The sequence below is a fragment of the Rhinopithecus roxellana genome, chromosome 13, assembly GCF_007565055.1.
Source record: "Rhinopithecus roxellana isolate Shanxi Qingling chromosome 13, ASM756505v1, whole genome shotgun sequence".
Lineage (NCBI taxonomy): Eukaryota > Metazoa > Chordata > Mammalia > Primates > Cercopithecidae > Rhinopithecus > Rhinopithecus roxellana.
Window position 1 is genome coordinate 1,786,900 of NC_044561.1, and position 63,796 is coordinate 1,850,695.

Below are 63,796 nucleotides of genomic sequence, written 5' to 3' on the forward strand. Positions count from 1 at the left end.
AAGAGTATTGACCGGGCATGGTGGTTAACGCCTGTATTTCACTCAGTGGTTTTAGCATCTCTCGGTAATCCTCGACTGACTCAATTGGAGATTACAAAGGGATGAGTTTCTGCTTTTCCTCTGTGTTTATCAGGAGGGCAGTCATTGGGTGTCTTGTTTTTAATAACAATCTTATTCCATGTGGGTTGCTATAACAAAATACTATAGACTGGGTGGGTTCTAAGCAACAAAAATGTGTTTCTTACAGGTCTGGAGGCTGGGAAGTCAAAGATCAAGTGCCAGCAGACTCAGCATCTAGTAAGGCCCATTTCCTAATTCCCACCTGGTGCCTTCCCACTGTATCCTCACATGGTAGAAGGGAGCAAGGCAGCTCTCTCTGGGGCACTAATTACATACACAAGGGCCTCCCAAAGGCTCCACCTTCCAAAGACAATACTGTCAGAGGGGTGCCAACCAGAGCAACTGCATCTTGAGTGGGGGCTGGGTAAAATGAGGCTGGGACCTACTGGGCTGCATTCCCAGATGATTAAGGCATTCTAAGTCATAGGATGAGATAGGAGGACAGCACAAGATACAGGTCATAAAGAACTTGCTGATAAAACAGGTTGCAGTAAAGAAGCTGGCTAAATCCCACCAAAACCAAGATGGCAAGTAACCTCTGGTGGTCCTCACTGCTATACTCCCACCAACGCCATGAAAGTTTACAAATGCCATGGCAACGACAGGAAGTTACCCTATATGGTATGTAAAAAGGGGAGGCATGGCCAGGCATGGTGATTCACGCCTGTAATTCCAGCACTTTGGGAGGCCGAGGCGGGCAGATTACCTGAGGTCAGGAGTTCGAGGCCAGCCTGGCCAAAATGGTGAAACTCTGTCTCTAGTAAGAATACAAAATTAGACTGGTGTGGTGGCATACGCCTGTAATCTCAGCTAGTTGGGAGGCTGAGACAGAAGAATTGCTTAAACCAGGGAGGCGGATGTTGCAGTGAGCCAAGATCGCACCATTGTACTCCAGCCTGGGTGACAACAGTGAAACTCCATCTCAAAAAAAAAAAATAGGCTGGGCACAGTGCCTCACGCCTGTAATCTTAGCACTTTGGGAGGTGGGTGGATCACCTGAGGTCAGGGGTTCAAGATCAGCTTGGCCAGCATGGCAAAAACCCGTCTCTACTAAAAATACAAAAATTGGCCAGGCTTGGTGGCTCATGCCTGTATTCCCAGCACTTTGGGAGGCTGAGGCAGGCAGATCACTTGAGGTCAGGAGTTCGAGTCCAGCCTGGCCAACATGGAGAAAACCTATCTGTACTAAAAATACAAAAATTAGCCAGGCGTGGTGGTGCATGCTTGTAATCCCAGCTACTCAGGAGGCTGAGGCAGGAGAATAGCTTGAACCCAGGAGGTAGAGGTTGCGGTGAGCTGAGATCGCACCACTGCACTCCAGCCTGGGGAAAAAGAGTGAAATTCTGTCTCGAAAAGAACAAATAAATAAAAATACAAAAATTAGCCGGGCATGGCGACAGGTGCCTATAATCCCAGTTACTCGGGAGGCTGAGGCAGGAGAATCGCTTGAACCCAGAGGGTGGAGGTCACAGTGAGCCGAGATCGCGCCATTTCACTCCAGCCTGGGTGACAGAGCAAAACTCCATCTTCAATAAATAAATAAATAAAAGGTAAAAAATAAAAAAAAATTTAAAAGGGAGGTATGAATAATCTACCCCTTGTTTAACATATAATCAAGAAATCACCATAAAAATGGGCAATTAGCAGCCCTTGGGGCTGCTCTGTCTATGGTGTAGCTATTCTTTTATTCCCCTATTTTCTTTTCTTTTTTTTTTTTTTTTTTTGAGACAGAGTCTCGCTCTGTCGCCCAGGCTGGAGTGCAGTGACGCGATCTCAGCTCACTGCAAGCTCCGCCTCCCGGGTTCACACCATTCTCCTGCATCAGCCTCCGGAGCAGCTGGGACTACAAGCACCCGCCACCTCACCCGGCTAGTTTTTTGTATTTTTTAGGAGAGACGGGGTTTCACCATGTTAGCCAGGATGGTCTCAATCTCCTGACCTTGTGATCCGCCCGTCTCAGCCTCCCAAAGTGCTGGGATTACAGGCTTGAGCCACCGCGCCTGGCCTATTCCTCTATTTTCTTAATAAACTTGCTTTCACCTTACTCTGTGGACTCACCCTGGATTCTTCCTTGCGCAAGATCCAAGAACCCTCTCTTGGGGCCTGGATCTGGACTGGACCCCTTTCCCGTAACAATACCATTGAGGCAGAAATTTAAAAACAAATATGCATTCATTCACTCTAAGAAAAGTAACAGACAAGGCAAGGGTTAAAAGAAAAATAACAAGTTTTCCTCTGCCTAGGAAAGGAAAGAACAGCAAGCTCACTTCAAGGACAGTTATATGATAACACTGTTTGAGAAGCCAAGGCCAGAGGAGTGTGCTCCAGACACCTCCCCTCCAGAGTAAGGTTGAAGGAAAAAAAAGAGAGAAAGACAATTTTTTTTTTACTGTTACTCCTTTCCCTGTTTTCTTAAGCATGATTATGTTTTACAAATGTCTGTATTTAGCCAGTTCATGTTTTTCTTTCAATGCAGCTACAAGGCCACCGGCTATGCAAGGCCACAAGTTATGCTATGCTATAGATTATGTGACCTATCGTATGATTGGCTGCTTTTGTTTTACTTTTGTAAGCTAGCTTGTAAAAACCCCGCTGTGTCTTTGATCTAGGCTCTGCTCTTTGGATGTGAGCCCACTGAGCTGGTGTGTACCTAAAATAAACAATCCTCCTGTACTCTTATATCGGTCTGGGCAGATCCCCTGAGGTCAGGAGTTCAAGACCAGCCTGGCCAACATGGTGAAACCCTGTCTCTACTAAAAAATTACAAAAATCAGCTGGGCGTGGTGGCGTGTGCCTGTAATCTCAGCTACTCAGGAGGCTGAGGCTGGAGAATCTCTTGAACCTGGGTGGCAGAGGTTTCAGTGAGCTGAGATCGCGCCACTGCACTCCATCCTGGGCGACGGAGCAAGACTCGGTCTCAAAAATAGAAAAAGGAAAGAAAGGAAAAGAAACACGGCTCGTCAGAATTCTCAAAGGTAAGTACGTGGAAGGAGTCTCAGGCCATCCATTAAAGAGATTCTTATCCAGCCCCTTCACTTTCCAGAAGGACTCAGGCCCAGAGATGGGAAAGGACTCACTCAAAGTCTCCCAATGTGAGTTGTTAATGTCCCAGAAGAGCTATTTCGTTCGCAATTACTGGGATATTAAGTTTAAATGATTTGCCCAAACTCTCCCTAGCTGCGTGGAGCTTAACCAGGCGTGCCCATCTGAGTTACCTGGGAATCTTTTATAGAACGCCTGTGCTTCCTCTTCCCCCAGCTTCTGACTCAGCAGGCTCTGGGGTGGTATCTATATTTTGAAAAAGCCCAGATGATTTCTTTGTTTTGGATTTTTTTTTTTTTTTTTGAAGTTCACTTTTATTTTTATTTTTAAATATTTCGCTAGTAATTAACAATGCTGGCTAGGCACATTGACTCGCACCCGTAATGTCAGCACTATGGGTGGCTGAGGTGGGAGGATTGCTTGAACCCAGGAGTTTGAGACCAACCTGGACAACATAGGGGGACCCCATCTCTACAAAAAATGAAGAAATGCCCGGGTGCAGTGGCTCACACTTGTAATCCCAACACTTTGGAAGGCTGAGGCGGGCGAATCACAAGGTTAGGAGTTCAAGACCAGCCTGGCCAACACGGTGAAACCCCGTCTCTACTAAAAATACAAAAAATTAGCTGGGCGTAGTGGCAGGCGCCTGTAACCTCAGCTACTTGGGAGGCTGAGGCAGGAGAATCGCTTGAACCCAGGAGGCAGAGATTGCAGTGAGCTGAGATCGTGCCACTGTACTCTAGCCTGGGTGACAGAGTGAGATTCTGTCTCAAAAAAAAAAAAAAAAAAAAAAAAAAATTAGCCAGGCACGATGGTCTGTGCCTATAGTCTCAGCGGCTCGAGAAGCTGTGGTGGGAGGATCACCTCAGCCTGGGAAGTAGAGGCTGCAGTGAGCCGTGATTGCACTGTCCTCAGAAACAGGCTGGGTCTGGCTGCGTTTTCGTTTTCTCGTGGCCCAGTAACAGGAAGGGAATTTCTTGCTGTAACTGGATACAGGGAGAAGGTGGGAGATAATTCCACCAGAACAACTCAAAGTGTTACAATTTTCTTAGTGTTGATGTAGGTTGGGGATAAGTGCCTACCTGCAGTATAGCATTCGCGGAAGTCTATAGGTAACTAATTTTGTTTCAACTAGGTCAGAGACAGAGAAACCTTTTTTAAGTCCAATTAAGCTGTGAGGGCCCAAGTATCTTCAAGGCCTATCTACCGTGGTACCAGAGTGATTCCTTCTTTATTATCTGTTTTACGGCTTGGTCTGGAGAGCTGCCTTAGGCTCTCCGGTGAATCTATTCAAACAGCTGCCTCTGTTACCCTGACTCATCTCAGATTTAGTTGACCCAAGTCAGGTCCTGGCACTAGGGATGTAAGGCTGTCTACTATTTTGATGTGCTCCAGGTTAGGGAGAAGCCCCTACAAGACTCCTACTGATCACATGTTTCATTTCTAGCTTTGATATTTGGGCACCGATTTCCCTAGGTTTAACTATTTGCTCAGTGTTACAGCAGCACTGTGGAAAGTTGTCTGGGTACCTGGAGTGCTATGCAGGCTTGTCTGTGTGAGTAGCAGGGAGGTTTGGCCTGTCACAGTGTCACTGCACTTCAGCCTGGGCAATAGAGTGAGATCCATCTCAACCCTTTTAGGGTTGGGACAGACTACAAGAACAAAACGCAGTTTAATACAAGACAAGCAGGTTTATGGTAGGGCGCGATGGCTCACACCTGTAATCCCAGCACCTGGGGAGGCCCAGGTGGGCAGATCACCTGAGGTCAGGAGTCGAGACCAGCCTGGCCAACATGGTGAAACCCGTCTCTACTAAAAATACAAAAATTAGTCGGGTGTGGTAGTGTGTGCCTGTAGTCCCACCTACTAGGGAGGTCGAGGCAGGAGAATCACTTGAACCCGGGAGACGGAGGTCACAGTGAGTCGAGATTGTGCCATTGCACTTCAGCTTGGGTGACAAAAGCAAAACTCCATCTCAAAAAATAAATAAATTAAAATAAAATAAAATAAAATAAAATAAAATAATTGGTTTAGTATTTAAGTATGGGATAACAAAAATTAAAAACAAAAAACAAAAAACTTGGTTGCAGTGGCACCAAGAAAAGGCAGTTTTCCAATAGACAGAAAATACCTGAAGCTGGTAACTAGCAGCTTCCCGATAAGATCTCAGGAGTTGGGGCTGGGCATGGTGGCTCACGTTTGTAATCCCAGCAATTTGGGAGGCCAAGGCCGGAGGATCAGGAGGTCAGGAGTTCAAGACCAGCCCGGTCAACCTGGTGAAACCCCGTCTCTACTGAAAATACAGAAATTAGCTGGGTGTGGTGGCGGGCTCCTGTAATCCCAGCTACTAGGGAGGCTGAGAATCGCTTGAACCCAGGAGGCAGAGGTTGCAATGAGCTGAGATCATGCCACTGCACTCCAGCCGGGGTGACAGAGCAAGACTCCATTTCACACACACACAAAAAAAACCACACACACACAATAACAACAACAACAACAACAAAATAACGGAGTTGGGTAGTTGGGTGAGTGGGCTCAGGCATACACACTAAAAGGCAAAATGGCCTTTTTTTTTTGAGACAGAGTTTCGCTCTTGTTGCCCAGGCTGGAGTGCAGTGGCGCGATCTCGGCTCACTGCAAACTCCGCCTCCCGGGTTCAAGCGATTCTCCTGCCTCAGCCTCCCGAGTAGCTGGGATTACAGGCATGTGCCACCACCCCGGCTAATTTTGTATTTTTAGTAGAGATGGGGTTTCTCCATGTTGGTCAGGCTGCTCTTGAACTCCCGACCTCAGGTGATCCACCTGCCTCGGCCTCCCAAAGTGCTGGAATTACAGGTGTGAGCTACGGCGCCCGGCAAAATGGCTTTTTATAACATCTCTCCGGGAACACTTGATTGGTAAGGGAGAAACACTGAAGGGAGTAAAGACACTGTGCATGCAGCCCCTCCCAAGTGCTGGCAGCCGCTTCACATGCAGACAGCCCACCATAAAGGAAGAATCCAGGGAGAAGGGATGCACCCCCTCAGAAGGATGCCAACATGTAAAACCCCAAGTCAAAGGTCAAACCACGCACTTGAATCTCTCAAGCCACACGCTTGGCCCTCTTCCAAGTGTACCACCACACTCAGCTAATTTTTTTAAAGTTGTTTTTAGAGGCAGGTTTTTTGGTTTGTTTGTTGTTTTTTTTGAGACGGAGTTTTGCTCTTGTTGCCCAGGCTGGAGTGCAGTGGCGCGATCTCGGCTCATTGCAACCTCCGCCTCCCGTGTTCAAGTGATTCTCCCGCTTCAGCCTCCCGAGTAGCTGGGATTACAGACACCCGCCATCACGCCTGGCTAACATATATATATATATATATATATATATATATATATGGTAGTTTTAGTAGAGACAGGCTTCCTCCATGTTGGCCAGGCTGGTCTCGAACTCCTAACCTCGTGATCCACCCACCTCGGCCCCCAAAAGTGTTGGGATTACAGGCGTGAGTCCCTGCGCCTGGCCCATAATTTTTTTTTTTTTTTTTTTTTTTTTTTTAGAGACAGGGTTTTTATAAAGTTTTTTTTTAGAGGAAGGTCTCGAGCTCCTAGCCTCAAGCAATCCTCCTGCCTCCACCTCCCAAAGCACTGGGATTACTCCACCGCGCCCAGCGCCAGCTAATAGAACGGAATTGAATTGTAGTGTACACCCAGCTGGTGTCTGCAGAGGACCGGAGAATTGCTTGATGTAGGAAGAATGCCCCCACTAGCTCCCCCATCTGGTGTAAGAAGTGAAGTGGCCAGAGGTATTTGTGCAGCACAGCGGGGTGGGGCGGGGGGAACGCCAGTATTTTCCCTTAGCTAATGTAGGGAAAGAAACACCTTTTTTTCCTAAACAGCTATGTCTCTAATTTTTAAATAAATGGGATCGTAGCATTTGTATTGTTCCCTAACCTGCTTTTTTAAGTTAATGATATGTCTTGAATATCTTTTCAAAGGCGGGCACCATGGCTCAAGCCTGTAATCCCAGCACTTTGGGAAGCCGAGGCTCTGTCTCAAAAAAAAGAAAAACCTTTAGGCTGTACTTAAGATACATAAGGAGGACTGTGCACACACCCTGTGGATTAAGTGTGTATTGCAGGGGACAAGGGAAAGCTCTCCCTTCCCCATATGAAGTTTCCCTGAAGAATTAACTCATAGAAAGTAGATCATGCTGGGTACGGTGGCTCACACTTGTAATCCCAGCACTTTGGGATTAAAAAAATTTAATTAGCTGGGCATGGTGGTGGGCACCGTGGTCTCAGCTACTCAGAAGGCTGAGGTAGGAGGATTGCTTAAGCCCAGGAGTTCATGGTTACAATGAACCATGATAGCACCACTGCACTCCAGCCCGAGTGACAGAGCAACATGCTGTCTCAAAGAAACCAAAAAAGGCAGATTAATTGAATAAAAGGCATACACATGTTCTTGATGTGTACATGGGAGAACCATGGAGTGATTTCCACCTTGCCCAACAGGGTTCAGAAGCTTGTTACCATCCTGGCAAAACAGGTTATGGAAGTGGGGAGAAGGGAAATTCTACTGAGCCTCTCAATAAAGGATTACCAGGGAGAATGAATGGATTGGTGAACAGAAATTAACTTTCGTCCCCTGTGCGACTGGGTGGGGCTGGTGTCTCGGGTGGTAAAATAATTTATCAAGATAGACATAGGTAAAGAAAGGCAGGGATGGGCCAGGCACGGTGGCTCACGCCTGTAATCCATGCACTTTGGGAGGCTGAGGCGGGCGTATCACTTGAGATCAGGAGTTGAGACCAGCCCGGCCAACATGGTGAAACCTGGTCTCTACTAAAATACAAAAAAAATTTACCTGGGCGTGGTGATGGGTGCCTGTAGTCCCAGCTACTTGGAAGGCTGAGGCAGGAGAATCGCTTGAACCCGGGAGGCAGAGGTTGCAGTGAGCGGAGATTGCACCACTGCAGCCTGGGCGACAGAGTGAGACTCTGCCTCAAAATAAAATAAAAATTAAAAGTTTGAGAAGCACTGTTTTAGGGGATTTTGAAGATTGACTAAGATAGTGAATATTATAACTATATAGTGAATATATTCATTATGTAATTATACAATGAATATAACAGAATCTGGCCTGTAATGGGACCTCTTTCTATATTTGTTGAATGAATGCATGAGTAACCCCTTGATTTAAATGTGTTTGTTTACACTTTACACCAGAGGAAAGAAAGTCTCAGATGGGCCAGGCACGGGGGCTCACGCCTGTGATCCCACCACTTTGGGAGGCTGAGGAGGGTGGATTACTTGAGGTCAGAAGTTCGAGACCAGCCTGGCCAATATGGTGAAACTCCATCTCTACTAAAAATACAAAAAAATTAACCAGCAATGTTGGCGGGTGGGCGCCTATAGTCCCGGCTACTCGGGAAGCTGAGGCAGAATAGCTTGAACCCAGGAGGCAAAGGTTGCAGTGCACCGAGATCGCACCACTGCACTCCAGCTTGGGCGACAGAGCAAGACTTCATCTTAAAAAAAAAAAAAAGGCCGGGCGCAGTGGCTCACACCTGTAATCCCAGCACTTTGGGAGGCCGAGGCAGGCGGATCATGAGGTCAGGAGATTGAGAGGATCCTGGCTAACATAGTGAAACCCCATTTCTACTAAAAATGCAAATAAAAAATAGCTGGGCGTGGTGGCGGGTGCCTGTAGTCCCAGCTACTCGGGAGGCTGAGGCAGGAGAATGGCGTGAACCTGGGAGGCAGAGCTTGCAGTGAGTCAAGATCACTCCACTGCACTCCAACCTAGGAGACAGAGCCAGACTCCATCTCAAAAAAAAAAAAAAAAAAAGAAGAAGAAGAAGAAGAAGAAAGAAAGACTCAGATGGATATTAGGTGCACTGGTCAAACGAGTAAAATGCTGGGGGCATAGGGCATGGTGTTTGGGGAGAGTAAAAAAAGGAGGTTCCTTCCCAGAGACTTTAAGGCCAGGACAAAAAACTGTACCATTAAATATTCTGGCAGAAAAGGCTGTGCCCCATCTAAATAGAGATGCAATTTAGAGAGACCAAGGGGGTGCCAAGCCTGGGGTCTCACAGACAATATTTATGCATCCAAAAGACCAACATAGCCTGGTGTGGTGGCTCACGCCTGTAATCCCAGCACTTTGGGAGGCTGAGGCAGGTGGATCATCTGAGGTGAGGAGTTCAAGACCAGCCTGGCCAACATGGTGAAATCCTGTCTCTACTAAAAATACAAAAAGTAGCTGGGCGTGGTGTCACATGCCTGTAATCCCAACTACTCAGGAGGCTGAGGCAGGAGAGTCGCTTGAACAGAGATCCCGCCACTGCACTCCAGCCTGGGCAACAGAGTGAGACTCTATCTAAAACACAAACAAACAAACAAAGATCAACGTAATCACCCTTGCATTCATCCACGAAGACTTATGCAGCCCTGCTATGTGCTTGGTGCTGGGCGAAAGAAAAAGAGAGGTGACCCTATCTCTAGAGAAGCTGACAATGACAATTTAAAATCTACAGTGGGAGGGCCTGGCACAGTGGCTCACACCTGTAATCCCAGCACTTTGGGAGGCCAAGGTGGACAGATCATTTGAAGTCAGGAGTTTGAGACCAGCCTGGCCAATGTGGTGAAACCCTGTCTGCACAAAAAATACAAAAATTAGCCAAGCGTGGTGGTGGACACCTGTAATCCTAGCTACTCGGGAGGTTGAGGCAGGAGAATTGCTTGAACCCTGGAGGCAGAGGTTGCAGTGAACTGAGATCATACCACTGAACTACAGCCTGGATGACAGAGCGAGACTTCGTCTCAAAAAAAAAAAAAAAAAAAAAAAAAAAAAAAAAAAAAAAAAAAAACAAAGAAAAAGAAAAAATAAAAAAATAAAATTTACAGCGGGAGAGAAGTGCTCTGAGAACAAACTGAAATAGCTAAGGATTGATGAGGGGAGGGATAAAGGTTTAGGAGATCAAGTGCCTGGGAAAGCCTCCTGAAGAATCACATAGAAGATGAAATCTGAAGAGCACAATTTGGGGAAAATTGGAAGACTTGAAATAGGCGAAAGAGATTACTGGCTAGCCTTTCAATGACATGCTGGAGCCCTCAGGGATTATGTAGTTCTGGGTTGCTTAAAGGCTCTTCTTGACTGGGTATAGTGGCTCATGCCTGTAATCCCAGCACTTTGAGAGGCTGAGGCAGAAGGATCACTTGAGACCAGGGGTTTAAGACCAGCCTGGGCAAGACAGCGAGATCCTGTCTCTTGGACATTGCAGACAAAGGACAGCCTTGCAAAGAAACCATATTTCTGCATCTCTGCCCATGCAAATACATTCTGTCCAGTTGGAAGATATCATCCTGGCTGTGGAAAAGTCAATTGTACAGCCATGTGTAAATTAATTGCAGTATTTGTTCTTCTTCTTCCTCCTCCTCCTCTTCTTCTCCTTCTCCTTCTCCTTCTTTTTGAGACAGAGTTCTGCTCTTGTTGCCCAGGCTGGAGTGCAATGGTGCGACCTCGGCTCACTGCAACCTCTGCCTCAACAATTGTCCTGCCTCAGCCTCCTGAGTAGCTGGGATTACAGGCATGTGCCACCACGCCCAGGTAATTTTGTGTTTTTAGTAGAGACGGGGTTTCTCCATATTGGTCAGGCTGGTCTCAAACTCCCGACCTCAGGTGATCTGCCCGCCTCAGCCTCCCAAAGTGCTGGGATTACAGGTGTGAGCCACCGCTCCCAGCCTTAATTGCAGCATTCCTTTACTCCATTCAGGCACACTTCGTTTGATTACATTTTGCTTTATTGCATTTTGCAGATACTGCGTTTTTTACAAACTGAAGGTTCGTGGCAACCCTATACCCAGCAACTCAATTGGCGCCATTTTTCCCCCAACAGTCTGTGTTCACTTCATGTCTCTGTGTCACACTTTGGTAATTCTTGCAATAGTTCAATCTTTTTCATCATTATTATATTTGCTATGGTGATCTATAATCAGTGATCCTTGACGTCACTATTGTAATTGTTTTGTGTGTTTGTTTGTTTGTTTGTTTTTGGAGACACAGTCTCGCTCTGTCGTCCAGGCTGGAGTGCAGAGGCACAATCTCTGCTCACTGCAAGCTCCGCCTCCCGGGTTCACGCCATTCTCCTGCCTCAGCCTCCTGAGTAGCTGGGACTACAGGCACCCGCCAAGCCTGGCTGATTTTTTGTATTTTTAGTAGAGACGGGATTTCACCGTGTTAGCCAGGATGGTCTCAATCTCCTGACCTCGTGATCCATCCACCTCAGCCTCCCAAAGTGCTGGGATTACAGGCATCAGACACTGCACCCAGCCACTATTGTAATTGTTTTGGGACACTGTGAACTGTGTCCGTATAACATGGTGAAATTTTTTTTTTTTTTTTTTTTAGATGGAGTCTCACTCTGTTGCCCAGGCTGGAATGTGGTGGCACGATCTAGGCTCAATGCAACTCTGCCTACCAGGTTCAAGTGATTCTCGTGCCTCAGCCTCCTGAGTAGCTGGGACTACAGGTGCGTGCCTGCCCCTATGCCCGGCTAATTTTTGTATTTCTTTTTCTTTTTTTTTTTTTAGTAGAGACAGAGTTTTACCAAGTTGTCCAGGCTGGTCTCAAACTCCTGGCCTCAAGGGATCTGTCCAGCCTCCCAAAGTGCTGGGATGACAGGCGTGAGCCACTGCGCCTGCCCCGAGATGGTGAATTTAATTGATAAATGTGTGTGTTCTGACTCTTCCATTGACTCACCATTTCTCTGTCTCTTTCCCTCTTAAGGGCAGCCCTATTCTCTGAGACACAACAGTACTGAAATTAGGCCAGCTGATAACTGCTCAATGGCCTCTAAGTGTTCAAATGAAAGGAAGAGTCCTGTCTCTCAGTTTTAATCAAAAGCTAACAATGATTAAGCATAGTGAGGAAGGCATTCCAACAGCCGAGACAGGCTGGATTTAGGCCAGTTAGTAACCCTACAATGGCCTCTCAGTGTTCAAGTGAAAGAAGTGTCACATGTCTCTTGCTTTAAATCAAAAGCTGGAAATGATTAGGCTTAACGAGGAAGGCATGTCAAAAACTGAGATAGGCCGAAAGCTAGGCCTCTTGCACTAAGCAGTTAGTCAAGTTGTTAATGCAAAGGAAAAACTTTTGAAGGAAATTAAAAGTGCCACTCCAATGAGTACATGAGTGATAAGAAAGTGAAACAGGCTTATTGCTGATATGGAGAAAGTTTGAATGGTCTGGATAGAAGATCAAACCAGCCACAACATTCCCTTAAACCAAAGACTAGGCCGTGCACGGTGGCTCACACCTCTAATCCCAGCACTTTGGGAGGCTAAGGCGGGAGGATCACCTGAGGTCAGGAGTTCAAGACCAGCCTGGCCAACAGGCTGGAGTACAGCCATGAGATCTCAGCTCACTGCAACCTCCACCTCCTGGGTTCAAGCAATTCTCTGCCTCAGCCTCCAGAGTAGCTGGGATTACAGGTACACAGCCACCACACCCAGCTAATTTTTGTATTTTTAGTAGAGACCGGGTTTCACCATGTTGGTCAGGCTGGTCTCGAACTCCTGACCTCATGATCCACACGCCTTGGCCTCCCAAAGTGTTGGGATTACAGGCGTGAGCCACCGTGCCTGGCCATGTCCTTACTTTTACCTTGGTGAATTGCATATGTTTTGATATGTAGCCTTACATCTGTACTTGGAAGGAGAAAGGATATAGTTAACCCCGTAAATGAATCCATCCCTACACATAGAAATCAAACTCTTCCTTCTAAAATAACACCACATGCCCAATATCCCAAATGGACATCCTGACTCCCATACTCGCTGCTTCCTGTCCCACCCAACCTGACTCATAAAAATAGTCTCCAGAGTCTGTCCAGTCTCAACATCTGATTCATTCCCTTTTCTTTCTCTCCCTCCCCTCCCCTCCTCTCCCCTTCCCTTCCTTCTTTGTTTTTTTTGAGACAGAGTTTTGCTCTTGTTGCCCAGGCTGGAGTGCAATGCTGCGATCTTGGCTCACTGCAACCTCTGCCTCCCAGGTTCAAGCGATTCTCCTGCCTTACCCTCCCTAGTAACTGGGATTACAGGCATGCGCCACCATTCCTGGCTAATTTTGTATTTTTAGTAGAGATGGGTTTCACCATGTTGGTCAGGCTGGTCTCAAACTCCCGTCCTCAGGTGATCTGCCTGCCTCGGCCTCCCAAAGTCCTGGGATTACAGGCGTGAGCCACCGCGCCCGGTCTTTCTCTGTCTCTTTTTTTCTCTCTTTCTGTCCTTCCCTCCCTCCCTCCCTCCCTCCCTCCCTCCCTCCTCCCTCCCTCCCTTCCTTCCTTCCTTCCTTCCTTCCTTCCTTCCTTCCTTCCTTCCTTTTCCTTCCTTCCTCCCTTCCTCCCTCCCTCCCCTCCCTTCTCTCTCTCTCTCTGTCTTCCTCTTCTTCCTTCTTCTTTTTCTACTTTCCTCTTCTTCCCTCCCCCCCTTTTTTTTTTTGAGACAGTCTTGCTCTGTTGCCCAGGCTGGAGTGCAGCGGTGTGATCTCGGGGCACTGCAACCTCCATCTCCTAGGTTCAAGTGATTCTTGAGCCTCGGCCTCCCAAATAGCTGTGATTATGTGCCTGCACCACCATGCCTGGCTAATTTTTGTATTTTTAGTAGAGACAGGGTTTTGCCATGTTGGCCAGGTTGGTCTGGAACTCCTGGGCTCTGTGATCCGCCCACCTCAGCCTCCCAAAGTGCTGGGATTACAGGCATGAGCCACCGTGCCTGGTCACTCACCTTTTCTTCTGTATATTCACCTTCAGTGCCCTTTGCCAGGTGCCTATCTGGGTGGCTTACACGGAACAGTGAAAACTCCTTCCATCCTCTCCTAATCTAGCCGGCCCCTTAAATTCACTCTTCTAAAATACACAGGTGCTGACCTGGCATGGTGGCTCACGCTTGTAATCCTAGCACTTTGGGAGGCCGAGGCAGGAGGATCATTTGAGCCCAGGAGTTGGAGACCAGCCTGGACAACATAGCAAGAGCCTCTCTCATTATAAAAATAAAAATAAGTGCACAGGTGTTCACAGGCTTTCAATGCATTCCACTGGCCTCAGGATGATGTTTTCCAGCTGGAGACTTTAGGTCTGAACCCTACATATCTTCCTAAACTGGCCTCCTGCCACTGTCTTCTAGTCTGGCTGCGCCAAATCACAGCTAGTTCTGCAGGCCACTGTCTTTTATCCTCTCTGCTTTTGCACACATTGTTCTTACTGCCTGGAGAGCTTCCCTTTTTGCTTGACAAATAAAAATCCTTTGAGGCCGAGTTCAAATGACATCTGTTTGGTAGAGGCTTCCCTGATGACCCTCCCCATAAATTGGGGAATTCACCAGTCCTTTTTGCACAGGCCTCTGTTTCATAGCTGTGATGTAGGTAGACGGATCTCTTCCAGGGCAGGGGCCCCAACCCCACCTCTGTTTTATTGCATGTTGCAGAGCCCTGTATGGGGCTAGGCAAAGTAGGCTCAGTACATATTTGTTGAATGAATGAACGAATTCCTCATTTGACAGATAAGGAAACTGAGGCCTAACCCAATGTTGTGCTGAATCCCTACTTTTTTTTTTTTTTTTATGAGACAGAGTTTCACTCTTGTTGCCAAGGCTGGAGTGCAATGACGTGATCTTGGCTCACTGCAACCTCCACCTCCTGGGTTCAAGCAATTCTCCTGCCTCAGCCTCCTGAGTACCTGGGATTATAGGCATGCACCACCACGCCCGGCTAATTTTGTATTTTTACAAAATTACAGGGTTTCTCCATGTTGGTCAAGCCGGTCTCGAACTCCTGACCTCAGGTGATCCACCCGCCTCAGCCTCTCAAAGTGCTGAGATTACAGGCGTGAGCCACCGTGCCTGGCCAAAGTACACCCGCTGAATCCCTATTAACCTCAATAGGGAAGGCATCAGGTTCAAGAGACCAGAGAAGAGACCCAGAGACAGCAAATTAGACACGAGTTTGTTTGTTTGAGACGGAGTCTCACTTTGTCACCCAGGCTGGGGTGCAGTGGCATGATCTCAGCTCACTGCAACCTCTGCTGCCCGGGTACAAACGATTCTCCTGCCTCCGCCTCCCAAGTAGCTGGGATTACAGGCGCCTGACACTGTGCCTGGCTAATTTTTGTAGTTTTTTAGTAGAGACAGGGTTTCACCATGTTGGCCAGGCTGGTCTTGAACTCCAGACCTCGTGATCCACCCACCTTGGTCTCCCAAAGTGCTAGGATGACAGGCATGAGCCACCACTCCTGGCTTGTTTGTTTTTGAGACAGGGTCTCACTTTGTCACTCAGGCTGGAGCGCAGTGGTGGGATCACAGCTCATTGTACCCTCAACTTCCTGTTGGGCTCAAGGGATCCTCCCACCTCAGCCTCCTAAGTAGCTGGGACCACAGGCATGCACCATCATGCCTGACTACTTTTTGTGTTTTTTGTAGAGATGGGGTTTCACCATGTTTCCCAGGCTGGTGTCAAACTCCTGAGCTCAAGCTACTCATCAGCCTCAGCTTCCCAAACTGTTGGGATTATAGTCATGAGCCACTGTGCCCAGCCAACATAGGTTTTTTTTGTTTGTTTTTGTTTTTGTTTTGAGATGGAGTCTCACTGTCACCCAGGCTGGAGTGCAGTGGTGCGATCTCCGCTCACTGCAAGCTCCGCCTCCAGGGTTCACGCCATTCTCCTGCCTCAGCCGCCTGAGTAGCTGGGACTACGGGTGCCTGCCAGCATGCCCAGCTAATTTTTTGTAGTTTTAGTAGAGACGGGGTTTCACCGTGTTAGCCAGGATGGTCTCGATCTCCTGACCTCGTGATCCGCCCGTCTCGGCCTCCCAAAGTGCTGGGATTACAGGCATGAGCCACCGTGCCCAGGCCTAACATAGGGTTTTATTCAGAGCGTAGGGGAGAGTCCAGTGGCAGCGGGCTGGACAACATATCCGCCTTACATACACTCCAGTGGCGGTGTGCTGGACAGGAAAACCGCAGCTGGTTCAGCTCGTTACAAACAGCATGCAGTTTATACAGCATTTTCACTTAACACCTTTCCCTTAATGACCTCTATCTGGTAGCCTTCATTTAACCCAGAACTCAGGGCCTCAATCCTTTGTACAGTCTGTATTCCACACGACTGGCTGGGGGGGCTCAGGTGTTCCTCACAGACAAGGAACCAGTCTTCAGGTTGGCCACTCCCATATTCCTTAGCTTGGAACACACATTCAGGTGCATCTGCCATACAAGGTCATTCGAAGGGTATGCTTAAGTTATTGCTCTTAGGTGCGTTTACCCTACACCTAGTGAGCTATTTGTATGCTGGCAAGGCAATTCAGGTCTACTGATGCTCTCTTCTCTCTTGACTGGAAAGGGAATTCCTGAGGGAGAATAGTTTGCCCAGGACCCTTAGTGGCATTGCTTCTTTTGGAACCTTTATTACAATTTTAAATTGTCTTATTTTGGTCTGTGATAGCAGCATCTTATTCTCCTCTATATTCCTGCAGCCTGGTGCAGGACCCGGCACAGAGCAGGCCTGCAGTAAGAATCTCTTCTTGCTTAGGATTCCAAAGCCCCTTTTCCGATGAGGTTATTGATCCCTGAGTCTGATGCCATGAAAAACCAACCTGGAGTCAGATAGGCTTGAGCTCTGTCTTACTGCTCAAGTGCTCTGTCTTGAGCACTAGTTATGTGACTTTGTCAAGTTATTAACCTCTTGGATGGAAGTTAATTTTCTACGTAAAAAGGGGGCATATAGGTAGGTTATAATCCTTTGCATCCTGATTTTTTTTTTTTTTTTTTTTGAGACTAAGTTTTGCTCTTGTCACCCAGGCTGGAGTGCAATGGCATGATCTTGGCTCACTGCAACCTCCACCGCCCAGGTTCAAGCAATTCTCCTGCCTCAGCCTCCCAAATAGCTGGGATTACAGGTGCCCACCACCACCCCTGGCTAATTTTTGTATTTTTAGTACAGACGGGGTTTCACCATGTTGGCCAGGCTGGTCTCAAACTCCTGACCTCAGGTGATCCACCCACCTCGGCCTCCCAAAGTGCTGGGATTACAGGCATGAGCCACTATGCCTGGCCTTTTTTTTTTTTTTTTTTTTGAGATCCTGATTGGTCACCCAAGCTGGAGCACAGTGGTGCAATCTCGGCTCACTGCAACCTCTGCCTCCCGATTCAAGCAATTCTCCTGCCTCAGCCTCTGGGGTAGCTGGGACTACAGGCGTGCAGTCACCACAACCGGCTAATTTTTGTATTTTTAGTAGAGATGAAGTTTCACTGTGTTGGCCAGGCTGGTCTCAAACTCCTGACCTCAGGTGATCCACCCCCATCGGCCTTCTGAAGTGATGGGATTACAGGCATAAGCCACCATGCCCGGCCTGTATCCTGAAATTTTAAAATGCTTCTTAAATTATTTGGCAGCAAAAAGTAAACTGATGCATTTTTTGGGCAGCAAAGTCAGCCTTGAACTGATGTGAGTCTATTTATATTTATCCCACTCAATGTGAATATTCATGTTTCCTTACGGAATATTGTTTTTCTTTAAAGAGTACTGGATTACGTAATATACAGTATGTGCACCATAGTACCTTTCTAAAACTAAAAAAATGCTGAATTTTGAAACATATGTGGCCCCCAGGATTTCTAGCAATGGATTGAAGATCTATCAGTTATGTCCTTTGGGGATGGTGTGAGGATTGAGATAATTTTTTTTTTTTTTGAGACGGAGTCTCGCTCTGTAGCCCAGGCTGGAATGCACTGGTGCAATCTCAGCTCACTGCAGCCTCTACCTCCTGGGTTCAAGCGATTCTCCCGCCTCAGTCTCCCAAGTAGCTGGGATTAAAGACGCACACCATCGTGCCGGGCTAATTTTTGTATTTTTGATAGAGACGGGGTTTCGCCAGGTTGGCCAGGCTGGTTTAGAACTCCTGACCTCAGGTGATCCGCCTGCCTCAGCCTCCCAAATTGTTGGGATTATGGCTGAGTGAATGTTTTTTAAACCACGGTGGGAGCGAAGGCCAGGCCCAGAATAAAAGATGACAGGGTGGGACGGAGGAAGCAGAAGGTAATATGAGAGCGTGTGCTAGGGTTCAGCTATGAGGCTGAAGTCGACGGTTAGGAGAGAGTCTTCCGCGGCCGCTGAAGTTGATGCTTAATTCCGAGGAAACAACGAGGGGTCCATGTAAAGTAACGAGATACTTGATTCTTAGAAAGATTTGTAGGGGGCCGGGCGCGGTGGCTCACGCCTGTAATCCCAGCACTTTGGGAGGCCGAGGCGGGCGGATCACGAGGTCAGGAGTTCAAGACCAGCCTGGCCAACATGGTGAAATCCCGTCTCTACTAAAAATACAAAAAAAAAAAAAAAAATTAGCCGGGCGCATTCCTGTAATCCCAGCTACTCGGGAGGCTGAGGGAAGAGAATTGCTTGAACCGTGCCCCCGGAGGCGGAGGTTGCAGTGAGCCGAGATCGCGCCACTGCACTCCAGCCTGCGCGACAGAGCGAGACTCCGTCTCAAAAAAAAAAAAAAAAAAAAAAAAAAAGATTCGTAAGGGAGGAGGAGCCTGTAGGCAGGGAATCGGTCAGGACCCGAGTCACCCTGGAGCCCAAGCGGAGATCAGCGAAAGCCCTCGTTGATGCAGAGGTCTGGAAGGCATGGGGCTCAGGGAGGCTGGGCAGTTGGACTCGGCATGACCCGAGGTCGTGAGGCCGTTCCGCAGGCTTGGGACGCTCCTGAGACTCTCAGAATCAAGCGCGGGCCACTGCGTTAGCATGGGAGAAATGGCAGAGACAGGGCTTGAGGGAAGGAAGCCTGAGATTAAAGGTATTAAAGGCAAGTTGGTGTCGCGGCAAAACCAGCGTGGGAGGCAGGAAACAAGGGTTTCAGTCTTTCCTCGCCAATTCCAGAGATAGCTGCATATCACAGGAAAAAAAGCGACGCACCTTTTTTCTTCATTATTATCAAGTTTGGCTGCTACCGGACGCCGTAGACTTGCACACCAAACCCTCAGCCCACGTCTCCGCGGCTTTTCATTAAGTTTGAACCCGACCCCTCGCCGTAGAGTGTCTAATTTCGGTCTCAGAAGCTGACGTCCACCTCGGAACGAGTTAGGCGCGGAAGAGCATGCGTAGAAATGGCGCTCGGTACGTGCCCCCCGACCCGACGTCTGCCGCGGGGGCGCGCTCGCACGCCGGAAGGGGCGGAGCCAGATTTGATTTTATATAGTGAGCACCGACGGCAGGTCGACCTCTACCGGCGGGATTTGATGGCGTGATGGTATGTGTTGTAATGGCGTCCGATTCATTGTCATCGGCGTAGGCACGGGTGAATCCGCGACGCATCGCCGCCATCCCAGCTTGGCCGGCGCCAGGGGCTTGCTCTAGGGGCACAGGCGACCCAGCGGGGGCCTCAGTCAGGCCTATTTTCTGGAAAGTCGAGAGGCTTGTGGAGAAGAGCGCTTGGAGGACTGGCTTTGGGCCTGCAGGTCGGCCAGAGACAGGCTGTAAGGGTGGGAGCAGACTTGGAGGCCCGGCATTTTTAAAGCCATGAGTCATTGCTGAGTTTCGCTCTCACCAACTCCATCATTCGTTGGTATTAGGGCCCATAAGCAGCTTGTCTGGATAGGAGGACCTTGGGTGGGGGTTCTCGGCACCGTTCTCTTTGGGAGGTAAAGAAGCTTGCGGGAGGAGAGTGTTGTGGAGTCCTCCTGAAATATCTGGGACCGCTTGTGCACTTCGAAGGCCTCTGGAGCTCCCAGAAGCCACAGATGATGAACTTACTGACGGGCGGACAGAAACTGTGTGCTGATTGTCATGTTCTGATTTGGCTCTGCCGAGTTCTCTGGCCTACGTGTATCGGTGTAATTAGTGTCCGAGCGCTAGAGGCAGCCCATAGCGTAGTATCGGCTAGCTGCTACCCAGCATTTGTCCCTGGAGTGCCTTTCTTTAGTGGTCAAAACCTTGCTAATTTGCACATAAAGCTGCCTGTTAAGCAGTTTTTAGTGTCACTACTTAGTGTATTTTTGTGTGGTGTTAGAGAAAAAAACGGATGGCTCGTTTTCTTACAGGTTGAGAGGATTTGAAATAAGATTCAGCTGAAATTTTTTCGAATACAAAAGCATTCTTGACATGTGCGAGCCTGGAAGAGATAATTATCTTTTTACTCGGTTTGCTGGGTGTCTGGTCAGTGTTCAGTATTGCTGAGATTCGGAACTTAGGCAGCGGGGAACTAGAGAAGGGGGCACTGCTTTGGTTTGGGTGCTGACGGTGATTCCCCCCCCCCCCAGTCTCACAGAAAGTTCTCCGCTCCCAGACATGGGTCCCTCGGCTTCCTGCCCCGGAAGCGCAGCAGCAGGCATCGCGGGAAGGTTAAGAGCTTCCCTAAGGATGACCCGTCTAAGCCGGTCCACCTCACAGCCTTCCTGGGATACAAGGCTGGCATGACCCACATCGTGCGGGAAGTCGACAGGCCAGGATCTAGTATGTACGGGCCTCCTAAAAGTTGGGGGATAGGAGTGGAGGGGGAGGGAAACTGGAGAGATGGAGTCAAGCTGTTAACAGAGGGCAGACTGGTTGTCAGAACTGCTGTGACAGCAGACAACTTCAAGACTAATATTCCAAGGCTACAGATGGCCGGCACTGTTTGCTTTAGGTGCGGGTGGGGTATTGCTTTCAGAGCATAGTAAATTTGCCAGGAGCCTTAGCAAAGAAAAGTAACACTAGTGTAGGGGGTTGGAGCTGCCGAGGCTGGGATAAGAAGTGCCTCATTCATGTTTTACTTGTTCACGTGCATTTCACCTAAAAGCTTGAATAATGGCCACTTAATTGTGTGTTCCACTTGGAGATGTCTAACAGCACTGGTTGCTGAGCCATGGAGACATTAACGTTAGACAGTTGATACTCTAAACTGAGCTCAGAGCTATTTGTGTGTCCTAGTTAAATTTAGGACACTGAATTTTCCAGATAAATAGCAAATCTTGTCTGCCTCCAGAGGTTTCCGTAGAAGAGAATTGAAGCTGGACAGGTATTTGGTTATCTAGGGTCCTGATATTTTTTAAATTAGAGAACATAAATGCACTTTGAATGAGAGGTAGTAAGGACAGCCCTGAGTGTCCAGACTGCAGGTGTGGGGCCCAGTTGCCCTTCCGGCCTAAAGGGGCATTTTGCATTTTCCTAGAAAACATTACACCCCTTGCTTGGGCTCCTGCCAAGTCTGACTACTACTTTTTTTGCAGAGGTGAACAAGAAGGAGGTGGTGGAGGCTGTAACCATTGTGGAGACGCCACCCATGGTGGTTGTGGGCATTGTGGGCTACGTGGAAACCCCTCGAGGCCTCCGGACCTTCAAGACTGTCTTCGCTGAGCACATCAGTGATGAATGCAAGAGGCGTTTCTATAAGAACTGGTGAGGGAGGAGGCCCTGCAGTCCCTAGCTTGGGAGCTGGAGAACAGGGAGCAGCGTGTGCATGGTTTCTCAGCTCTGTAGCAGGCAGGGAGCTGCTGTCTCGGGTTTAGTTTGTCTCTTGAACAGAAAAATACCTGCGATCAGACTTTGGCCAGCCATCGGGCTTCAGCTGGAAGCCGACACCCTCATTCTGAGTCCAGGCTAGGGGGTGGTGGCTGAGGACCCAGTTGGTTGAGGAGTCCAACTAGAAACCAGGAGAGGTAGCAGGATGATTCAACCCCTACAGCCTCTGGCCCTGGCTGGAATGTCCCATTTCCTCCATCACTGAATGGGTGCTCCCCCAAGGCAGAAAGCTTGCTTTCTAGCACCCCGGAGCAAGAATTTTGTTTGAATGCTTGTAACTTAAATTAACCTTGTGGACCTCTGCTCAGCTCCGCTCGGCTCTGCCCGATGAGCTCCATCTAGGCTCCGCTTGCCGGTGGAAAAGGCTCCTTAGAAGCCGGCAATGAGCCCCATCCCCACGCGGTGCCAGTGTGTCTTCCGCTCACCCCTCGGAGGGGTGATGAAGGCCTGCACCCGGCCCCCTTCCCAACTCTACTCTGCTCCTGAAGGCATAAATCTAAGAAGAAGGCCTTTACCAAGTACTGCAAGAAGTGGCAGGATGAGGATGGCAAGAAGCAGCTGGAGAAGGACTTCAGCAGCATGAAGAAGTACTGCCAAGTCATCCGTGTCATTGCCCACACCCAGGTGAGTGCAGTTCCCCAGGGTGGCTTCGCCTGCCACTTAGTAAAAGTGACCTATGTGATCGTAGGGGTCCCGTGCCCCCATGTTTGTGAGTAGGCTTCTCCCTTGCCAGCAGAGGGCACTGTGTCCTTACTGGCCCTTAGCAAGGGAACCATGCCCCTTTAAAATTCAACTGGCTGACCCAACTGGTGACTCACCAGTGACACTGAAATGCCTGCCTGAAAGTCGGTTGTGAGGTGCTGGCTGCTTTCCTGGAAACCTAGTTTGTGAGCTGAGCAGGCCCTTTATTGACTTGGTTAGAGTGGGTGCCTCTTGCTGTCCTCTTACGGGTTATCCTGGCTGATTGCAAGTGCTGAGTAAAACCCCATGTGGTGAGGGCCACCACAGATTAGATTCCACCATTGAAATTTTGTCAGGACATTGCTGGGCTGTTACTGAGTGAACGCTTTATGCTTCAATGCATTTTTTTTTTTTTTTTTTGAGATGGAGTTTTGCTCTTGTTGCCCAGGCTAGCATGCAATAGCCCTATCTCGGCTCACCACAACCTCTGCTTCATAGGTTCAAGCGATTCTCCTGCCTCAGCCTCCCGAATAGCTGGGATTACAGGCATGCGCCACCACACCTCACTAATTTTGTATTTTTAGTTGAGACAGGGTTTCTCCCTGTTGGTCAGACTGGTCTCGAACTCCTGACCTCAGATGATCCACCTGCCTCGGCCTCCCAAAGTGCTGGGATTACAGGCGTGAGCCACCGCATCCGGTGATGCATTTTCTTATTTAGAGCTTGTGCTGTCTCAAAAGCAGGCTTGTCACTAGGGGAAGTGTAGGTGGCTGAGGTAAAACTACTGCAATACCCCGGGGGAACTGACCCAAAAGACAGCCACAGGAACACTGGGCTGGTAGGTGCTGGGATCTGGTTGTTTGCCTGTGGTGTGGGCCCTGTCCGCTCATCCTGACAGTAACTCAGGCACCAGAATCCAAAGTTAAGTTGTTGCTGTTGGCAAAAATGAAAGTTCCTTCCTCTTCGCGAGGTTCAGTGATTTGTTCAAAGTTAACTGGCTTTTTGCTGTGTGCTTGACATCAATCAGGCCGCATGGAGCTGCAGTTCCTCTACTGTGGGAGGAGCACTGGCAGCTGAAGCTGAGTTGTGTCTACCTCCTCCTAGATGCGCCTGCTTCCTCTGCGCCAGAAGAAGGCCCACCTGATGGAGATCCAGGTGAACGGAGGCACCGTGGCCGAGAAACTGGACTGGGCCCGTGAGAGGCTCGAGCAGCAGGTACCCGTGAACCAAGTGTTTGGGCAGGATGAGATGATCGACGTCATCGGGGTGACCAAGGGCAAAGGCTACAAAGGTGAGCTTTGCAGCAGCTTGCGTTGCTGTGCAAACCTGGGGGAGAAGTGGTTTTAGGCCCAGCTGTTCAGTGATGAGGCTCAGAGTGAGCGCTGGGCACAGCGCCCGAATCAGACATTGTGGAACCATTCTCTACTGCCTTCCTTCTGAGAACAGCCTTGTGGTCAGAAGTGGCTGGGATAGCGGAGGGCCAGGGGACAGCTTCTTACCATGTTCCTGGACGCTTTGCTCTTTGTAGCTCAGTAGATAACTGCAAAGGGGAGCTTGGAATTCTGTCTGTCAGTCCCTGCGGATGGGGGAGCTTAAACTAATGGATGCCTTAAAAAGCACCCATTCACAGTTGAGTTCAGGGTTACACCCACAGAGCCTATCCACCTTGACAGGGGAGATCTGTGGGTAATGCACATGAAATAATCTCATCACCCTCAGATGACCCAGCCATGGTTGGTCATTGTTGAGGAGGAGGAAGGGGTGAGTGGGAGGTGCTGGCACTGAGGTGCAGTAATGTGTATCCATTCCAGGGGTCACCAGTCGTTGGCACACCAAGAAGCTGCCCCGCAAGACCCACCGAGGCCTGCGCAAGGTGGCCTGCATTGGGGCATGGCATCCTGCTCGTGTGGCCTTCTCTGTGGCACGTGCTGGGCAGAAAGGCTACCATCACCGCACTGAGATCAATAAAAAGGTGAGGTTCTGAGAGTGGTCCCTGGGAGTGGGAAGATGACCTCGTGATGGGGGCTGGGGTTTCTGTGTCTGTCAGCGCTGCTTCATGGACTGTAGCTTATGCATCATCATGTGGACATCAGTGGCTCGCTTCTCATGGGTCAGTTCTGGCCCATCTTGATAGTTTGTAAGGTGCCAGCCTGTAAAGTGGCTGTGGTGAGGCTGACTTGGTGTGGCTGGGGATACTAGCCTTATTGGTCCCTGATCCCACTACCAGTGGTGTGACAGGCCTCCTATGTTGTACAGCAGGATCTTTTTTAGTTTTAGCCCAGCCACTTAACAGAAAGGAACCTGGAGAGCCAGCCACTTTTTTGCTTTGAAGTTGGGATACTTGGTGGCTGGGACTGAGGCCTCAGCGGCCTTCCTAGAGTGCTTTGCAGGTCAGCACACTGGCGTGTCTGGCTTATTTGTCCCTAATGCCCCAGCCTTATATCCTTTTTGTTCATTCAGATCTATAAGATTGGCCAGGGCTACCTTATCAAGGACGGCAAGCTGATCAAGAACAATGCCTCCACTGACTATGACCTGTCTGACAAGAGCATCAACCCTCTGGTAAGTAATGGGTGTTATGCTCCGTGAGGCCACCCCAGGCCTCTTCTGTGGGGTGAGGTCCTCGTGTCTTTGGGGATAGCCTGCTTCCTAGGGGCTGTCAGCAGGATCATTAACTGAAGCCAGCACAACACCTAGCTGTGTTCCTTGTAAGTGGCATGTTGTCATTCGAATCCACTCGTTGGGGTTGGCTGGTGAGAAGTGGGGTCTCAGGCTCAGCTGTTCAGTGATGAGGCCTGGAATATGCGCTGGGCACAGCGCCCGAGACAGACTGCGGAACTGTTCCTTGTTGCCTTCCTTCTGAGAACAGCCCTGTGGTCGGAGAGGGCCTGAATCTGGAGGGGTCATCTGTGCACAACAGTCCCCTCTTGTGCCTGGTGCTGGGCCTGTGCTGATCCGATGGTCTTGTTTTCCAGGGTGGCTTTGTCCATTATGGTGAAGTGACCAATGACTTTGTCATGCTGAAAGGCTGTGTGGTGGGAACCAAGAAGCGGGTGCTCACCCTCCGCAAGGTGAGGCGGGCCCTGCCTGGTCATGGGGGGGCTCCTGTAGAGGGAGGATCCAAGGCGCAGACGCTGGTGGCAGAGGAAAGGAAGGAGAGGGTGTTGGCAGTCCTTTCACACTGGCTTTGAAGTCCTGGAATGAGGAAATTCCCAGTCTGGCCTTGCTGGGCTGTTTGCTTCTTTGAGTGTGTCCTCATCTGCTGGGGCGGGGGGGGCGCGGGGTGGCGCCGAATTGATGTGGCTTCCCAGATGCAGGAGCGCTGTGAACCAAGTTCTGAGGAAAGCCTGTCTCCTTGTAATCCTAAATCCCTTGCCCTCTTGGCCCACAGTCCTTGCTGGTGCAGACGAAGCGGCGGGCTCTGGAGAAGATTGACCTTAAGTTCATTGACACCACCTCCAAGTTTGGCCATGGCCGCTTCCAGACCATGGAAGAGAAGAAAGCATTCATGGTGAGTGCCTCTGCCTGCCCCCCTCGCTGGGTGCTGTGACTTGGCCCCCGCCAGCCTTTGGCTCCACCCGGGGTAGGGGTGGTCTTGATGCCTTGGGCCTCTCTTGTGGCTGTGGAGACTGGCCCGGAGTCTTGGTCCCCTTTAGAGTGGGCATCTGCTGTCGCCTGCCATCTTCTCCCTCTGACCACTGCCTCTCTCCCCACAGGGACCACTCAAGAAAGACCGAATTGCAAAGGAAGAAGGAGCTTAATGCCAGGAGCAGATTTTGCAGCTGGTGGGGGGTCTCAATAAAAGTTATTTTCCACTGACATCTTGCCTCTTTCTCCAGGAGAGTGGCTGGGACTGGGGAGGCAGATGGGGGCCCCTAAGGTGCCTTGTGCTCCCCAAGGCCACTGCCCTCCTTTCTGTAGCTACACTGGGTTTGCCCTCTGGCCTCCTACTCTGTCCCCCACCCTCAGTCCCTGGAGGGAGGTAAAAGCTGGACCTGGTTCTGCTGACCTGTAGAAAGCCAGCCTGGAGCAGTGGGCATTGTGCAAATGTTTGTCACCAGGGCGAGGCAGCTGGGTCTCCGCTGTTTGCACAGCTTGGGTGATGCCAGTGATGTGGAGAGGGGGAGGGAGACAAGGAGGCTTGGATGTTCCCCGGCGCCTTTGATGCTGATGTGCAGGCAGACCCTGGGTCTGTTACTTGTCTAAAAAGTTCATTTGGTTTTAAATTAATCCAGGGAAGGGTGTCTTCCAGTTAAGGCTTGTTGAGGTTCTTTTGTACTCTGCACCCCAAGCCTGGTACTGGGAGAGCATGAACACAGGCACAGAGGTTAAGGAACTTGCCCGGGCTCGGCAGCTGGAAGCCTAGTTGGAGCGTGTGGTAGAGGGCTGTGTCCCCTCTGGGCTGGGATCTGCCCTCTGGGACTTGGCTGGTTCCGTCCCTGTCCTCACTGGAGATGGCCCATCTACCCCAGCCCCCAGGCATGGGACTTAGTTGCTTTGTTGACTTGCACGTTGAGTGCCTGCTGCCCTCAGCCTCTGGAGCCCAGGATGCTGGGGTGTGGCTGCTGCTGTAAGCTGAAGGGAGCCTCCAGGCTCTGGACTGACCCCTGTGACCTGGCCTGGAGCCCGGTGAGCTGGGGGAAGCCCAGCACAGACCCTGGCGATTGGATCCACTTGGCTGACTCGCCATCTTTGCTCAAGCTGCACCTGGGCTCTACCAGGACGGGGCATGGAATACAGGTGCCCTGATGCTATCAAAGCTGGTCCCTCAGCTTCAGGTGCTGTGACTGTGTGCAGGCACTGTGCTGTACTCCAGCCCTCCCTGGGTTATTTGTGGCTAGAGTCCCCAGCTGTGGCAGCTGACTGTCCACCCAGCAGAGTATCTGGCAGGCCTGCCAGTCACCCAGGCCCTAACTCCATGTCTGAGTCTGTTTGGATGGATTGGCAATAGCTGGGATCTGAGGATCGGCGTGCACCTGTGGGCTCGGTGTGTGTGTGGGACTGTGGGAGAAGAACAGCTGGGGAGATGCCCAAGTTGTCGCTGCTTCCCTGTGGACTCGAGGGTACAGGGTGGGGCACTAAAATGTCTTGAGGTCATCCAGGTGCAGAGCGGGTAAGTGCCATGTGGGTCCTGAGGCAGGGGCAGTCCAGAGTTGAGTTGTGTGCAGCAGGAACCTTCCCCATGTGTGTGTCCACCCCGCATGGCTCCAGCCCCTTCTGAGCTTGGCTTGGGGCAGTTGGTCTCAAGGCAGAACCCTCCTTCCTGCAGCCCCTCCCATCTTTGGCTCTGCAGCCTGGGCTTGGGTGATGGGCTGCACTTCAGGTTGGAGCCACCAGGGGGTGAGTGTGCGGCACATGCCCTGCAAGAGGGCCCTGCTAGGGGTTTTGGATTGGGCAGGGTTCCCTTCTGCATCAGAATCTCCAGATGCCCCGCATGGGTCAGGACCTATTGTCCCAAGGCCACCAGGCACCTTAGTGGCAGGGCCAGGTGTGAGACCTGGTTGTCTGGTCTGGGTGCTGCCTCTTGTCAGTCTCCTCGGTTCGATCTCGTCCTGGTGGGTATGATGAGTGGGCAGGGGTCCCAGCCTGTCCCCTCCCTTCCCCATCCCTTAGGCTGGGCCTGGAGCCCCGCTGCTCACCAGCCCAGATAGGAAAGGGTTTGCTGGTCTGAGGTGTCCTGGCTGAGCCTTGCTGCCTCTCCAGGACTCTGTACTCCGTTGTGGGGATGCAAAGAACAAAGGCCCCTGGGGGTAGTCTGTCTGCCCCCAGGCTCAGGACACACACACACACCTGCAAGCTGCAAGTAGAGGCTGGCGTCACACCTGTACCTGTCCACGTGTGCCCAAGTGCACAGAAAGGCTTTCTCACGGGCAGCCTGGCTTGACTGGAGGCTGAGCCTTTGCTGTAGACAGCCACACAGCCCATCCTTGCCTGCCGTGTGTGGTGGCTCACGTCTGTAATCCCAGCACTTTGGGACACTTTGGGAGGATTGCTTGAGCCCGGGAGTTTGAGACAACATAGTGAGACCTGTCTCTACAAAAGATTTAAAAGTTAGCTGGGTGTGGCGGCGCATGCCTGTAGTCCCAGCTACTTGGGAGGCTGAGGTGGGAGGATCCGCTTGAGCCTGGGAGGTCAAGACTGCAGTGAGCCATGCATGATTGCGCCACTGCACTCCAGCCTGGAGTGCTCCACAGAGCAAGATCCTGTCAAGAAAAAAGCAAGGCAGTTTAGAAGTGAAGACGGCTGTGAGGAAATAAAACAGGTCACTGGGATGGAGTCATGTGGGCGGGGTCGGGGAGGCCTCTCTGAGATCTGAAGAGTGTCGAGGATCCTGCCCGTGGAGCCCTGTGCTGGAACACTCACTCCTGGCAGGGAACAGTGAGTGCGAAGGGCCTGGGGCAGGACAAGGCTCCTGGGCTCGGGTATGAGCTCCTGAGGGGGGCGCTTCATGATGTGGGCTCATTCCCAGCTGGATCTCCTGTCTCCCCAGCATGGAGTCGGTTTATTGGGGGTCCCCACATCTCTGGGCCTCATCTGTGTTGTGCGTGTGCCCGGCTGTCCCGAGCGGAGGCCTGTGGTGGGTGGGGTGGCTGCCGTGCCTGTGCATGTCACCAAGGGTACATCTCCAAGTGCCTGCTGGCATGCGCTTCCTGTCACGCTTTTCTCTCACCAGAACCCCTAGACAGGCCTCGCCGGAATCCTGTGGCGACAGAACAAGAAGTTTCATTCCATTCCTCCTGAAAAAAAGAAAAAATACCTGCTGGGAATTTCTGAGCAAGTGGGAACAGGGAGGTGGTGGCAGGAGCTGCCTTTGCCTTAAAAGGTGTGACGGAGCCAGGGACTTCGCTCAGCTCACCTGGGGATGGCCACAGGGTACAGAGGGATGGGCAGCTGGCCGCCACCTTGTGGGCTCACTGCAAATTGCTCTCTGCCTGGATCCTCATTGACAGCCTTGCTGGCGGGGGCTGTGCTGCCCTGCCTCTGTCCCCCTGCCCAGATGCAGCCCCATGCAGCTGGCAGCTCATCCTCCTCTCCTTCGTTCTCAGCCCTGTAGCTGAGAATGCAGCTACTTGCTGCAGCTTCTGGGGGTCCCCCTGCCCTGCCTCCTGGGCAGTTCCCAGGAGCCCAAAGTCACCTTCCCTTTCAGGAGCAGTCTCAGGAGCCCACGCCAGGCCTGATGCAAACCTCACGGGAGGCAGGGGATTACAGTAGCCCTCCTTATCCATGAGCCTACCCTCCAACACCTGCAGTGGATCCCTCCAACACCGCAGTGGATCCCTCCAACACCTGCAGTGGATCCCTCCAGCACCTGCAGTGGATCCCTCCAACACCTGCAGTGGATCCCTCCAACACCTGCAGTGGATCCCTCCAACACCGCAGTGGATCCCTCCAACACCTGCAGTGGATCCCTCCAACACCGCAGTGGATCCCTCCAACACCTGCAGTGGATCCCGCCAACACCGCAGTGGTACCGCGGATAGTACCAAACCCTCTCTGGATTAGGCTTTTTCTCTCTGATCACCAAGAGGGCTACAAAGTGACTCACGGGTGGGAATGCCTGCAGTGTGGAGACACTGGACAGAGGAATGAGTCACTCTCATTGCTACATGATTTTATCACCCTACTCAGAATGGCATGCAATGTCAAATTATGAATTATTTCTGAAATTTTCTGTTTAATATTTTCAGGCTGTGGCTGGCTGCTGGAAACTGTAACCAAGGAAAGTGAAACCACAGATATGGGGGTGCTGCGGTAACTCCACAGGCCTGAGAGTGAGGAAGGAAGGGAGCATCCAGGAACCATCCAGAGCCCAACCTCACCAGCCGCTCACCCACAATCGGCAGCACTCACAGGTCAAGGCAGTGCCCAGGACAGCAGGCGGCAATAATTGTGAGCATCTTGCTCTGTATTAGGCACTGAACATTTCACACAGAGAAAAGTCATCCGGCTCACTCCTTGAGGCAGGTTCTGTTATGATCCCATTTTAGAGTAAGAAACTGGGCCTTGTGGATGAATAACTTGCGCACAGACACTGTATGATTGGTGGGGTTGGGACGTGAGCCCAGGCATCTCTTCACCCTCACTCTAGGCTACTAGGGGTCGGTAAAGCCAATGAATGCTGGCTCAAGGGAGAAGGAGAGGGCTCATTTGTTGAGCATCTACAGTGTGCCAAGGTTTGTACTCAACTCTTTAAGAGTTGCCTTATTTTTATTTTTTGAGACAGGGTCTCACGGTGTCGCCTAGGGCTGGAGTGCGGTGGTGCAATCACGGCTCACTGCAGCCTTGACTTCCCAGGCTCAAGCAATCCTCCCACCTCAACCTCCCGAGCAGCTGGGACTACAGGTATGTGCCACCATGCCTGACTGATATTTGTATTTTTTTTTTAGACGGAATCTCGCACTGTGGCCCAGGCTGGAGAGCAGTGGCGCGATCTCAGCTCACTGCAAGCTTTGCCTCCGGGGTTCACGCCATTCTCCTGCCTCAGCCTCTTGAGTAGCTGGGACTACAGGCGCCCGCCACCACACCCGGCTAATTTATTTGTATTTTTTAGTAGAGATGGGGTTTCACTGTGTTAGCCAGGATGGTCTTGATCTCCTGACCTTGTGATCCACCCATCTCGGCCTCCCAAAGTGCTGGGATTACAGGCGTGAGCCACTGCGCCTGTCCTAATATTTGTATTTTTTGTAGAGACTGGGTCTTGTCATGTTGCCCAGGCTGGTCTCAAATGCCTAGGCTTAAACAATCCTCCGCACTCAGCCTTGGAAAGTGCTGGGATTAAAGGCTTTCAGCTACCTCGCCCAGCCCAGAGTTACCTTATTTATTTATTTATTTATTTATTTATTTATTTATTTATTTATGTGTTTGTTTATGTTTGAAACAGTGTCTCACTCTGTTACCCAGGCTGGAGGGCAGTGGCGCAATCTTAGCTCACTGCAACCTCCACCTCTCGGGTTTAAGCGATTCTTGTGCCTCGGCCTCCTGAGTAGCTGGGATTACAGGGGCACGCCACTAGGCCTGGCTGATTTTTGTATTTTTAGTAGAGACGGGGTTTCACCATGTTGGCCAAGCTGGTCTTGAACTCCTGACCTCAGGTGATCCACCCGCCTCGGCCTCCCAAAGTCCTGGGATTATAGGTGTGAGCCATGGCACCCGGTATCACTTCTGTTTTCACAGGGAGGAAATTGAGATTCAGCAAGGTTAAGTCACAGTCTCTGAGGTCAGACTCTTAAGAGTGGCGAGGCAGGGATATAAAATCCAGCTCCAGACACGAGTGCACAACCATCACGCCACGCTGCCCTGGTGGAGGAGGGCTCAGAAGGCTCTGGGTGAGGACTGGAGGGACACCTCGTGGAGGAGGGCTCAGAAGGCTCTGGGTGAGGAGTGGAGGGACACCTTGTGGAGGAGGCCACGAAGGCTCTGGGTGAGGAGTGGAGGGACACATCATGGAGGAGGGTTCGGAAGGTTCTGGGTAAGGACTGGAGGGACAATGTTTCCTAGCAGCCACTGTGGCCCCCAGTGCTCCTTGGCCCCCTACCCTATCCCAGGCTCATAAAATGGGCCCCTGCTTCTTTACAGATGACGTCTCCTGGAGCCCAGTACCACAGCTAGCCCCACCCCCGCTGGGCCCTGAGCCTGTACAGCTGGCCTCCAGGTCACTGGGCTTCATGTGACTATGGAGAAGTGACCCCTCCCCACCCAGTCCCCACCAGAGTCCTGCTTAGCCCGGCAGAGGAAAACGGCTGTGAGGGAAGGCACTAAAGATAGCTGCCTCGCCAACTTCCCCATTCTACTGACCACCGCCTCCTCCCCAGTGGGCTTCTCCAGCAGGCCTCCACCCCAGGCCGTCCTTGAGCCTGGTCAGCCAGCCCGGGGCATGAGCAGGGACCCAGGCGATGGTCACCACCATGGCCACTGTTGCTGAAGACTCACTGGCCCCAGGCACGGGCCAGGCAGGACTGTGTGCCATATTGCACAGAAACCCCTCAACAGGAGGCAGCAAGGAGCTGCCTGTCAGCCCCACTTGATAGATGGGGATCCAAGCACAGAGGAGGACCAGCTGGCGTGAAAGCCCCAGCTCATCCCCATGCCAGCACCTGGACACTGACACGCCATGCCATCTTCTCCCATGGCCCAGGGCCTATGGACACACTGGCGTGGCAACACTAGGACCCATAAAGATACCATGTCATCCCCCATCCATCTGTGATGCCATCTCCACCTGCAGCGGGAGTATTTACACCAGGGAAATAGGCAGACACTAGAGATCAGGGCCGTTCCTCCAGGGCGTTGCTTGTTAGACATTTACCAACACACCACTGACCCCAATCTTCTGTTCTGCTGTTAATGCCGATGGCTGAACCCAGCTGGAAGTGGCAAGGGAGATGGGTTGATATAGTCCCCAGAGGTCAGCATGCTGGGGCACAGAGCAGTGGGTGAAAGGGCGGCTTGAGGATCTGGAGTGAACAATGCGGGGATTGAGACAGTGACCCCCCATGCAGTAAAAAATCCAGGTATAACTTTTGACTCCCCTAAAACTTAACTACCAACACCTTTTTTTTTTTTTTTTGAGACTGAGTCTTGCTCTGTCACCCAGGCTGGAGTATAGTGGCGCAATCTCTGCTCACTGCAACCTCTGCCTCCTGGGTTCAAGAGATCCTCCTTCCTCAGCCTCCCGAGTAGCTGGGATCACAGATGCCCGCCACCACACCTGGCTAATTTTGTATTTTTAGTAGAGATGGGGTTTCACCATGTTGGCCAGGCTGGTCTCAAACTCACCCCAAGTGATTTGCCTGCCTCAGCCTCCCAAAATGCTGGGATTACAGGCGTGAGCCACTGCACCCAGCCTTAACTACCAATAACTTACTGTTGACTGTGAAAACAGTTGATTAACACATATTTTGTGTGTTATGTGTATTATATACTATAGTCTTACAATAAAGTAAGTTAGAGAAAAGAAAACATTATTAAAATAATCTGACTGGGCATAGTGGCTCATGCCTGTAATCTCAACACGTTGGGAGGCCAAGGCAGGTGGATCACTTGAGCCCAGCAGTTGGAGATAAGCCTGGGCAACATAGACCCTGTCTCTACCAAAAAAAAAAAAAAAAGCCAGGCACAATGGCTCACACCTGTAATCCCAGCAGTTTGGGAGGCCAAGGCAGGCCGATCGCCTGAGGTCAGGAGTTCAAGACCAACCTGGTCAACATGGTGAAGCCCCGTCTCTACTAAAAATATGAAAATTAGCCAGGCGTGGTGGTGCACACCTGTAATCCCAGCTTCTTGGGAGGCTGAGGCATGAGAATCGCTTGAACCCAAGAGGTGGAGGTTGCAGTGAGCCAAGATCACACCATTGCACTCCAGCCTAGGGGACAAGAGTAAGACTCCATCTCAAAAAAAAAAAAAGGCTGGGTGTGGTGGCTCACGCCTGTAATCCCAGCACTTTGGGAGGCTGAGACGGGCAAATCACCAGGTCAGGAGATCGAGACCATTCTGGCTAACACGATGAAATCCCATCTCTACTAAAAATACAAAAAATTAGCCAGGTGTGTGGCGGGCACCTGTAGTCCCAGCTACTGGGGAGGCTGAGGCAGGAGAATGGCGTGAACCCAGGAGGCGGAGCTTGCAGTGAGCCGAGATTGCGCCACTGCACTCCAGCCTGGGCGACAAAGCGAGACTCTGCCTCAAAAAAAAAAAAAAAGTGGACACTCCAAGTCCAAACCCGTGTTGTTTGAGGGTCAATTGTATATATATTTTTTCTTGATCCAGGTTCTTGCTCTGTTGCTCAGGTTGCAGTGCACTGGCGTGATCTTGGCTCACTGCAACCTCTGCCTCCCAGGTTCAAGAGATTCTCCTGCCTTAGCCTCCCAAGTAGCTGGAATTACAGGCACAGACCACCATGCCCAGCTAATTTTTGTATTTTTAATAGAGTTGCTGTTTCGCCATGTTGGCCAGGCTGGTCTTGAACTCCTGACCTCAGGTGATCCACCCGCCTCCGCCTCCCAAAGTGCTGGGATGGCAGGAGGGAGCCACTGCGCCCGGCCTTGAGGGTCAATTGTATTCATATGTCACCGTTACCAACCTTTATTAAGCACCAACAGGCATTCAAGTCTCTTCACTAGGCGGCTGCAGCCTGCCAGCTCATCCCAGGCTGCTGTGCCTCAGCCGTGCAGGACCAACAGAGTCGTCCTTCCTCCTGGCTTGCCTCGGTGTCCCTGTCTGCAGTCCTGGTGTGGTGCATAGAAAAGAGCTGTCTGGGCTGGCAATTGGTAGCTCAAGGGCCAGCCCAGCTTGCAGTTATGCTTTGTTTGGTCCTGAGAGCTGCAAAAGACAATTAAAGGGAGCTGACTTTTACAAGTCAGGAGCTTTCACACAGAACTCAGATTTCCAGCTTCTTTGGGCAGTAGGGTGATCTGGCAGCCTGGAGCTGCAAAGCTGCTGCCCTCCCACCATAGCCCCTCCCCAGCCTCTGTCTGAGGGTTACTTTGGCAGGCCTGCCAGCCAGGAGGGTCCAGCACACAGTAGGTGCTCAGTGAAGAACTGGGAGGTAGAAGAGACTGGGACAGGGGGACGAATGAAGCACCTACTGGCCGCTCCTATGAAACTCCTGTTCCAGGTGAGCTTGTCTTACGCGAGGCCTTGAATTCAGGAGTTGGCCGACTTTGACCTTCTTTTATTTTTTATTTTTGAGATGGAGTCTCATTCTGTTGCCCAGGCTGGAGTGCAGTGATGCAATCCTAGCTCATCACAGCCTCGACCTTCTGGCACAAGTGATCCTCCTGCCCCAGCCTCCCAAGTAGCTGGGACTGTAGGCACACACCACCACGCCTGGCTAATTTTTTTTTTTTTTTTAAAAACAGAGTCTTGCTCTCTTGCCCAGGCTAGAGTGCAGTGGTGCAATCTCAGCTCACTGCAAGCTCCACCTCCTGGGTTCAAGCAATTCTTCTGCCTCAGCTTCTCAAGTAGCTAAGACTACAGGCATGTGCCACCACACCCAGCTAATTTTTGTATTTTTAGTGGAGATGGGTTTGACTATATTGGCCAGGCTGGTCTCCAACTCCTGACCTCGTGATCGGCCCGCCTCAGCCTCCCAAAGTGCTGCGATTACAGGCGTAAGCCACTGTGCCCAGCCCTATGCCTGGCTAATTTTTAAAAAATTATTTTATAGAGACAGGGCCTCACTACGTCACCCAGGCTGGTTTTGAACTCCTGGGCTCAAGCAATTCTGCAGCCTCGGCCTTCCAAAGTGCTGGGATTACAGATGGACGCCACCACACCTAGCCATTACACTTTGATCTTTAAAAACCTGATCAATAGCATGAGCCTGGAAACCATCCAAAAGTCCACTGGCCCTGAGGCCATCATGCACAGCGTTGTCTCCTCGAAGTGGGAGCGTCATGCGGCAGTGCAGGTGGAGCTGGAGTTGCAGGCGCCCCTCACGGAGGGACCTCTCGGTGCAAAGCAAAAGGCAAGTTGCAGAGAAAGTCCCACGTTGCAGCGAGATAGCTGTTCCCTTCTTTCAGCATGTGTGGAGGATATTGTAATTCATTAAAAACATGCAAACAGGGCCAGGCATGGTGGCTCAGGCCTGTAATCCCAGCACTTTGGGAGGCCGAGGCAGGTGATCACCTGAGGTCAGGAGTTCGAGACCAGCCTGGCCAACATGGCAAAACCCCGTTTCTACTAAAGATACATACAAAAATTAGCCGGGCATGGTGGCGGGTGCCTGTAATCCCAGCTACTCAAGAGGCTGAGGCAGGAGAATCACTTGAACCCAGGAGGTGGAGGTTGCAGTGAGCTGGGATCGTGTCACTGCCCTCCAGCCTGGGCGACAGAGTGAGACTGTCTCAAAATAATAACGATAATAATAATAATAAAATAAATAAATGAAAAATGAAACAAGGAAATGGCAAACCCAGTGTGCACTGGCTGTGTGGCATAGCGGACAGTGACCGGGCTGGGTACTGGGTGACCTCCTGTCCCAGCTCCCCTGAGAACTCATGGTGCAGAACCTCATGGTGAGGCCTGTCTGGGCCTCAGTTTCCTTGTCTGTGGCATGAGGGCTCAGGCTCAGGGAGGGCAGGGTTGCACAATTTCTCAGAGCCCTCTCAGCTCTGAGGCTGGGACTCCAAAGGCCAAAGGTCAGTGCAGAGTGAAAAGGCTGACAAAGAGAGATGCTGTGGGCTCTAGCAATCAGGGAAGGCTTCCTGAAAGAGGGGGGCTTGAGCTGAGCTGTTAAGGCTGAGCGATGCCCTGTCAGGGCTAACCCGAATAGGAAGAGTGGACATTCATGATGCTAAGGAACTGATTGATGCAGGACAAGAAAGGGCTAGCCAAATTAGGGCTTAGCCTGGGAGGGTTCTTGGCCTCTCTCAGGAAAGAATTCAAGGGCGGGCAGGTGGTAATAAACAGCACCTTTTACTGAAGCAGCAGAGGTCTCACTCCTCCTGGAGCAGGGCTACCCCATAGGCAGTGGGCCCAGAGCAGCAGCTCAGAAGCAGGGTTGCCCTCATATTTATACCGACTTTAATTATATGCAAATGATGGGGTGGGTTATGCAGAAATTTACAGGACAAGGGGGCAACTTCTGGGTTGTTAGGTCAATGCTATGGAAGAGGTTGGCAATTTCTGGGTGTTACCATGACAATGGTAAACTGATATGGCACACTGGTGGGCATGTCTTAGGGGGAGGTGCTTCCCCCGACCTGTTTTAGCTAGTCCTCAATTTGGTCCAGTGTCTGAGCTGTGCCTCTGGAGTCAAGTCCGACCTCCTACCTTGGAATGAGTTTGTGAGAGAGACTTTAGGCACAGCAGGCAGTGAGTTAGGGAGAGATTTGTGGGTGGGCTGTGGGAGGCCTTTCCCGAGATCCTCCATTGGACATCATCCCAGGGGGCTCACTTCTCCATCCTAGATGGGTGGGTGGGCGTGGGAAGTGGATCTCATAGCTTGTTGTGCCCCATGAGCCAGGCATTGCACCTGCCTTTGTCACGCATGGTTCATTTGCTCCTCACACCTGGGGAAGGGGGCGGCAGGCACAAACGTCACCCCCATTTCACAGAAGAAACTGGGCTCCAGAGCCAGGCTCCTCTGGGCTCATCTACCTGGGGAGGGAGAGGAGAGGAAGCCCCTTGAGGAAGCGGAAGGCCAATGCTCAGAGCTCCTGTGTGGCCATTCTCCCCACCTGGAATGCCATTCCCTCCACCCCAACTTGCCCTTCTGGGCTTGGCTCCAATGTCACCTCCTCCTGGAAGCCTTCCCTGACCCCCACCTGCATCAGGGTTGCCTGATGTTTGCTCTTTTGCACTCTCTGCTTCTCCCTCCCCACTTTGTGCTCCATGTCCATCTTCTCAGCCAGGCGGTGACCTCCTTGGGTCCCGGGTTGTGTCTGTCTTGCTATTGTTGTACCCTCTGCACCTAGCACGGTGCTGAGCACATCGTAGGAGTTCAATGAACGCTTGTTGAAAGACCATTCCCTGAAAGTACACGTAAACTAAGAATGAATGAGGTGACTTGCCCAGGGTCACCCAGATGGTCAGGGCCGCATGGTCCTGGTGGAACAGCAGTGCCCCAGCCCCTCTGGCCTTCTGCCTGGTTTCCCACCTCTGTTCTTTTTCTTTGTTTTTGAGATGGAGTCTTCCTCTGTGGCCCAGGCTGGAGTGCAGTGGCGCAATCTCGGCTCACTGAAACCTCAGTCTCCCGGGTTCAAGTGATTCTCCTGCCTCAGCCTCCAGAGTAGCTGGGATTACAGGCTCCTGCCACCACACTTGGCTACTTTTTTTTTGTATTTTTAGTAGAGATGGGGTTTCACCATGTTGGCCAGGTTGGTCTCAAACTACTGACCTCAAGTGATCCACCTGCCTTGGCCTTCCAAAGTGCTGGGATTACAGGCGTGAGCCACCGCGCCCAGCCCTGCTTCTGTTCTTGACGCTCACATCTATCCTCCACCCAGCAGCCAGAGTCAAACAAACCCCCGTCCATTGCACCCTGCCTCTGCTGCACACCCTCCATAGCTCTGCTGGATGCAGAGTGAGAGCTCAGGCCACCGCAGTGCCCAGGACCCACTTCTCCCAGGCCTCACGGCCACACTGGTCTCCTCTCTGTTCTTGCAACGCCACAGGCTGGCCCCCGCCTCGGGCGCCTTTTCCCTGGCTCTCCCCGATTCCTGGAATGCTCGATTCTTGGAATGCTCGTCCCTAGAAATTTGCAGAGGCCACTTTCTCAGCTGCAACACTGCTGCCCCAGGCTCCTGACCCCGCACCCCGCTCTGCCTGCTCTGTTCTAGGCACTGTTGTCTGCCACGGGCAGCAGGATGCATTTCTGTGTCATGGTCACTGCATGTCTCCCCCACTCCCACTAGGGCAGGGCCCTTTATTTGGGTCTCTGTTCTCCAGGCTTCCAGAAAAGGGAGGGTGGGGGAGATGTGGTCTGGAGCGCGTGAGAGACCAGGGAGAACTCCAAGGCAGCAGCAACTTCCTCAAAGCAAATTTAGGAAAAGCTGAAGTGAAAAAGGCTCGGGCAGCTGCATGCTTCCTGCAGCCAGTCCGGGGCCCAGGGCATGTGTCTGGGTCTGTGTGTGACTCGTGTGTCTCTATGTCTGTCTGTGTGCACGTATGTTGTGGGGTGGGGGGCAGTGGATTCTGGAACCAGGGACCTCTCCGAGCCTCGGGGGGCAGAGCTAGGTGGTCTCTGGCCCAGGGGTTCTGGATGTGGGTTCCCCAGAACTGTGGGGCTGGGTGCTTCTGTCCTTTTCCCCTAGGGGCAGAGTGACCTAATGGGACAGGATGCGTGTAAACTCTGGAGTGGACTTTCAGGGTTCTATTCCCAGCTCCACGGCTTCCTTAGTGACCTTGAGGAAGTGATTTAAACACACTGTGCCTCAATCTCATCATCTGAAAAACGGAGATGCTAAGACAAGAGGCCACCTCCTGTTGTTGCCAGGATTTGATGAATGAAGGCGTTTGAGCGGCTGAGACCCACAGTCGGCCCTCAGCTCACATTCACCAGGGGGGGCGTCAGTCTAAGATCCAGTGTTAGCGAGACCCAGGCCAGCCCCAGGGAAGGGGCGCCAGGCAGAGGGAGAGGCCGCCAGTGCTGTGCAGTGGTGTGAGGGCTGGGGAGGGGTCCCACCCTAGGCAGGGAGTCCAGAGGAAGGCGGTCTCAGAGGGGGCTGAACAGGCCAGGAAAGAGGAAGAAGTGAAAGTGGCCACAGGGACGGGGCAGTGAGGGCCAAGCCTGCAGGGGGAGAGATGGAGAGGTGAGGGCTGCGAGAAACTCGGGGATACCCATGCCCAGTGGGACCAAGGGATGAGACCGGAGCAGCCACAGGTTCCACCTCCCCCAGGTGCCAGGCTGCACTGGACTTTGTTCTGAAGCAGCGCAGAGCCATGGGAGGTGGTTGAGTAGGGGCTTGGAGGCCTCAGCTTATGGTTTCCATCTGGTTCCAGGCTGATGGAAAGGCACCATCACAGTCCAGGCCAGGAAGGTGAGACACTCACACCAAACACTTAGAAAACAGGACCAGAGGCTGGGCGCAGTGGCTCACGCCTCTAAACCCAGCACTTTGGGAGGCCGAGGCGGGTGGATCACCTGAGGTCAGGAGTTCAAGACCAGCCTGGCCAACATGGTGAAACCCTGTCTCTACTAAAAATCCAAAAAATTAGCCGGTTGTGGTGGCTGCACACCTGTAGTCCCAGCTACCCCAGAGACTGAGGCAGAAGAATCGCTTCAACCCGGGAGGCGGAGGTTGCAGTAAGCCAAAGATGGTGCCACTGCACTCCAGCCTGGGCAACAAGAGCGAAACTCCATCTCAAAAAAAAAAAAAAAAAAAAAGCCAGAGCAACTGGCTCGGCAGCTGAGAAAGGCTTAAGGGACAAAGGGGCCTGAGGAAGGGTGGCCTGTGAAGGTTTCCTGGAAGAGGCCCTGGAAGTGAGCCTCAGTTTCCTGGAAGAGGCCCTGGAAGTGAGCCTCAGTTTCCTGGAAGAGGCCCTGGAACTGAGCCTCAGTTTCCTGGAAGAGGCCCTGGAACTGAGCCTCAGTGGAGCCAATAAGAGACCTCCTCAGCCTGCTGCGTGACTTCAGGCAAACCACTGCCATCTCTGGTCTCAGCTCCCACCTGCCCTGGCAGGGACTCACCTGGCCCCACCCCTGTGTCTCTCCTGGGCTCTGACATTCCACGATCACAGATGGGGAAGACTGGAATCCGCCAGGGAAAGATTCCGATTCTTGATTTAGAGGAGATTCTGCCTCGGTTTCTCCCCTGCCCTGTGCTGGGGGTGGGGCAGGGAGGACAATTGCGTTTGATTGTCAAAGACGTTGCACGCCTCAGGGGCCAGCTGCCAAGGATTGTTTCCATTCCTGGGAGGGTGGGCCCTTCCTGCCAGGAGAAAATTCCAAACTCCCGCCAGGAAGGAGAGAGCTCCTGCCACCCCCGGTGACCACACACCCGCCGCCCAAGCCCTGTGGCATCAACTGCGGTTTTTCTCTTCAGCTCCTCTCTTCGCCAAGGTGGAGGGAGCCTCCCTGGTCCTGCAGGAGAGGCCCTCAGCACCTCCAGTTTGCTCAGAAGCGCCCTCTCTCTTCCCCTGCCCCTTCCCGCCTTCTCTGTTCCAGGCGCAGGCTCACAAGGTGCAGGCCTTGTGAATGGCCCCCATCCAGGGCGCCTTGCTCGGCTCCTGGGTGCCTGTTAGTCTGGGTGGTGTGAAGAACATGGGAGCCCCATGCTCTTCACTATCCGCTGGGACAACGGGATTGTTACTTGGGAATTAAGAAGGTAATTAACGGGAATTACCTAGTTTCCACGGTCTGATCTTCGTTTGTAAGATATGCATTCTTGAAATTATTTAGTTCTAAGAGTTCTTGGGACTAGAATGGAAAATATCCCAGTAGTCAATGCTCCTGGAATTTTCTGGTTGTAAGAATATGTTGTTCTAGGATTCTCTAGTTCAAAGGCACTGTGGTTCTGGAAGTCTGGACCCAGCTGTCCAGAGTTCAGATACCCCACTGTGGGCTGAGGGTGCCGCAGGAGCTGGTGGGGCCCAGGGAGGAGCTGGGAAAGGGGTGGTGGCCGGGTGGCAGGGTGGCACAGGGCAGGCCAGGTGTGCTGGTGTGGGTGTTGGCGGCAGCTCCAGTGCTGACAGCTGGGGAGGGGCCGCTGCCTGAGCCCATCGCACCTGGCCCTGACCCAGGAAGGGGAGGGGACAGGGACAGGATGGGGACCCAGAAGAGGCCTGGCTGAGAGCCTCCCGGGAGCTCTGCCCTCCCCTGAGACTCCTCTCCTGTTGCCCACTGAACTCCCAGTGGCTGAGCGTGCTGGGGCCCCATTGGGCAAGTGGGGCGTCCAGGCACAGCCAAGGGCAGGGCCTCCTCCTGGTCCCACTGAGAGCTGGGGTAGCCCAGGACTCCCCATGGCCAGTCTGGGGCTCTTTCCATGGGTCTCCTGTCAATTGGTCCCCAAACGCTCCCCCTTCATCCCTGAGTGTTTGATCTCCGGTCACGGCCAACCCTCTCCCCGTGGACTACTGGCCGCCTCAGGTCTTGGGCCTGGGAAGAGTCAGGAGCTCAGAGTTTGCTGTCAGGAGGCCTCAGTCTTCCCATCTGGGTGCTGGGAGTGGTGGGCCATCAGGCCGGCCCTCCGGCCCTGTCTCCATGCTAACTTCTTCCCTTGTCCTGCCGTAGGCTTCCTGTGCCCTCCTGGCTCCTGCGAAGAGGGGCTTCCTTCCCTTCCCCAGCCCTGCCTGGCCGGCTCCCAGCGGCCCGTGGGAGCTGGAATTCGGAGCAGTCCCTGGCGTGTGCGCGCTGCCTCCCGCCTGCCTGCCGGGGCACCTCCTCTGACTCGGGGCCAGGAATTCCTCCCGCCTGTTCCCCACCAACCCCAAGGGAAGGGGTTGCTGTGGGAAGGACCAGGCACATGCTGGAAGTCTGGACTGAGGGAGAGTTGGGGAGGGAGCCACGGCCTGGGCCTGGCAGAACAGGCTGGGGTGGGCTGGGGGAGAACGGGGGATGGGTTCTGACCATGCCCCCAACCCTTCTTTTCCTTGCATGGGCACAGATGATAAATGTTTAGAGTCCTGTGCCTTCCTAGAGGACTCATTCGCTCAAGTATTTACTGAGCACCTACTATGTACCAGGCACTGCACTAAGTGCTGGAGATACATCGTTGAGTGGGACAGAGAGAAGCCCTGCCCACACCACACGGGGCTTCCAGTCTAGCGTGAGGACAGACACAATCAGGAAGATAAGTGCAGAGAGGTTTATGCGAAGACACGAACCAGTGGGTGCTGGGTCAGCAAGTAGCTGGTGCTGCTTCCACAGGGAGATGCCGGGCGGCGGGGATCTGGAGGGTCTCTTGGAGGAGCCATCTTGGCGGAGGCTTGTGTAGTGAGAGGCCAGGGAGAAGGGGAGAGGCTGGAATTGGCCTGGAGGAAGACAGATCAGCCAGGACCCCCTGTAGCTGTTGGATGGGAGAGGGCAGGACTCTGAAGCAAGGGGCAACATCTTTGTTTTATTGTTTTGTGTCATTTATTATTACTATTTTTTTTTTGAGGCAGTCTCGCTCTGTCACCCAGGCTGGAGTGCAGTGGTGCAATCTTGGCTCACTGCAAGCTCCGCCTCCTGGGTTCACGCCATTCTCTTGCCTCAGCCTCCCGAATAGCTGGGACTACAGGTGGCCGTCACCACGCCCGGCTAATTTTTTGTATTTTTAGTAGAGACGGGGTTTCACCGTGTTAGCCAGGATGGTCTCGATCTCCTGACCTCGTGATCCGCCCGCCTCGGCCTCCCAAAGTGTTGGGATTACAGGCGTGAGCCACTATGCCTGGCCTTGTCATTTATTCTTTATGTTTAGAAAGGTCTTTCTTGGCTGGCAGCAGTGGCTCACACCTGTAATCCTAACACTCTGGCGGGCCAAGGCAGGAGGATCACTTGAGCCTAGGAGTTCAAGACCAGCCTGAGAAAAATAGTGAGACTCTCCCTCTCTACAAACAAATAAAAAATTAGCTGGGCAAGGTGGCATGTGCCTGTAGTCCCAGCTACTCAGGAGGCTGAGATGGGAGAATAGCTTGAACTTGGGAGATTGAGGCTGCAGTGAGCTGTGATCATGCCACTGCACTCCAGCTTGGGCAACAGAGTGAGACCCTGTGGCTACTGGATGGAGAAAGGGCCTTGGGGAGGCAGAGAGGTGAGCCAGGAGCAGCTGCAACAGTCCAAGTGAGAAAGGGTGGAGGACGGGGTAGAAACGGGGAGATTATGGAGACAATCCAGAGGGAGAGCTTTGTGGATGGAGAGGATAAGGGCAGAGGCATGTTGGTTAGTGTTTTTTGTTTGTTTGTTTGTTTGTTTGTTTTTTGTTTTGAGACAGAGTCTCAATGTGTAGCCCAGGTTGGAGTGCAATGGCATGATCTTGGCTCACTGCAATCTCTGCCTCCTGGGGTTCAAGTGATCCTCCTGACTCAGCCTCTCATGTAGCTGGGATTACAGGTGCCCACCACCTCGCCCGGCTAATTTTTGTATTTTTTGTAGAGACGGGGTTTCACCATGTTGGCCAGGCTGGTCTTGAACGCCTGACCCCAGGTGATCTGCCCGTCTTGGGCTCCCAAAGTGCTAGGATTATAGGTGTGAGCCACCGCGCCCGTCCGGTTAATGTTTAACAACCGGCTCTCTGGGCAGGGTGGGGGCTGGCTTAGATCCCTAACTTGCCACATTTGCCAATTTCTGTGGTATAAACATACCCGCCATGGGTAAGTTCAAGTCAGAAATCTAAAGTCCCTGCATTGGGGGTTGGGGAGAGGGGCACATCTCCCAGCACAGATCCACAGATGTAAATAACCTCAAAAACATAGATACATAGGAGAATGTGGTCAAATAATTGAGGGGTGATGAGTTTTAAATGTTTATTGAACTGTAAGTTTTTTTTTGTTGTTGTTTTGTTTTTTTGAGACAGTCTCGCCCTGTCACCCAGGCTGGAGTGCAGTGGTGTAATATTGGCTCACTGCAACCTCTGCCTCCCAGGTTCAAGTGATTCTCCTGCCTCAGCCTCCTGAGTTGCTGGGATTACAGGTGTGCACCACCACGCCTGGCTAGTTTTTGGTTTTGTTTTGTTCTGTATTTTTAGTAGAGACTGAGTTTCACCGTGTTGGCCAGGCTGGTCTCGAACTCCTGACCTTAAGTGATCCACCTGCCTTGGCCTCCCAAAGTGCTGGGATTACAGGTGTGAGCCACTACGCCGGGCCCTGAATTGTAAGTTTAAATACTTTGATGTCTAATCATGGCTGTGTTTCGAAGCCAGTTTGCAAAATTCCTGAAAATGCAGCAATCGCTGAGGCACCAGCTCCCGGTCCTGGTGAGGAGATAGAGCTGTGGGAGGAGCATGTTGGGAAGGAAGATGAGTTCTGAGTTGTGCTCCCTCTGTCCTCCACCAGCCTGACTCCCTGGGGGCATGGACCATTCTCACAGCCTCAGGGTCCCCTCCTGAACACAGCCCCTGCTTTCTTCCACCTTCCGTCTCTTCCACCACCCAAGCCCAGCAGTGTGGGAGCAGAGTGGCCTTTGGCTGGGTGAGACAGAACTTGGAGGGTAGACAGAACACTGTTGGGAGGCAGGAGGCCTGGGCCCTCTCCTGCATCCGCCCCTCACTTGCCGTGTAATCCTGGAAGAGTCACTACCCGCCTCGGGCCTCAGTTCCCCTACCTGTAAAATGAGGTGCTTGGACAGGAGGTGATGGGCCGCCTTCCCCACCCTGATGGCCTCTCACTGTGGTTTCCAAGGCATGTGAGAGCCAGCCATCTTCTAGACACCATTGGTCGCTGATGGGGGTTGGCCCCCGGGCTAGTGATGTATTTGCAACCGCCCACCTGGCCCCTGCCTCAGCTTGCCTGGTCCTCCAGCTGTGTGCCCTGTGCATTCTGGCTTGCTAATGACGTCACTGCTGGGGAGACAGTGACTTCAGGTGGGGGCTACCCTGCCCCAGGCTCCTGTGGCCCAGCGCCAGGCCTGCTTCCTCCCGGGAGCCTTCATGGGTTGCTCTCCTATTCTGAACACCTCCCCGCTCACCCAGACCCTCACTATAGGCTATGTCCTGATTTGGGTGTGAGCCCGGCCTCCCCATGCCAAGCTGGCACACCCAGAGGGCAGTGCAGGGGTCTCCAGTGCAGAGCGAGGAGTCCTGGCTCAAACCTACCAGCCGAGTGACTTCAGGCCAGTCATTCTCCGTTGCTAAGCCTCAACTCTGCTTCTGAAATAGGGGTCTGTTTCCAAACTGGTCCTTCAAGCACCTCACAGCGGATAGGGGGCAGGAGGACCTGTAGCATGTGGCCCTCAATTTTGCAGCAGCAAGAAACTGATTCCATCAGTGGCATGGCCAGCTCAATAGTACTCAAATTCCACGGCTTGAAATGCCGTCGATGAGCTGACATTTGCTGACTTTCACCTCCAACCCCAGTCCTGGGCCAGCTGGTCCAGTCACACCTCCCAGAACTCTGGATCCCTGCAGCTGTCCCCAGCCCCACTGCCTACCTGCTGCTTAAGGTAAAAGCCCACTGGTCACCCTGGCTACAGGCAGCGGCAAGGGCGGAACTCATGCCGAGTGCACAAAGCCTACGCCTGCAAAAAATCACATGCCGGTTTCGCTGACACGGAGGTCCAGACCAGGCGGGCTCCTGGTGATGGGAGAGTGGTTACCCTTGGGGGCAGGGGTGGGTACTGACCAGAGGGAGAGCCAGGGCGGCTTCTGGGGCCGGAAATATTCTCTGTCTTGATCTTGGAGCCGGTTTTACTGGTATGTTGAGTTAAAATAATCTTATCATCAGTCTTGATTCTTCTATCATCTACTTCATACAGCAAAACGAATAAAGAATCCCAACTCTCATTCACCTTCCATTCTAGCGGGGGTGATGGGAGGGCAGACCTTAAACATGAATAGCAAGTAACTAAGTGGGAAATCAGATCGTGGGAAGAGCCAGAAGACGGGTGCAGGGTCAGGGGGAGATGGGTGCTGCGTGCTGGGGTGGGCGTGGAGTTGCTATTTTTATAGGGTGGTCTTGTTTGATCAGAGGGAGAAGCTCTGAGGCTTTCTGGGGGAAGGGTGTCAGCGGTGGGAGGGAACAGCGCCTGCAAAGCCTCTTAGTAGGGAAGTTCAGTAGAGTGACTCTCTACTGATGGGCATGGAAGTGGGTTAGAACCGGCCCCGTGAGTGCTAAGGAGAGATGGAAACCAGGGGTAGGGAGTGGGAAGGAAGGGGCGCTTGAAATTTTAGACTCAGTGCCCCCCCACTTTTTTTCTTTTCATTTTTGAGATGGAGTCTTGCTCTGTCACCAGGCTGGAGTGCAGTGGCGTGATCTCGAGTCACTGTAACCTCCTCCTCCCAGGTTCAAGCGATTCTCCTAACTCAGCCTCCAGAGTAGTTGGGACTACAGGTGCAGGCCACCACACCAGGCTAGTTTTTTTTTTTTTTTTTTTTTTTTTTTTGAGACGGAGTCTCGCTCTGTCGCCCAGGCTGGAGTGCAGTGGCCGGTTCTCAGCTCACTGCAAGCTCTGCCTCCCGGGTTCACGCCATTCTCCTGCCTCAGCCTCCCGAGTAGCTGGGACTACAGGCGCCCACCACATCGCCCGGCTAGTTTTTTGTATTTTTAGTAGAGACGGGGTTTCACCATGTTAGCCAGGATGGTCTCGATCTCCTGACCTCGTGATCCGCCCGTCTCGGCCTCCCAAAGTGCTGGGATTACAGGCTTGAGCCACCGCGCCCGGCCCAGGCTAGTTTTTATATTTGTAGTAGAGATGGGGTTTCACCATATTGGCCAGGCTGGTCTCAAACTCCTGACCTTGTGATCCACCCACCTCAGCCTCCCAAAGAGGTGGGATTACAGGCGTGAGCCACCAAGCCCAGCCAACCCCCTGGTTTTATGACCTGGGGAGTGCATATTATCTGACCCATCTCCCTGAAGGCAGGCTGTCCTGACTCCTCACCCTGTATCTCACCTGTATCCTAGCCCAGTGCCTTGTCTACACCACGGGCTTGGACACATGTGTTGGGTGAATGAGCAAACAAAGGCCTGCCCGGCTTCAGCAGATCAGCCCGCCTTTGCCTTCGTGGAGCAGGACCCTTTCCCTCAAGGCTTTGTTTGGACACCACTTTCTCCCCTGGATGCTCCCTCACTCCCACCCCGGCAGGCTCTGCCCTGCACTGTTCCCTGCAGGAGGTGGAAAGCGCGTGGGCCGGGCTGAATCTGGGCTCACTGGCTTCCTCGCTGGGTGGCCTTGGCAAACTCCTCCCCGCCCTGAGTCAGCTTCCTGGTCCTGTGTGATATTGGGGAAATTCACACCCAGCAGGGCTGCTGGGACCCGTGAGGGAGGCAGGGTTGTAGGGGCCGGCACAGGGCCTTCCCCACAGCTGGTGCTTGGGAGGCAAGGTCTAAGCTGTTGAGCCAGGGTGCCCCTCAGCCCAGGGGTGTAGGGTGAGGAGGAGGAAGGGTTCTTAGGGAACAGTAAATAATTGGGGATCCGGGGATTTGGATTTGGATTTGGCCTGCGTGACTTGGGGCAAGTCACTTCCCTCCTCTAATCCTTGCTTGGTTCCAAGAAAAATGGCAGGTGCCCATTCAGGGCTGGGGACGGGGAGAGGGGTGCTTGGGCTTGTGGAGCCCCACCCGGGAATGGGAGGCGTGGGGGTGTGGCAGAGGCCGGGGGCGGCGGCAGCTCAAAGTGTCTGGGCAGACAATGAGCCCTGTGTGCGGGGAGCAGGCGGGGCGGCGCGGGTGGCAGAGTGGCTCCCCGGCAGGAATGTGCCCAGGAATGTGCCTGTCTGGGAATGCACATGGCTCCCCTGTAGTGGGCTCCCTCAGCTGGCAGCCTGTTTACCTCGCCACGCGGCGGCTCAGAGCCTAGAATGGCCCAGGGAGGCACTGCCCGACCGAGCCTTCCTGGGTCCTCACCCCCTGCAAGCCTGAGCAACCTCTCTGGGGCCTTGAAAGAGTGATGGGGACGGGTGTCGGGGTTCCCTGTGCCACCAACTGTCGGGGCCTCGTTTGTGTAAGGGGTCTCTGATCGCCCTGTAGGGTTTTCCTCGGATTAAAACATCTCTCACTGCCCAGTTCACCTTCTTCACTCTCCTTTCTCTCCTCGTGGAATGGCGTCTTGGGCTCTCTTGGGCACCACTGTGTCCCCAGGGCCCAGGACAAAGCTTGGCCGTGGCTGTGCTCAGTAAGAACTGGCTGTGAAGGCATTCCCATCAGGTCCCTCCCCGCCGCCCTCACCCCCTGCCTGTGTGCTGTGCCCTGGAGTGGGCTCTCTGGGTAGTGGGGTCGGCCAGTGGGAGACGCTGCAGACAGGGGGGCCATGGGGCGAAGTGGGGTGTCCCCTGCTCCCTTCTCATCCCAGCCGGCCCCTACAGCTGTAGTTCCTCTCTCTCAGCCTTCTTTCCTCCTCCAGCTCTCGCTGGCTGTCAGAGCCCTCGGCTCCGGGATGGAAACAGCTCCTGCCATGAGCACAGCTTGGATCTGGTCCCCTCAGCCAGGTCTCTAAGATCTTTTCCTCACTTCCCCCGTGTCTGTTTCCTGCTGGGACACTGATTTTGTCCTCCCAGCCACCAGGCCAGGCAGCTCTCACCAGCCCCTTTGACAGATGAGAAAACTGAGGCCCAGAGAGGGGGCGTGAAGAGGTTCAAGCCTCAAGGATGGAGAAGGTCAGATTTGAGCCTATGTTCCTGTTCCTCCGATGTCTGGGGCCTTTGGTCCTGGGCAACACTGTTTGTCACCTTTCTGACGAGCACAGTGATGAAGCTTTGGCTGCTCAGGTGGGTGCCCCGCAGATCATACAAATGATCACAATGTTCCCTGACTCCCTCTCCGGCCAAGCCCTGGGCCCTGAGCCAACACCGTTCGAGGCGTCTCCTTCATCCTCTCTGTGGTGGGGCCGCGAGGAAGGCGCTGGGCGGGCCAGGGGCCTGCTCCTCTGAGGCCTGCTGTTGGGGCCGATGGGGTTGAGCCAAGGGTTGGGAGCCTCTGAGGTCATACTCCATCCACACCGACGGCTGCCTCTGTCCTTCAGCCAGGGGAGCAGACAGCTGGGGAACTCCCAGGCCGGTGAGACCAGAGGCCAGGACAGCCTCAGGAGGTGGCCCCGGCCGCTGGATGACTTCACGGGTCTTTCCTGCCCTGAGTCACCCGGGCTCACTGACCCCTTGGGCACCTTTGGAGGGAGGGGCGATGGCCGGCTCAGCTGGGTGGGCTGGTGGGAGGTGGGGCTGGGCTCTGCTACCTAACGGTGGAGGAGCAGCTGGGGAAAGGGGCAGGGTCGTGGCTTTCTGCCCGTGGTGTTGCCTCTGGGGTGCTGTGCGAGAGCATCCATCTTGGCCCCTCTCTGGGCCTTGGGACCGTATCAGCCCCTCTGGGGGTGCTGGTTCATCTTGAATCCCTCCCCCTCCCAGCTCAGGCCTGCTGGAATGGGCTGCCCCAGAGCGAAGGGAGGAATAGTCTCTGTCTCCTCCCCACCGCACTCCACACAGGTGTGAATCAGCCCAGGTGAGGAAGCTGACTCACCTTCCCCACCTGGCCCTGGAGAAAGGGACTCTTTCCCCTGCCTGGGGGTTAGAATGAACTTGGCTGTTATTCTCAGAGGAGAGTGACTCTGACAGGAGGGGGGCACAATGAGGAGACTTGGGGTGTCGGGTCTCTGGGAGGAAGTCCTGAGCACCTACTGCACGCCGAGCTTGTGGACAGTGTGGACATCCTCTCCTCCAATCTGCAGCCACCTGCTGTGAGTGTCCTCCTCTGAAACGAGGTTCAGAGTGGGCAGTGACTCGCCTAAGGCCACACAGCCCAGCCAGTGCCTATGGAAGGAAGCCCAACCTGGGCTAGTTCTTGCTCCTGGAACTTCCTGGCCCCATCTTCTACGCCTCAGCCCCTCACTGTGAGCTCAGAACCCCTCCTTGGAGACCAGGAGAGGCTGGGGATGGTGGGGGGACAGGAAAGAAGGGGTGGGGGTGCAGAGCCAGCCTCCTGCATACCCCCTCACCCATGTCACAGAGTCCAGGGGTCGACAGGGACAGGGAAAGCTCCCCTTCCATGCCCCTATCATGAGTTAAGCTTTTCTCCCACCATTCTGCTGTTAATCGTTAGACAGCCCAGTGGTTAATTAATTACCCAAGACCCACAGGGATTCGGTTGAGTGCCCCTGGTATCTGCGATCAGGGCACCCTCTCTGCAGTACCCCGGTCTCCCAGCCCCGATGTGAGAGCAAGGAGGCACACAGATGAGGCCCGCCAAACTTACAGACACAGGCGAGGATGTGACTGTCATCGGTCCAGCAAACCCTGCTCTGTCCTGGGCCCTGGGCCACAGCACAGCCTGCAGGAGACGGGGCAAGGCACCGTCAGGAAAGAAGACGGAACCCCAGAGGCCGGGCGGGGCTAGGAGGGCTCCTCCCAGCCCCAGTGGGACCCTGCCGCGGCACACTGGGGAGTCTGGTGTCTCTGTGTCCTTGGGGCACTGGTGGGGAGTTCTGAGCCTACTGAGTGTCTGCTGACTGGTTCTGACTCCGACTGCCCGTTTGCCAGCCTGAGCCTCAGCTTCCCTCATCTGTGCACAGGGCTGATCATTTCCTGCTCTCCTCGCAGGGTGAGCTGGGGAGAATGAAGAGCCGCTCTGGCAGAGGGACTAGGGCTGCCCTAGCAGGTGTGGAGGAGGCTGGGGAGGTTGTTGCTGAGCAGCAGTGGGACAGGCCATATGGTTCCTAATTCAGGAGTTGACCCTGGCCAAGCCCTTTCTTCTCTGTCAGTCTCGGTTTCCCTATTGATAAAACAAGGGGTTGGAGGCCCGGCATGGTGGCTCATGCCTGTAATCCCAGCACTTTGAGAGGCCGAGGCAGGTGGATCACTTGAGGTCAGGAGTTTGAGACCAGCCTGGTCAACATGGTGAAACCCCGTCTCTACTAAAAGTACAAAAATTAGCCAGGCGTGGTGGTGGGCACCTGTAATCCCAGCTACTCAGGAGGCTGAGGCAGGAGGATCACTTGATTCCGGGAGGCAGAGGTTGCAGTAAGATGAGATTGTGCCATTGCATGCCAGCCTGGACAACAGAGCAAGACTTTGTCTCAAAAACAAAACAAAACAAAACCAAAAATGGGTTGGGGACTGTGACTGCCCAGGACCCTTGAGGAGCCTGTCATGGGCAAGTGGGCCGCTGGTGCCAGGCAGAGCCCACAGTCCACTGTCCCCCATCCCCGGCCCTGCCATGCTCCAAGGTGCCCAGCTCCTACCAGGAGCAAGTGCTGAGCTGGGAACGTCAGCCCTTGCCATTGACTCAGGGAGGCTTACCACCTGGAGGCCTGAGGATGCCATGGCAACTTCCAGCCTGGTCAGCCGGGCAGGGGTCAGAGGCGTCCACTCTGCCATGCTGATCATTTCCACCTTATTGCCGAGGGGCCCCCGTGGGTATCCCCGAAAACTGGAGACATTGACCCTGGGAGGCAAAGGATCTTTGAAGACAACTTGTCTTCTGGGATTTTAGAACTTTTTAAAAGTTAAAATGAGATCAGACACAGTGACTCATGCCTGTAATCCCAGCACTTTGGGAGGCTGAGGTGGGAGGATCACTTGAGGCCAGGAGTTCGAGACTAGAATGGGCAACATAGTGAGACCCTGTCTCTAAAATAATTTTAAAAATTAGCCAAGTGTGGTGGTGCACACCTGAAATCCTAGCTACTTGGGAGGCCAAGGAGGTAGGATTGCTTGAGCCCAGGAGTTTGAGACCAGCCTGGGCAACATAGTGAGACTCCATCACTACAAAAAATAAATTTAAAAAAATTAGCCAAGTGTGGTGGCGAGTGTCTATAGTTTCAGCTACTCAGCAGGGCTGCGGCGGGAGGATCATTTGAACCCAGGAGGCCAAGGTTGCAGTGAGCCATGACTGTGCCACTGCACTCCAGCCTGGGTAACAGAGACTCTGTCTCAAAAAAAAAAAAAAAAAAAAAAAAAAAAAAAAAAAAAAAATTAACCCATTTACACCTGAGGTTGCAATTTTTAAAACTTTTGCAATCAGACCTTGGCAATGACCTTGAGCAGTAGGACAGAAATAACTCCCAATAATGGAACACTAGGCATAAATGAAATGATACACAAATAACACACAAGCCTAGAAATACACCCTCCTTGCAGCAGGACCAAATGATGGAGAAGACACATCGGCCTTCCACATTGTTGTGGGTTGAACAGGGTCTCCCCAAAATTCACGTCTATTCTGCACCTCAGAACATGACCTTATTTGGAATAAGGATTTTTGCAGATGTAATTAGAGTATGGATCTCAGAATGAGGTCATCCTGGGCTGGGGTGGATCCTAAATCCAGTGAGAGTGTTCCTACAAGAAAAAGGGATGGGAGATTTGCAAACAGAGACCCAGGAGAGGAAAGGGCCCTCTGAAGTCAGAGGCAGGGATTGGAACAATGTGACCACAGGCCAAGGAACCCGGGAGTCCCTAGAAGCTGAAAGATTCTTCCCTGGAGTCGTAGAGGCAGCATGACCCTGCAGACACCTTGATTTTGGACTTCTGGCCTCCAGAGCTATGAGAATAAATGTCTGTTATTTCCACCACCGAGTGTATGGTAATTTATTACAGGAAACCAGTAGCCACCTGTCCCACGGCCCTGCTCCGTCTGCAGCTCCTCCCTCCAGGGTTCTTCTCTGCTCTCCACACATGACTGTGGCATGCCGAATGCAGAAGTTTTGTTTTGAAATGTGGCTTTTTTTTTTTTTTTTTTTTTTTTTGAGACGGAGTCTCGCTCTGTCGCCCAGGCTGGAGTGCAGTGGCCGGATCTCAGCTCACTGCAAGCTCCGCCTCCTGGGTTTACGCCATTCTCCTGCCTCAGCCTCCTGAGTAGCTGGGACCACAGGCCCCCGCCACCTCGCCCGGCTAGTTTTTTGTATTTTTTAGTAGAGATGGGGTTTCACAGTGTTAGCCAGGATGGTCTCGATCTCCTGACCTCGTGATCCGCCCGTCTCGGCCTCCCAAAGTGCTGGGATTACAGGCTTGAGCCACCGCGCCCGGCCGAAATGTGGCATTTTGAATGCAGAAGTTTTGTTTGTTGAATGCAGAAGTTTCATAGGCACACACCAGACGCGGCGTTCTGTAAACGTTCCGTAAATGGCTCTGGTCGTTGGTGCAGGTGGGGGCAGCTCCCAGTTTTCCTTGGTTACACAAGAAGCCACTGTGAACACTTTTGCCTCATCTCTTCTGCACGTGCTTGATGATTTCTGGAGGCTGGAAGATTCCTTAGAAGGAGAATTGCTGGGTCAAAGGGTAAGCCCGTTTTCAATTTGACTGGTGCTGTTAAATTGAGTCAAATCAGAAACTCAGAATCTTGAGAAGGAGAGGAGGCTTGGCGCAGTGGCTCATGCCTGTAATCCCAGCACTTTGGGAGGCCAAGGTGGGAGGATCGCTTGAGCCCAGGAGTTTAAGGCCAGTCTGGGCAACATAGGGAGGCCTCGTCTCTACAAAAAATACAATAGTTAGCCAGGTGTGGTGGCGCATGCCTGTAGTCCCAGCTACTTGGGAGGCCGAGGTGGGAAGATCGCTTGAGCCCAGGAGTTCACGGCTGCAGTGAGCCATGGTTGCACCACTGTACTTCAGCCTAGGTGACAGAGCGAGACCCTATCTCAAAATAAAGAAAGAAAGAAAAAGAAAGAAAGAAAGAAAGAAAGAAAGAAAGAAAGAAAGAAAGAAAGAAAGAAAGAAAGAAAGAAAGAAGTAAAAGAGAAGTAGGGAAACAGACTTTTGGATTTTACAGTATGGGACACTTCCAACCCCAGAATTATAAAATTTTAGGAGAGGGGACCTCAGGAGAACATCTATTCTGGGGTCTCACTTCAGGACCCAGGAGTGATATCCTCCAAGCCCTGTCTGGGTTTCTGTTTCCCTGGAATGGGCTTGGAGAAAGCAGAGGAGGTAGGACCCGGGAGCCTGGAACTCTGGGGCTCCAAGGGAGCTCTGGTAGTGGGTAGTGAAATGCCTTCCCCACCTGGGCACCCAGCTCTTCTACCCAGAGGCTGCCCCTTTGCAGCCAAGGTGCCAGGCCAGCTGGGCCTCTGTAGCCACACGTGACCCCCTGTGCTTGGCACACACACACACACACACACACACACACAAATGTGAACAGAGCCTGTAATCCCAGCACTTTGGAAGGCTGAGGCAGGTGGATTCCTTGAGACCAGGAGTTCAAGACCAGCCTGGAGAACATGGTGAAACTCTGTCTCTACAAAAAATACATGAAAAAAGAAATTAGCTGGGTGTGGTGGTGCATGTCTATGGTTCCAGCTACTGGGGAGGCTGAGGTAGGAGGATTGCTTGAGCTGGGGTGGTTGAGGCTGCCGTTAGCCAAGATTGTGCCTCTGCCCTCTAGCTTGGGTGACAGAGTGAGACCATTTCAAAAAAAAAAAAAGAAAGAAGAAAGAAAGAAAAAGAAAGAGAGGGAGAGAAAAAGAAAGAAAAAAGGAAAGAAAAGCAAAAGAAAAGAAAAGAAAATGTAAAGGGAATGAGCAGGGGTGGATGGGACAGTCTGTGGTCTGCACTAGGCTGACTCATGGCCCTGGCTGGAGTTCTGAGGTCTGGAACAGGGCAGGAGGCTCTGCATTAGATACTGGTTGCCTGCCTTGGAGTCTCCTCCATTCTTATTCTAGTGGTTTTAGAACATGCTCTCCCCCCAATTATTTGACACTTCTCTTCTTGAAAGATGGGAATCTATGTTCTTTTTCCTTGAATCTGGGCTCTGTGGATGCTTGATCAATATGGTGCCAGTGAGGCCATGTCAGTTTCTGGACCCAGGCCATAAGAAACTGCAACTTCCACTTCCCACCTCTTAGGACTCAGCCACCATGCTGTGAGGAAGCTCAACAGCCCCATGGAAAGGCCGGTGTGGGAAGGAACAGAGGACCCTCCACCCCCTGCCAGCTATCAGCCCCAGCAGAGCCAATGGGACCTCCAGCTGCCACTCAAGTTGCCCTAGCTGATGCCCCATAGAGCAGTGCTGTGCCTTCCTGTGGCACCTGGCTTGACTTGCAGATCTGTGAGAGAAACAAATTATTGCTCTTTTTTTAAGCCACTAAATTTTGGGATCATTTGCAGTGTAGCAATGGATAACTGGAGCACCCTCATGACCAACAAAGTCGCCACCAGTGCCTGCAGGCTGGGTTAAGAACACAGACTTTGGGGTCAGACTCACCAGCCATGTGTCAAGGCCCATCTTTGCCTCAGGGGCTTCATCTGCATGTGGTGACTGTAGTAGGACTCGCCTCATAAGGTTGCCATGAGGATGAAATGAGACGACGCACATGGAGCCTGGTGCCGAGGAAGTGTGTGGTAAACGGGAGCTGTGACAAAGGTTTAGCACCATGGTTGTTATTTTCCTAAGCAGAGAAAATTACTCAGTCTAAGCTGGGTTCATTCAAACAGGCAGATCCTTCACTGCTTGTTCCTTCGAAGACCCCCTCCTCCAGGAAGCCTTCCCTGACCACCCTGCACTGGGCTGCCACTCCTGTGGGCACTTCCAGCCCTCTGTGCTATGTCTGAAAGAACAAGAGTTCCCTTGTGCTCATTGTCTGTTTACAGCTGCCAGATTGGGACCTCCCTGAGGGCATCATTAGCAGGGCCAGCAAGGAATGGAAGCCTCTAAAGCTGGCACTCGGTGTGTGCCCACACAGGCGGGGGCCCCGGGGCTGCTTATGTCACTGAGTGACCCTCAGCCAGCTGGTGTCTCCCGAAGTGTACACCTGGGTGGGCCTTGTGTGCAGGCCTCTGTGTACGTCGGCGTGCCTGTGGGAGGTGGGTGTGCACATGTTTGTACACACGTGAATAGCAGTTGGTGTGTCTGCGTAAAGGTAGGTGGAGTGAGCACGTCTCTGTACACAGATGTGGATACATGCTCACGTGCACACCACTGCACGTTCACGATCGTGTGTGTGCTCGTGCAGCTGAAGGAGTGTTCCTGTGCATGGGTGTGTCCACGTGTGTGCCTTCATACTGGGTGCGTGCCCTGTGTGCCAGGCCGGGCTGTATGGTAGGAATGTAGGGTACCAGCTGCTACACCTGGGGCCCACTTGGAAACTAAAAATAGCCCATGCCCAGCCCTGTCCCGCCGGGCAGGGGGCCGCTGGGCAAGCTCCACGGGGGCACCCCAGCCAGGCTGTTGGCCTCATCCCTTCTTGGGCCGCCGCCCTGCCTGTCCTGCCCTGCCCTGCCCCGCCTGGGGCTCCCATGAGCTCATGCACACCCTGCCCAACCAGGGCAGAGAGTGGGTGGGGAGGTCCAGAGTCGTGCCTGCTAGGCCGAGGCCCTGCCCACGTCCAGGCGGCTGGACACCAGCAAGGCCTGATAAGGTCAAGTGTGGAGTAGGGTCCGCCTCCTCCCTCCAGCCAGGGACAGCCGGGCGGACATGAGTCAGCACAGGGGGCATCAGGCAGCCCGGGCCTGACCACTGGCTGGTGATGGGGCAGGCTTGGGGATGGGACCGCCTCCCTGAGCAGGCCAGGGGCTGGCCAGGAGGAATCACCTGCCGGGTCGGCCAAGCCCTGACCTCATTCTCCACCTTGAGGAACCCCACCTCCACTTCCGCCCAGAAAGCCCCTCTGGAGTCCCCTGGCTGGCTTCCTGCCCTGGCCTGGTCATTGCCGGACCTCAGGAGGGCTGATGGCCACCCCTGCAGAAGGGCATTTCCGGCCTTCGCTGCACGGCCCCAAGGGTTCCATATGCCCCTTCCTCGGGAAGTTGTCCCTGGTTCCCCAGGCTGGATGGAGGAGGCGGGGAGCTCTGAGATCCCAGCTCCCTCTTGGAGCCCCCTCTCTGCAAAGTCAAAGCCTGTTTACTGGTGTCCAGACCTGAGCTTCTGGAGGGCCAGGAAGTGTGTCATTTCCATCTCTGTTTACATCTTGCTCCCTCACTGGGTCCCCAGCACAGCCCAGGAGGGGTCATTGTTGTTCTGCTTTACAGGGGAGGACTCCGAGGCCTGGCATGGATGGTGACTGGCTCACAGTCCCCAGCCAAGGGGTGACCAGTGGAGGCTGTTCCTGGATGTCCTGCTGTCCCTATCACTGTGCCACTGTGATCCTTCCTCCTGGAGCCCCTGACTTCAGAGGCTCTGATGACCCAGCCCAAGCACCCATGACTGATTTTTCATTCTGTGAACCTGGTGCATGTGCAGCTTGGGCTGGGCCTTCCCTGGAGCTCAGCTCCACAGAGCAAGCCAGGCAGGGCCGGACACGCTGATCACAGCTGAGTGTCAGGGTGGAGGCTCCCGCTGTATCTTTTGCCCCCCTGCAGGGCCCTGCCAAGAGGAGAGGAGAGGGCACCAGCTTGGCATAGGGACAGCTCGTTGTGAGGGAGGGGCCATCAGATGCTCCATTTAACAGATGAGGACACTGAGGCTCAGAGAGGGGGTGTAATGTCCCCGAGGTCCCACAGTGAGGAACGGCCTGGGCAGGTCTTAGGAAACCCTCCCTCGTGCTCATGGACACACTCGTGGCACTGTGTGTCATAGTGAAAGAGGAAAAATGGTCCTGGATGCTTGCCAGTCCTCTGTGAGCACCCTCCACACAGAGGGACACACAGGAGGGGGCTGGATCCGTGCTGACCAGGTGGGGCTCCAGACCAATGAAGAAGCATGCTTTCCAACACCTCAACACGGCCGGGCGTGGGGGCTCACACCTGTCATCCCAGCACTTTGGGAGGATGAGGCAGGTGGATCATCTAAGGTCAGGAGTTTGAGATCAGCCTGGCCAACACAGTGAAAGCCCATCTCTACTAAAAACACAAAAAGTAGCCAGGTGTGGTGGTGCACACCTGTAGTCCCAGCTACTTGGGAGGCTGAGGCAGGAGAATCGCTTGAACCCGAGAGGTGGAGGTTGCAGTGACCCGAGATCACACTACTGCACTCCAGCCTGGGTGACAGAGCGAGACTCCATCTCAAAAACAATAACAACAACAATGAAAAAACACCTCAACACAGACAGAGCAATGGCACACGTGTCCATACATAGAAGCAGGGCAGCTTTGTGGGTGGCAAAGAGCCTGGCCTCTGGCACCGATGGCCTGGGTTTGAGTCACAGTCTTGTGGATCCTGGCTGGTTGACCCGGGGGAAGGACTTCACGTCTCTGTATCTCAGTTTCCTCGTCTGGAAAGCAGAGCTCACTACAGCAGCTCCTGCGGAGTGGGTGCAAGGAGTCAGTGAGTTGAGATGTGTAAGCGTTTAGAACAGCAACTCACACTCAGGAAGTAATTTCTTTTTTTTTTTTTTTGAGACGGAGTCTCCCTGTGTTGCCCAGGCGGGAGTGCAGTGGCGCGATCTCCGCTCACTGCAAGCTCCGCTGCCTCCCTGGTTCACGCCATTCTCCTGCCTCAGCCTCCCTAGAAGCTGGGACTACAGGCGCCACCACGCCCGGCTACTTTTTTTGTATTTTTAGTAGAGATGGGGTTTTATCGTGTTCACCAGGATGGTCTGGATCTCCTGACCTCGTGATCCGCCCACCTTGGCCTCCCAAAGTGCTGGGATTACAGGCGTGAGCCACTGTGTCCGGCGTAATTTCTTTTAAATGTAAATTCAAGCTGGATGCTGTGGCTCATGCCTGTAATCCTGGCATTTTGGGAGGCTGAGGTGGGAGAATTGTTTGAGCCTAGGAGTTGGAGACCAGCCTCGGCAACATAACAAGATCCCATCTCTCTCTATATATATATAAAAATTAGCCAGGTGGCCGGGTGTGGTGGCTCATGCCTGTAATCCCAGCACTTTGGGAGGCTGAGGTGGGTGGATCACCTGAGGTCAGGAGTTTGAGACCAGTCTGGCCAACATGGTGACACCCCCTGTCTACTAAAAATACAAACGATTAGCTGGGCATGGTGGTGCATGTCTGTAGTCCCAGGTACTTGGGAGGCTGAGGAAGGAGAATGGCTTAGACCCGGGACGTGGAGGTTGCAGTGAGCTGAGATCATGCCATTGCACTCCAGCCTGGGTGACAAGATCAAAATTCCATCTCAAAAAAAAAAAAAAAACCAAAAAACAATTAGCCAGGTGTGATGGTGCATGCCTGTGGTCCCAGCACTCAGGAAGCTGGGGTGGAAGAATCGCTTGAGCCCAGGAGGTCGAGGCTGCAATGAGCCGTGATGGTGCCACTGCACTCTAGGTGACAGAGTGAGACTCAATTCAAAACAAAACAAAACAAACATAAATTCAGAGGAAAGTGTTTTTGAGCCCACACTGTAACTGCGTTAGTTTCCTATCAGTTTCCTATGGCTGCTGTGAGGAATGACCACAAATGTAGCAGTTTAAAATAACAGGGATGTGAGCCCTTACAGCTCTGGAGGCCGGAAATCTGAAGTGGGTCTCGTGGGCTAAAGTCAAGGTGTGGGCAGGGCCTGTGCCTTCATGGGCTCTCCTTTGCCTTTGCAGCTCCTAGAGGCCGCTCGCATTCCTTGGCCTGGGGTTCCTTCCTCCCCTCAAAGCCAGTCGCACAGCGTCTCCCACTCCCTCTGACCCTGACACTTGCTCTTCTGCCTACCTCTTGCACATCCAGGGATTCTTGTGATCATGCTGGGCCCACCCAAACATCCAGGATGATCTCCTTATTTTATGTTCAAGGTGCTGGGAACACAACATAGTGGGTAACACAACAGACACCGTCCTTGTCTCACGGGAGACAGACAGTAATTCACATGTAGCCATGTGACACATCTGGAGGGGTAGATGCTGGGGTGCAAAGTGAAGCAGGGGAGGAGGATGGAGAGCAGTGGGGAGCCTCATCTGCATAGTATGACTCCTTTCCAGTGAGAATGGATTTGCCGTATTTGCATATTTCTTCTTCTTTTTTTTTTTTTGATCTCGCTTTGTCACCCGGGCTGGAGTGCAGTGGTGCGATCTCTGCTCACTTCAACCTCCGCCTCCTGGGTTCAAGCGATTCTATTGTCTCAACCTCCTGAGTAGCTGGGATTATAGGCCTGTGCCACCACGCCCAGCTAATTTTTGTGTGTTTTTCTTCTCTTTTTTTTTTTTGAGATGGAGTCTCGCTCTGTCGCCCAGGCTGGAGTGCAGTGGTGTGATCTCGGCTCACTGCAAGCTCCGTCTCCCGGGTTCACGCCATTCTCCTGCCTCAGCCTCCTGAGTAGCTGGGACTACAGGTGCCCGCACCACGCCTGGCTAATTTTTTTGTATTTTTTAGTAGAGACGGGTTTTCACCGTGTTAGCCAGGATGGTCTCGATCTCCTACCTCGTAATCTGCCTGCCTCGGCCTCCCAAAGTGCTGGGATTACAGGCGTGAGCCACCGCGCCCGGCCGTATTTTTATTTTCTATTTATTTATTTATTTTAATTTTTTTTTCCAAGACGGAGTGTTGCTCTGTTGCCCAGGCTGAAGTGCAGTGGCACGATCTCGGCTCACTGCAACCTCTGCCTCCCAAGTTCAAGTGATTCTCCTGCCTCAGCCTTCCAAGTAGCTGGGACTACAGGTACCCGCCACCATGCCCAGCTAATTTTTTGTAATTTTAGTAGAGATGGGGTTTTACCATGTTGGCCAGACTGGTCTCAAACTCCTGACTTCAGGTGATCTGCCCATCTTGGCCTCCCAAAGTGCTGGGATTCAGCTGTGAGCCACCTTGCCCAGCCCCATTTGCATATTTCTTCTAGAACCCAAAGCAGGTCTAAGTGGTTCTGAATAACAGCACAGTTTATCTTCCTGCCCGTTGGCTGTCTGACTTTAATGTAATGGTCTAATCTCTCTGGTCTCTTCACAGGAGGAGTCAATGGGGTGCCAAACTCCTCCTGGTGATGCTGTGAGATGCCCGAGGAGACACCTTGAGTTCTCTGGATATCCTGTTTGCGAATCTCACCTTGGGCAGGAAGTACCGAGGGATTCCCAGGCACAAGCTCCATGGGCAGGGCTGGGTGGGGGGGTGGTGCAGCTAGGGGCTGGAAATGCCTCTGGATGGAGCCCAGATGGTCTTTGGACCCGGGATGTGGCCATTCTGGGAAGGAATCCAGCTGCTCGGAGCCCAGCTGGGTAGGCAGGAGTGTGGTGGTGCCACTGGGGCCGGAACTGCCCCACTAGCTCACCAGAGGGAACTGGAAAATGAGCCTGGGGCCTGGGGCCTGGGTTGGGCTGTGATAGATCCCAGGCTGTGGATCCTCGGCTGAGAAACGGGAGGGCCTAGGGAGGAGCAGGGGTGGGCCTAGGACCTGGCCCCCAAGCCCCAAACCGGCTTCCATAACTTCTGGTTGTGTGACTCAGTTTTCTCATTTGTAGACGGGGACTGTAACTGTCTCCCATTCTGGGGTGGTTGTGAGGACCAAGTATATTCGTGCACACAGAGATGGGTGGGGATTTGCAGGGTGGCTGGTACACAGGGGGTCCCATCCAGGCTTAACTCCCCTCCCCCATTCTCTCCAGCTCCCAGGGAGCTGGCCCCGGGCCCCAGGGACACCTGCAAATGCCCCTTCCTGTCCCAGGCTCAGAATGAATTGAGGGAACAATGAAAAACAAACAAAACAACCATTTACTTGCTGAAGAGCGAATATGTTCACGTGTCTGATAATCAAAATACTCAAAGGATATGCAGTGAGAGAGAAGTCCTCCTCCCACCCCGTCCCCATGCCATTTCCTGAGTATATTTTTCCAGTGATGCCCTAGGCGGGTACGCGGGGAGATGCATTTGTATTCTCTTCTCCGCCTTAAACACACCCTGTGAATGGCGGAGTTTTTCTTGGAGAGTGGCAGGCAGCAGCACAGAAACAGCTTCCTTGAGCTGCGGTGTATGGGTGGGTATTCCATTGTTATTTGATGAGGCTGTAAAGGGAAGGGTTTTTTTTTTTTTTTTTTTTTTTTTTTTTTTTTTTTTTTTTTTTTTTTAAAGCAAAGGAATAGCTTCATGGAAGCATCCTTCCTGAAATCTGGAATTCAGAGACTTGAGACTTGGGCTTGAGTCTGAGCTCAGCTGCTTACCACTCAGGAACTGCATGTGTTGCTTCCCCTGAGCCTCAGTGTTCTCATCTGCAAGATGGTGCTTGTGGCTGGGCACAGTGGCCTATGCCTGTAATTTCAGCACTTTGAACTGCCGATGCACGAGGATCACTTGAGGCCAGGAGTTCAAGACCAGCCTGGAGCCAGGCGCAGTGGCTCACGCCTGTAATCCTAGCACTTTGGGAGGCTGAGGCAGGAGGATCACCTGAGGTCAGGAGTTTGGGACCAGCCTTGGCCAACATGGTAAAACCTGTCTCTACTAAAAACACAAAAATTAGCCGGTGTGGTGGCACGCACCTGTAATCCCAGCTACTCGGGAGGCTGAGGCAGGAGAATCGCTTGAACCCAGAGGTGGCAGTGAGCCAAGATCACACCACTGTGCTTCAGCCTGGGTAACAGAATGTGACTCCATCTCAAAAAAAAAAAAGACCAGCCTGGGAGACATAGTGAGGCACCCATCTCTACCCCTGACCATCCCCCGCAACACCCAAAAAACCAAATGTAGCTGGCCATGGTGCTGTGTGCCTGTAGTCCCAGCTACTTGGGAAGCTGAGGCAGGAGGATCCCTTGAGCCCAGGGGGTCGGGGCTGCAGTGAGCTATGATCACACCACCATACTCCAGCCTGGGTGACACAGCAAGACCCTGTCTCTATCAAAAATAAAAAAAAAGTAAAAGATAAATATAAAAAAGGCGGTGGTTGCGCCCATCCAGGAGATAATGTTGCCCATGGGCAGCCTGAGGGCTATGCCCCGTTTGTGGATGTGTTTTGCTCATAAAACTTTTCCAAACTCTGGAGATTTCAAATTACAACCCAGATTTCTGGCTTCTCTTGAAAAATCAAAAGTCTGGCCATTGCAGGCTGGAGCCAAGTAGCCACTGCCCGCTTTTGAAGGGCCAGGGGTGCTCCATTTGGCCTCTGGCCTCACCACCCCGTATTGCTCGTGTACATCCCCCAACCTGGTAGTCCTCCTCCGCAGAAGGGTGTGCTGGGGTTAAATTCATGCAAACAGAATGGGCAGGGTCCCCAGCGCTCGGCACAGGCCCAGCTTCACTCTCCTGGTGGATACTTGGGGTATCTGGGACTCAGTAGCCAGAGCCATGGACGATCCTGTCCTGGAAACCCAAGCCCTGAGCAAGCGGCTCCAGAGTGTCTCCTCCACCAGAAGGGAAGCTGAGATGCCGGCACCATGTCCGGGAAGGGCTCTGGGCTGCAAGCCAGGCGGTTTCATCCCGGGAGGCGGCGGCGGAGGCTTCTTCCCTAGGCTGGAGCCGGAAGCCGGGCTCCAGGCACCTGGAGTTCCCATCTCTGGATCCCCAGGATGTAGATTCCTGCGCACAGCCCCCCACTCCTTCCTCTTCCCTACCTACCTTTGGCAGTCACATCCTGCCTTTCAGGGGTGGACCAGGACTGAAGGGGAGACAGGGAGGTGGGTGGGGTCCCGGGAGGACCTTGG

The 63,796-nt window shown here is 52.8% G+C and overlaps 1 protein-coding gene and 4 non-coding genes across 5 annotated transcripts; all 5 read left to right on the forward strand.

Moving 5' to 3' along the window:
• Window positions 1-19,267: 19,267 nt before the first annotated feature.
• RPL3 (ribosomal protein L3) lies at window positions 19,268-26,187 on the forward strand. The gene is made up of 10 exons (XM_010389277.2): window positions 19,268-19,438; window positions 20,448-20,640; window positions 21,396-21,564; window positions 22,176-22,311; window positions 23,473-23,659; window positions 24,180-24,340; window positions 24,829-24,930; window positions 25,344-25,439; window positions 25,760-25,879; window positions 26,085-26,187. The coding sequence occupies exons 1-10, from the start codon at window positions 19,436-19,438 to the stop codon at window positions 26,127-26,129; spliced, it is 1,212 nt and encodes a 403-aa protein (XP_010387579.2). The 5' UTR covers window positions 19,268-19,435; the 3' UTR covers window positions 26,130-26,187.
• On the forward strand, window positions 19,924-19,987 carry LOC115893042. The gene has a single exon (XR_004052998.1). It is a non-coding gene; the product is annotated as a small nucleolar RNA SNORD43 (small nucleolar RNA).
• LOC115893078 lies at window positions 22,121-22,175 on the forward strand. Its single transcript, XR_004053033.1, has one exon. It is a non-coding gene; the product is annotated as a small nucleolar RNA U82P (small nucleolar RNA).
• LOC115893068 lies at window positions 23,721-23,815 on the forward strand. The gene has a single exon (XR_004053024.1). It is a non-coding gene; the product is annotated as a small nucleolar RNA U83B (small nucleolar RNA).
• On the forward strand, window positions 25,146-25,238 carry LOC115893067. Its single transcript, XR_004053023.1, has one exon. It is a non-coding gene; the product is annotated as a small nucleolar RNA U83B (small nucleolar RNA).
• Window positions 26,188-63,796: the final 37,609 nt, after the last annotated feature.

Coding starts and splice junctions, on each gene's coding strand:
- RPL3 (XM_010389277.2), top strand. Junction 21,565..22,175: donor AGGCGTTTCTATAAGAACTG/GTGAGGGAGGAG, acceptor CTGCTCCTGAAG/GCATAAATCTAAGAAGAAGG. Junction 23,660..24,179: donor CAAGGGCAAAGGCTACAAAG/GTGAGCTTTGCA, acceptor TATCCATTCCAG/GGGTCACCAGTCGTTGGCAC.